Raw genomic sequence first — 72089 nt, 5'->3', positions numbered from 1 at the left:
TTAAATAAGAGCTTCAAATTGAATGGGCAAATCTACATTAGAGATACCTGTCTAGTATAATAGGTAGCTTCCCCATGGCCACATTTTTCACATTTCTTGCTGACCTGTCAAAAAACAATAACATTTAAACATACAAAAATCTGCTAAAAAAACTACTAAGTATTGCAGGATGCATCACCTTAGAATATTCCATCACCGTATGTTCCTCAATTATTTCCATTCCAAGCTCTCTTCTGATATCCTGCCAAGCACATGATAACATAAGGAACAATTGCCAATACTCAACATAAAATGAAATATGTTCATGGTTACGATGAAAAAGTCATAATACTTAAATCCAATTTGGTACTGTGTGGATCCAAAATCACTGCCATAAGAAAGCTTTTCTATAATATCAAAGTAATGGTATGATGAACTCAAGAGTCTCTTTCCTCCACTGAGTCCAATAACTGCAGTAGTAGCCATTATATCCTTTCCTAGCCACTATGTACGATCACCATCAATTTTGCCTATTATAACAATGATCCTAAACCGTATCCACTACTCCTTCTGATAAACCAAAGGATATAAAAAATATTAATTATTGTAATAATATAAATAATGAATTATTCAAGATTTCCTTTATAAAGAAGATTAATAATATACCTAATTTCCTTATTTACATTCAATCATTTTTTTTGTTGTTTTGGGGATTTGGCAAAATATATCATAATATAGAAGGAAGCAAAGATGCAAGAGGGACACATTATTTTTAATTCAGGTGCGGAGAGAAGAGTAAATGAAAGAAATTAGATATCATTCAAACTACCAGTGAGAGTTAGAAAGAGCATACTCTGGACTCTAAATTCATTAGAACTGCAGACTTCGTGGATACCTTGGCACGGTCAAGCTGTACCTGTGTAACTACCATTGCAGGAAGCCTATATTTAATTTGGCACATAGCAGGATTCACAGCAAGAGACAAAGCCTAAATTCATTAGAACTACCTTGGCACGGTCAAACCTTGTCCTAGTGATGCACTTGTTATTAATTCTCTGGCTGCTAAATCCACAACTTTTGCCACAAAATCAGAGCCCTATATTGATGCATAAGAAAAAGCACTAAATTTTGATATATAAAGCAGTAACTACTATTGTAAAAAATTCCAAAGAGCCTAAAAGGAGGAAAAAGAAAGAGAAAGTTGTCATGGTTACACGTATCCATATAGCAAGAGTTGAACAATTATTATATAGTTGTAATTCTTCCCTAATTCAGGGAAACCATTTGAGTCATCAGCATTAAACCACATCTAAGAAGAGCCTACAGATGCAATTTTTACCTCCCCTTTACTAATCACGACTGATTCCTTTGCTCTTTTTTCCCAAGAATTCTTGACAACCTCAGCCGACATATCATTGGAATCCCCACCCGGCTTTGCATGTTAACACTGGCTGCTCAAGGCAACCAATTCGACATATTAAAGCTTGCAACAGTACATTAATATTATCAGCCAATATGTGTGCATGATTTAGGGAAAAAATGGGAAAATAGAGCAAGGCAAAGAATGTGTTTAAAAGAATTGAGAAATATCAGTAAAGTACTAAGCAATTTCTTTAACTATATATCAACGTTCCAACAAAATACTTGTATGCATCAAAAACCCCAGGTTTGCCGAGGCAAATGTATAAAAAAGGGACAAATTTTAGCGGATGGTGATGAGTTATTTTTCAAAAGAATGAAACAGGTACATACATTATAATTTTTTATATCAAGGGATGCAATTTAAACATTTTTTTAATTAAATACAAAATATTGACTAAAAGAATGAAACAGGGAAGCAAAAGTTTGCAGCCTCATCAAATAAAAGTGAACAATCAGTACAATGGATATATTATGAAATGATAGAAGTTCTTGTTTAATGTGTGTAACCCTCAGTTGCACCCACCATATCAAAATCAAAATCGAAAATTCAAACAAAACTTTAAATGAATAAGAACAAATTAACAATACCACACATTATCTTCTTAGTATATGTCACGACAACAAATTAGCAATACACCACATCATTTTTAGCATCAATAATGCAAGAAAGAGATCAATGCTCTTAACCATCAAGTCTCTCGGGAGGCTAACAATGGTTGGCAGAACACACAAAAGTAAAATGTGATTGACTTTCTCATTTGTCTCTTTACTGATGCCATTTTCCCTAAATAATGTTTATCAACACCAGTGCTGTTTATCCACGTCCTAAGCCAAACTTAAAAGGAGGACAATGATTTAGGTGCATTAGTTACTCGAACCCATAAAAAGAAGTGAACCAATTAAAATAAAATAAAGTGTGCTTCTTTTCTACTGCTTGAGAAGCAAAATGTTAAAAATAATGGCCCAAAGAATTTCCTTCATATGTTATAAACTTAAAATAGATATTAGAAACTATTTAATTTCAAAGTTCACTCGGTCATTATAACAAAAAAAAGGACATCCAACTAAATAATAATAATAATAATAATAGCATCTAAAACAGTCTCTATAAAAACTCACATTTTTCATAATCTTAAAATCACTTTTTTTAAAGCTTTTGACTAACAATAGTTATAAAGACTTTAAGCACAGACAATGGAACCAAGTCAAGGGAATACCTTTTTAATATTCTAAGACCTTTTTTGATTTTCTTTGTTATCACCACCTACACACACCAGGAACCTCAGAAAAATTTCAAAGTTCACTCGGCCATTATAACATAAAAAAGGACACCCAACTACATAATAATAATAATAATAATAATAATAATAATAATAATAATAATTAAAGAAAATAAAAAAAACACAAACTAAGAGAGAGCAAGAAAAAAACATGCGCTTCTTCCTGTTGAACAAAAAACCTGGGCTTCTTCCTGTTGAACAATAGATTAAAATAATTAAAGAATATAAATGATATCAATACCAATCAATTGTTACAATGATTATCATCAAAATCTTGCATGTATCATTCATTAGACACCCAGCGTGGAATTTGCAGGATGCGCACTGATGCACATGAATTTTTAAGATTAAAAACTAAAACTTCATTTAGGCATTTCATCAAACACATAACTTACAATCCATATGGGGAAGATGACAAAAAAATTAGCTCGGGAAAATAAAAAAGGAACCAAAAACAGAGTTGAAAAATCAGTAAAAAAAATAACTATTATTAAGAAGCAAACATGCATAACAACAAACAAAATTAGAACCTTGCAAATAAAAACAAAATTAGAACCTTGCAAATAAAAACAAATAGTAATGAAACAAACATGCATAACAGCAAAAGAGGAAAAAACATGCGTCGATAGCCCGACAAAATAAAAAAGAACCAAAAACAAAATTGAAAAATCAGAAAGAAAAAATATAACACTGAGATGTTAATGCTATAAAAGGACACTCGTGAAGAAAACTGCAAAGCAGTGAAACCTGATAATCTTCTGAACTGAGAAGAAGCCATGGCAGTGAGAATAAACTGCTCCATTCAAAACACCCTCTGTCTCCTTAACCCTCCCTTGTTTTCCCTTCGTTACAGAGCTTCTCCCCTGAAGCTGAAACCTCAACTGCATTTTCGTCAAAACCCCTCTCGAGGAGCTTTGTTTTGAGAGAGAGAAAGCTTCCAAGTTGTACAGAGAAAGAAAGTGAGTGAGAGAGAAAGAGAAATGAGCCTTTTGACACGGGAGAAAGAGAAATGGAAAAATAAAAAGAAAACTAAAAAGACTTGGGATGAAGATTGGAAAAGGAGACACCTGCAACAATACGTGGAGCAACCAAGGGAGTGGAAAATGAAAAGGTTAGAAAAGAGGACATATGGAACAATACGTGGAGCAACCAAGGGAGTGAGAAATGAAAAGCCTAAAAGACCAAAAAACCAAGGAAATGGACCAAAAAACACATGGCAGCAAGGTGACAGAAAACCAACCCAACCTAGAAGGGCATAAATGACCAAAAAAACAAAAAACCTGGACAGGTGTCAAGCTCTCAGCTATTGTTATTTTGACCAAAAAACCAAAATTTTGGACAGCTGTCAACCTCTCAGCCATGGGTATTTTAGTATTTTCCACATACTTCAATTTTAGTATATAGATATTGATAGTTTTAAAGTGATTTTTTAGTGCCTATGATATAATTTGTTAGTCCTTATAATTTGTATTTTAATTTTTTTTAGTCCCTATAGTTTTTTTTAGTCCTTATACTTTATATTTTAATTTTCTTTTAATTCTTATCATCAAAATATGTGTAATATTATCAATTACAATTAACTATGAAAATATTAACAAGTAATTCGTAACTAATTTATCTTAAGATAATTTATAATAAAAAATAATTTATAATTAGTTAAAAATATAAATGATAAGAATTAAATATATATGATAAGAATTTATAATTAGTTAAAAATATAAATGATAGAAAATATATATATTAGTAAGGACTAAAATGTACTTAAAATATAAATGATAAGAATTAAAAAAAATTATTTTTAAATTATAGGAATTAAAAAAAATTAAAATAAAAACTATAAAGATAATAATTAAACTATAAGGACTAAAAGAGTAAAATATAAATGATAAGACTAAAAAAATCAATTTCATTCCATAAGATAAGAATAGTGAAACTATAGCTAATTTAATTTAATTTTTTTATTGTTATTATTAGTGTGGACTTAGACATGAAATTATGAAATGAAAACCCACCACCTCAGTTCCTGGTGATGGCGGTGGCACAATCCTCTTTCTCTTCTCTGGTGAAGGATCATGCGCCGTCGTGGACCTCCTTACCCACTTCCTTGCCTTGGTCGCCACCGGCCTCGGCCGCTCCTGGTCAAATTCGATTCCGAATTCTTTAGGATCCACATCCCCTCCATCAAATTGGGCTTTGACATGCTTGATCCTTTCGTTGTTGCCGTTCTCCTCATCGCCAACGACATTGCCGTCAGCGGCATCCGCAAAACCTGCCTCTTAATCTGACTCACTTTCGTCATCAGCTTCGTCCATGGAAAAGCCTCCAACTTGACGTTGTTTATCCCTTATGGCATCGACGATGTTTTCAACTTTGCCGCAATACTGTATTGGTCCTACTCCGGTTTCCACATGGTGTCCACCATGGCAGATGAGACAAAGAACCCCTTGATACTGCTTGATGACATTATCCCTTGTGACTATGGTTAATTGCACCCAGATTGATGTTATGCAAACTTATTCTGTAGCTTTTGTTCAGATTATTTACTATTATTTGGGTTGTCTCGGAACTGGAGATGAGATTGCTGTGTAGAGTGATATTTTGCAGGTTTTTTTACCAAATTCCTCCAAATGCTCAAAATACACCTCTTTCAGATTTTATTCCCAAACTACACTTGTTTAGGATGCTTTCCAGAAGTTGGGTTTTGTTATTTCGACTTTCCTTGTTAATCTTTTTTATTTTATAAATTAGAATATTATTAAAATTAAATATTATATTATATAAAATTATTTTTAATTGATTTTAAAATTATTTATTTATTAAATTAATTTTTGAATGATTGTTTTATAATTTTTCTAAAGAGAAATATACATATAAAGAAAAATATAAAAATTGGATAAAATTATAATATAAATTTTTATTTACATTATATGTAATTTTGTAGTTAAATTTATGTTTTGGTTGATTTTTTTGTTATGTTCTTATAATTAAAAAAATAATAAAATTAGTTAGTAGTATTAAAATAAATTTAAAAAATACCATGAAAAAATAATTGATACATCTGTCTTATAAAGTAGACAAAATTTCAAATTGTACTAATTGAGATGATAGTCGACAATAATGAAACATATTAAAAATTACAATTATAACACAAATATGACAAAACTAATGATGATATGATACATGTCTTCTTCTATTTGGTTTACTGGTTTGCTAAAAATAGCTAAAATTTCTATTGTACAGAATCGTTTCCAACAGTTGGATTGTCCTAACACGTCTTCGTCATTCTTCAATTCAGTTATTTCATATTCAATTAATTTTTTTGAATACTTAGCATAACCTGGTTGTCGAAAGAACAATCGTCTAACAAATAGTGATTCGTGAATTCCATTAGGGGAACCCTATAAGTGCAAGTTGCTTGATTAAATCATTGAGTTTGTCCATGCTACAACCCGAAGGAATGTCAAATCTTATTGGATTAGTTCCAGTAAAGGAGTAACCCAAAAATCCACCTTGACCTGGTATGTTCCACTTTTCGTTCTAATACATAATTACATCATGAGTAGGAGTGATAGTTGATTGGAGCAGGTAGTGTTCTAATGATGGTACATAATAATTCTATAGGGCCAACACATGAGTATTGTTATTTACTCTGCATCTTGTCCATATTGAAATCATACAAAATGTATGTATCTTCATCTTATCCATATCTTGCACGGTTCAGGATCAAACTTGAAAATGAAGATCAAACTTAACATTTCATGTAATTATTCTAATTCATAGGCAATTCTAGTGGATTAGTTCTCTTGAATAATTTATTGTTGTGTGTTAATACAACAGGACATGGAAGGAAATTATAAAAAAAATGTTGTTAACAAAGTCCTGCTCATTCAAAATCAAAGATATAGATGCCATGTCGTAGTGGAGTCCCAATCTTCATTCAATGCTTGTCTATCTCTTTTCTCTTTTGCATTTTTTTTTCTTTTTTTATGTAATAATAAAAAACAATAAAACAAAGATAGACACTAACAATATTATGGGACGCTAATGACATGCTAGATGTCGAGGAAAGTTGTGTTAAGAAAATTTGAACCTACCCTACAAAGAAAGTAAAAATTTAGGATCTTAATAAGGGATAAAATTTAGGATCTTGATAAGGGGTAGCCTACGGATGTTGATTAAGAAATTAAAAAAAATATGTAGTGTGAAAATCGTAAAAAGTTCAAAAAAGATCATCAATAATGTTCTATCTCTAAATAAAAATATTTTTACTTTAATTTTTTTAACTAGTATCCTTAGAACAATAATTAGTATTTATAAAAAAATTATTTTGAATCTTTAATCACTTATGTAAAAAAATTAGTTTGCTCGAATGACTTAGTTGGCGTTTTCATGGACCACAGGGAAAAAAATGAAATACAGAAACTACTATTTATATTTTCTGCTTCACGCATATTCAATATTGTCAAAAATATTCATGTACATAGAAATTTGAATAATAACGATAATGATACACGAAGACCATGAGCTAATTATCAAGACTTTGGATTATCTGGACACACTTCATGAAATGGTTCATGCATAGAATTTTGTTTTTTTTATAATATAGATTTTTTTATTTTAGTATTTTTTATTCTAATAAATAAATTCTTTCATTTTAATGTCTGATATCATCATTTCAATCTTTATAAAATTGTAAACTTTATGGTATAGATTTTTTTTGTGTTAAAAGATTTTCATTTTAATTATTACTTTATCGAAAACAATAAATATATTTATCAATCTTTATTAGACACGTAATCACTTAATATAAACAATAATCTAAATAAAACAAAAAAATATAAAAATCAAAGTATAAAAAAAAAAAGCAATCTTATATTATATTATGAAAATTTCATTCCAAAATACAAATTACATTTTGAAATGAATTTTTCATAAAGCAATAGAAAGTTAGGAAACAATAGCAGCAATGTACCAAATTTTACCATTGTAGATGATTTTAAGTACGTCCCATGCTACATTTGCTGTTTCACCCAAGGCCCATACATGAGTCATGTTACATGGTTGATTTATTTAGCAAATAATTCTTTTATAATTTTTTGACAGGATTTTAAAAATAATTATTTTTTTACAATTATAGATATTGGGTGAGAAATCACTTGTGATCAGTAGCATAAAATTGTTTTATAAAACAGTCTTTAAAACACCGGAAAGTGAATCAAATAGGCTTTAATATTTTATCATCTCATAATTTCACTTTTTTTTTTATTATAACCATTATTGTGTATGAAAAAAGGAGCTAAAAGAAGTATTCTAGTATTTAGGCAAACTTGCATGTCAATCTAGATCACTATGGGTTCAACTTAGTGGACCAGATCATAGGTGATCAGAGTCAATTTTCTTGTGATTTCTATAAAAAAAATGTTATTTTTTCAATCCCCTCAGATCCCAAACCATGGTGGTCGGGTTCAATAACATGTGGTAGGCTTGGTCCAGTCAGCTATGTTGACATGTTCAATTATGTGCAATTCTGTTCAATTTTGTGCAATTTTATTCATTTTGTTACTAACTAACTAACTATTTACTAATTCTCGGAAATGTTAGTTGAGTCTAGTTATCTGTAAATAGACTTTATTTTGTACACATTAAAGCATATTGTAATGTGGATTTTATATTCATCAATAAAGAAATAGTGTGGGTTCATAACTAGATCTGTGTGCGTTAGCCATCATTGCTCTAATCTTCATATTCTTCTCTCTCAGAATTCACAACACATGTTTTGATCTATTTTGATGGCTCTAAAAAATACTAGTAGTCCTGAAGCAATATAAATGAATTCATGAAAACAAATTATCATGATTTTAAACTACATGATATTATTTTAAAAGTACACATGTACAACTATGAATAGAAAGTGGTAAACTGTATTAATATCTATTGATTCAAGAGCTACTCATCCGGAGCTATATATGCCTAATATGTTATATAGTTGCATTGAAAATAATCAAAATGAATAGCAAAGGGTAAAACAAAAAGACAATAGAAAGGACTTCATAAAAATCATAGAGAAACTAATTTTAAATTCAGATGAAAGAAATAATTTAATGTGAGATTTGAATCGTTTGAGAAGATTGACATAACAAGTGTTCACGCCTTCAAGGTTCTGTGCACTTCAGGGGCTATAGAACAATTCAAGAAGAGAACTACCCCTAACACGTCAAAGATGTAAACACCACCATAAACATGCCCAACGACAAACCTCCAAACACGTCAAAATGATAACCTTTACCATATTAAAAAGTTGTTAGAAGAGAACTGTAGTATAAATAGGTATCAAACCCCTTTATGACACCAAGGTATATGCATCTTGTTAAAATTTCTTTAATTAGTCCTTTTCTGGCTTCAAAACTCCTCAATGAGTACATTTCTCTAGCATGAATAAAATTGGAGGAAATAATTTTAGTTCAACAAATGAAAAGAGAAAGAAAGTAACAAGTAATTATGTAAAAAATCAAACATGTACTTTAATATATATGTACATATAAATGAGAAAATAGGTTATACATTTACATTATAAATCTAATTTTATATTGTCATCTAATTAATAATTAATATATATGATAATTTTATTAATTTTACTATTTTAAAAATATATTTATTATTTCTTTAAATAATTTCCTTTAATTGGTTAATGTATTGAGAGTGAGGCTTCACAAGTGAGCTTGACTATCGTAGTAAGGAGTTTAAGCTAGTCCGTTAAATAGAGATTAATCCAAGAGTAAAGCAATAAAAGCTCAAATTTTAGACCTACTAATAAAAAAATATTTATTTTTATTTTTATAAAATAAAAAGGTCTCGTATATTAGTATGTATAGACTCTTCAATTAAATAAGATATGTGAATTATTATAAATTTTTTAAAATTTTATCTTTATTTTTATGGATAAAAAGAAATCCAACCGCATATGCTAATTGTCTTTTTCACTTTTTTTTTCACGGACAGATCTAGAGAGTGGTGAGCATGAACTCGAGTCCCCCTGGAACTTTTTATCTATCTTTGTATATGTGTGTCTATATATATATAAAATTAATTTTGTATGGTGTTATTGTAATAATAGTTAATATTAATTAATATAAAACTGTATAAAATTAGTTGTGTTTATTATTTTATTGTAATGATTAAAGTGGTAATTAATGTAAAATTGTGTAAAACTAATTGTGTGGTTGTTGTTATTATAATATTAATTAAGCTTATCATCATTTAATATAAAAATTAGTTTTAATTTTATGTGTATAAATAATATTTTTTTAAAATTATTATTTATTAAAAATTAGACATTTAAACAATTATAAAAAAATAACCTCTTTATAAGGTTTGTGGATCCATCACTCCTCTTTTTCTACTGCTTTTTGTATATTTATCTATTTGTATATTATTATTATATTGCAGTTATAATATTATATCTATCATAATATATACATAAAATTAACAAGTATATTATATTATGTTACTATGTTATAAAATATTTTGGCAACTGGCCGTGATTAATTTCTCATGTGCGTTGTTGCATCCTGATATCTACTACTATTAAATGGATCAGAGAAATTGCGGGAAACAACCACAACCTATCACATATTAAAGAATCCAATCCCACAGCATCATTAAAAAGTAATGAACTGGTTTCACATTACTTGAAAAAGTTAAACAAATACCTCACATGATTAGTGGATAAATTTCTCATAAGCATATTAGACATTCAATTTTTATATTTATATGTATGGAAAATTAATTATTTAGAAAAATCTTCTTTTCTAAAATAAATTTTAGTATCTGCAATATTTATTCTTGACTCTTGATTTAAGAATGTCTGAATTAAAAAAAAAGGTTCTTTTTGACAAATTAAAAGAATCCAAATGACACTATTTTAAGAGTTTTCATAAAGGCTTAAATAAGGTTGTAATAAATGTTACTATGGAATATTCCTTATTATCTTTTACAAAACTAGTAACATTTATTAATGTAAGAAATATTCTAAATTATGAATCCAAATATCATGTTGGTTTGGATGGAATCAAGCTTAAATTCATTATATAAAGTCTCGATTTTAAGTTTTTAAGATAAAAATAAGTGATTGAAAAAAACTCTACTATAAATAGTCCATCAATTATAAAAATCATTTAATGAAGGAAAATAAATGATGTATTAATATTTTTATTTATTTTATTATATTTTTTACTAAAGGGGATTTTATTATAATTTTAAATTAAGTTATTTGTATATTTTACAAATTAATACTAAACAAAAGAAAACGGTAATGTGCGGTCATAATGTAAATAAAATCAACTACATGATAAGATATATATAAGTGTGGTGTAACTCAATCAAGTTAAATGAGTATTATTAGATGTACCATGTTACCCCAAATAAATCGATATGATGAGAGGGAAATTAATAAAAAAAACTTTAAAAAAGAACTCATGATTATAACAAAAAGAAAAAAAAGAGTGAAGTCAGTAAAATTAAGACAAGATTTGCAATAAGGATGTGTAGGTAACCATTGCATCATGAGAATAATCAATTCATAGTTTATCATTAGTTAATGGTAACTAAAATAGTTAACTAATAATGTTTCATTAATATTATTGGCCAAATACCACTAATTTGGGTTCACCAGAGTCATACAAAAAAAATCCTATATATATTTTTTATCTTATCTAAAATGTTGTATCATTTAAAGTTTTGTATCAAGTTTTGTATCAAGTTTTGATTATTTGGAAAGCATGTCGGGACTGTCTTCCAAAACTTGTATCAGACTGCAGGCTAAGGGTATTTCATGTCCAACAAATGGTGTTTTTTGTACTGATGCTCTTGACAATAGTTGGCACGTTTTTCTAACGTACTGTCCTATGAGTCTTAATATATAGAGGCAATGTGGTTTGTGGAGTAATATTGAGACATATTGCAGGATGTTGACATTTTTAAGGATCTAATAATGCGGTATGGAGCTTGTATTAGAGATAGCACGGGTCATTTTATAGTTGCAGCAACTGGTAATTTTATTACAGCATCCATGTCTGTGTTGGAGGAAGAAGCGGCTCGTGCCATTCTTAATGCTTTATTATGGCTCACTCAAAACAATTTGAGTTTCGGTAATCAGTGAGACAAATTGCAAATCAGTGGCAGATCGGATTAACAATGGGAAAGAGTACATTTCAGAATATAGGATATATGGTTCTTAGTCAAATAAAAAACCTGTTTATTTAATGTGTAGGTCAGTTGGTAATACATGGGTTGGGTTTGTGGGGGGTGAATATGAGTTCCATTCCCACAATATATTTTTGAGGAGGGATGATAAATTTTAAGTGTTACTAAATTTCAGATAAAAAGTTAATCTCGTAGTCAATCCTAAGAATTGAAGTTTGTGCAGATATCTTGGGTCCCATCAGCCAAAGACCCTAATTATTATTTATTATAATTATATTTATAATATCAACTTATCATATAGGAATCAAGACTTAAGAGTTGGTAAGACAAATGTTAGATTCTTAAATAAAAAATCAATTTGTCAAATCTTAAATGGAACATTTACAAGTAAAAGAAAACAAACATGAAAGGTCTAGCAACTACAACTACAATTACTTTCTTCTACTTGTGAATGATTCATTTAAGATTTGACAAGTTGATTTTTTATTTGAGAACCTACTCATGCATTATCTCCTCTTAAGCTTTGATTCTACGATAATAAATTGACATTATAAATATAATTACAATTATAATACATTATAATAAATATTTATAAAAATAAAATCAAAAAGTTCCAAGTTTAATGTGTTGTTAGTGCATGGATCTTGTTACCAATGTTAGTAAGTTATATTTTTCTTAAAGATGAAAATGTCAATAAGTTATTAAATTTAGGGACATATTTGTTAATAACTTTAGTTTCTATATCTATGTGAATATCATTTTATGACATTTTTGTCTTTGCGTGTCACATAAGCAAGTTCTCTAATGTTAAGAGACAAAATTTAACGATAGGATGAATTTGTCTCACTTTTTATACTTTTGGAGATTAAATTTTATTTTTTAATCTTTCAAGGACGAATTTATGAACGTCATATACTTTCATGGGTCAAAATGATTATTTATCTACTTTAAAATGAATCTTGGGGAGATTATAATAAATAGTGATTTCAGATTTTGGAGAGATAAAAATTCTAAAACCAAAATTCACTTACTTTACAAAGAAAAAACAGTGAATTCAAATTTTAGAAAAAAAAATTAGGACTAAAATCAAAACTCGCTCTTATAAAATAATATGTAAATCTATATTAAAAATATGAAAAACGTGTTGCTATCAAATGGAGAAGTATGCGCATAACAAGCCAAATTTCAATATATCTATCCCCTACCAAATAGCCATGTTCTGAATTCTGTGTGCAGTTTTGACTAAACGAGTTTCTCTGGGTCAGGCCAAGGTGTGCATTAATTACTGCGAAGCAAACATCATTTTTTATGGGCTCACTTGCACAGGTTGTTTGACCCACTTGACCTTCATGAAGAAATTTTAATTAATTAAATTTTCATTCTTACTCATTTTTATTTAAGATTTTATTTTTACAAGACAAAGCATATTGCTTTTATTATTCCATGATTCAATTAAATGTTAATTAAATCACTTTCAACGTTTGTATTACATTTTATTAATGGCTGAAATATGTTTTTTTTCTCATAAAATTAAAAAGTTTGAAATTCGTCATTACAAAATTTTTGGAATTTTTTGGTTCTCATAAAATTGAAACTTGTTGTTTTTTTCCTCGGAGTCAAGCTTGGACGAATCCAAACTTACATGACATTTTTTAAAACTTAATTATAAGCTAAAGTATGTTTTATATCCTTTTAAATATCAAAATGTTCAAAATCCATATCTACAAAATTGAGTTTTTTTTTCGTCCTCGAAAAATTCAAATCTGTTACTTTTTAGCCCGAACGTAGATTCGGGTATCTGAACCTACGTGTTATTCTTTCATTAGTTTCATTGATGGTTATGAGAGTAGGTGATTTATGAAGGTTAAAAATCACCACAAAATGCAAAAAAAAACCCACAAATTTGTAAATTCCTCTTTCCTAACTTACTTCATCTTTCTCGTCCACCAGGCTAATCCGAGAGAGAGGTGAATCCGAAAGCCATATTGTTGAGTTTGATTCCGATAAAAGATTGGAATTAGTATTTGTAACGTTGAGTTTGAGAGTGAAAGTGTTAGGTTTCCGAAAGGAAGGGCAATTCAAAGAAGAAGAAGAAGAAGATGGAAGGTTAAATAAGGTGACCATTGGAGTTGAACAAAACTTTTAAAAACAAAAAGGAAAATATTTTTATATAAATTCGAAGAAGATGAAGAAAGTTAGGAAAGAAGGAGGTCAGGAAAGAGGAATTTACAAATATGTGGAGTTTTTTTTTCTACATTTTGTGGTGATTTTTAACCCACAGAAATTATCTACTCTCATAACCATCAATGGAACCAATGAAAGAGTAACACGTAGGTTCGATACTTGAACATATGTTTGGGCCAAAAAGTAACAAATTTCAATTTTTTGAGAACGAAAAAAGACTCAAAATTTTACAGGGACGGATTCCGAACATTTTGATATTTACAGGGACGAAAAATATATTTTAGCCTATAATTTAAGTTTTAAAAAATGTCACTTAGGCTCGGATTCATCCAAGCCTGACTCCGGACCAAAAAATAACACATTTAAATTTTGCGATGACGAAAAACATACCAAAAATTTTGTAGGAACAAATTCTAAACTTTTGGATATTTATAAGGATAAAAAACATATTTTGACATTTCATTCATATTTGTCATCCATCAATCTCTTTGCTTAAAACATAATGACAAGGTTATATGATTAAAAAAATCAAAAACACTTGATAATGTTTAGAAACACTATGACTAAGAGCATCATAAAGAATAAATATGTCAAAAATATAAACGATCCAAGTATTCATGGTACATTTTTGTATCAGTCAATGTTAATTTTTATTAAAACATTAGAAAAGAGATTCAAATCAACAACTAAATCCATGAAGTCATAGTACATGACTGAAGGAATTTGTTTTGTGATGTATTCCATTCAAATCGGGAATAATATACAGGAGTGCTTGCTTAATTCAAGGTTGCAAATAGGCTAATTTCCTAAGATATACAAAGATATTGAAAATGTTTACAAGAATATTTACAGATTCTATCACACCCTCGCAGTCGAAGTGAGAGGTTCTGGTACGCTGAGACTGACTCGAAAATCATCAAAAAGTATGCGCGGAAGCCCTTTAGTGAAAATGTCAGCAATTTGATAGCAAGAGGGAACATGAAGGACACAAACTTGTCCACAAGCAACTTTGTCACGTACAAAATATATATCCATCTCGATGTGTTTAGTGCACTGATGTTGAACGAGGTTACCGAAGAGATATATCGCGCTCACATTGTCATAGTACACCAATGTAGCCTTGTGGATCAGACAATGAAGTTCCAGAAGCAGATTACGAATCCAACAAGACTCAAAAATAACATTTGCTGCCTCTATACTCCGCTTCGGCACTTGACCGAGACAAAGTAGGTTGTCGTTTAGAGGACCAGGAGATCAAATTATCTCCAAAAATATGCAATAACCAGAAGTAGACTGTCTAGTGTCAGGACATCCACCCTAATCAGCATCGGTGTATGAAATGAGACCGTAAATTGATGATTTGTACAAATGTAAGCCAAAGTCTAGGGTGCCTTGTACATAACAGAATTTGTTTAAAGGCATTCATATGTTCAGTCTTTAGATCATGCATGTGTAAACATACCTATTGTACAACATATGATATATCGGGTCTCATAAAAATAAGGTACTACAATGCTCCTGCTAATCTGCGATAATGAGTTGGATCCTCATATGGAGAACCCGAGGAGACACTAAGCTTGACTTTGGTGTCCGTTGGTGTTGGAGCAGGTTTACTAAAGGTCATGCCAACTCTATCTGTGATCTCCTCAGCATATTTTCGTTGGAAAAGAAATAAACCACCTATATGTCTAGTTACTAAAATGCCCAAAAAATAGCTGAAAGGGTCCAAATCTTTCATAGCAAATTTTGAAGCAAGAAGTGACATAATAGATTTACGAAGATCATAAGAAGAAGCAGTAAGGATGATATCATCAATATATAAGAAAATGTATGCCATGTCATTACCCTTGCAATAGATAAATAATGAATGATCAGGTTTGCTATGATAGAAACCAATGGTGGATATAAAATCAACAAACCGTTGAGATATCAGGCACGAAGAGCCTATTTCAGACCATAAAGAGATTTTTTTTAAGAGACATACATAATCTGGATGAACTGAATCCATGAATCCCATAGGCTAATGCATATAAACAATCTCATATAGTTGACCATGCAGAAATGCATTTTGGACATTCAACTAATAAATGGACCATGATTTAGATACGGTAATGCTAAGAATAGACTAGATTGTTGTTGGTTTCATCACATGACTAAAAGTTTTATCATAGTCTACTTCAGCCTTTTGAGACTTGCCATCACCAACAAGACGGGTCTTATGCTGCTCAAAAGAAACATTAAATTTATTTTTATGCCAAAAAATTCACATAAAATAAATAATATTAACATTAGAAGTTCGTGGTACTAAATCTCACATCTTATTTTTAATAAGAATATCATATTCTTCTTGCATAACAGATTTTCAATTTGGGTCGGACAAGATCAGTTTTGGATTTTTAGGAATAGTAACGAATAATATTTGCAGAATCTATCAATAACTTAGAGAAAATTAAACTCAAATTAAAATAATTATCGGAACTAATTTGGTTTAAATTGTTGAATATAATTATAGGACTGAACGGACCCACTCTACTTGTTTCCTGCAACCGAGCCACACTTTTTTTGGACTATTTGATCATGACAGAAAACAACACATCTATTGTCTTAGGACAATCAATTGCTGTTAAAAGAGATATACATCATGAAGTATGACTGACCAATTCATGAGCAATGCTAAGTTAAGTCCTTAATTAATAAGTGCTGTCTTTTGTCTTTTTTTCTTTGGTTTTAGCAGCTACCCCTATGTTAACACTAGTTACTTTCCTACTCTACTATGTCAAAAGAAGCAATAGAGTGTGGTTGCTTCTCTTCCTAGCTGCATTGCTCTTAAATACAATCGAACATAAAGTGATGCTCATAAATTTGTCACAGATTTGGTCTAAGCCAAAAGATTTCTTAAACAGTGAAAATCAACTGACGTATGATGTAAGCAGTTAGCACCAGCCACCGGCCCACGAAATTTTCACACACACATACTACAAATATATAATATATACATAACCATACATACGTATTTATTATTAATATATATATATATATATATATATATATATATATATATTATTTACAGTATGAATTCAGGTTGAAAGATTTAAACCCAGGTTAAAAGACCCGAATTCTTGATTTTGAAATTTTTTTTTGAAAAATCCTAAATATACATTATGAATAGTAAATATGTATATTTTTATTAATAATAAATGCACATATATGTTTATGTGTATATTATATATTTGGTGTATGTTTGTGTAAAAATTTCACGAGCACACTCAACTAATTCCATCAAAAATAAAAGTAGAAGAACTCTAAACAACTTAATAATCAACCAAACTAACTATATCAAATAATGAAATAAGTGTACATTATACAAGCTATCTCTATGATTTAAGGAGAAAAAATAAGATAAAATTATTTTTACATAAATTATGAAAATTTTATTGAAATAAACTATATATATATTATAAAATAAATATAAATAAACTATAAATAAATTGTTTCAACGACTTTCAAAGTCTTTAATAGTAAAAAATTGCTCATTACTGAAAAACTGTTGAAATAAGCCGTAACCCAAATAAAAAACTGTAAAATGGAGTGAATGTGTATAAAGTAAAGGAGATGTATTATCTAAAAGATTCCAAGACAACAAAATGAAAAGGAAGCTTATAACAGTTCAAAGGCCAAGAATAATTTGAGGGAAGGATCAAACAGAGAAAACCTGTACACAGAACTATAGTTGATGTTGCACATTTCATGGTTATAATTGTATAGAGAAAATAGATACTTCGATGATCATATACATCTCTCAAGCATGTGATTTCATTAATTAATTTACATTACTTGATATTGGGAAAACCTTGCCAAGCATTCTCTCCAAAGAGCATCCAAAGAACTCAGAAGAAGAATTTTCTGACACAACAGAAACAGTTGTTCTTGCTCCTCTATTCCCATGTTCACCCTCTCTAGTCTCAGAACTTGGAGCAGCAGAACCACCTTCAGTCACAATCTCAACCAAATCATGATGATCTCCACCATGATGATCATCACTAGAATTATTTTCCACAATACTTGCTACAATTGAGGTTCTACAAATAGGACAATTGGAGTGTGAACTCAACCACATGTCAATGCACTCCACATGGAAGCCATGGCCACACTTTGGCAAACACCTTCCCACTTCACCATTCTTAAATGCACTCAAACAAATCACACATTCAAGTTCTTCTTCTTCTTCTTCCTGGACCTTTTTGTTGTTGTTGTTGTTGTGTTCATAGATGAACAGTGGAATTGTTCTAATGGTTGAAGAATCTAACCCTTTTGTTGAGAGGGGTGAACTGTCTTCTATGGTGAAGCTGTGGAAGTGGTGGAACCTTGCCGGGCCTAGGACGTCGGAGACGGTCACCGTCGTGCGACGGCGCCGCCTCCGGCGGCGGGCGTTGGCCTGAGCCTGTGCTTGAGCGAGGAACCACTTGGCGTAGAGGTGGAGAAGAAGGACAAAGAGGATTACTAAGAGGAGGGAAATGATGGCTGCAAGCATGATGTTCCTGTTGTCTGAGAAGATGTTCTGAAACATTTGGGTCAACGTGTTGTTGTTGGGTGGTGAGTCTGGTTGGGTTGGCATAATTGTGTTGTGGAGAGTGTGGTCAAATGGATGTTTTGGTTTTGGCTCAAAGGTTTGGACTTGATGGGTTTTATTAGGAGGGTGGTGGTTTACAATCTTGGTGGAGTGTTTTTTTTCAGAAGATATCTCTTTTTATTTATTTATTAATAAGCTTGTTTGAGAAACTCGTGGAAAAACTTATTTGAAACACTCTCTCGACTGCTAAATAGTTTGAAAACAATTTTGTTTAAAAAACAATCAGATACTAGCTATATATTTTGGAAACAATTCTATTTGAGACATTTTTTAAATACTAAAGATTTTGAAGATAATTATATTTACAACACTATCAGTTTTAAATATAAATACTTTTTGTAAAAAGGTGTTTTTAGTCTTTTTTTATTTTTGATCAATGTGATCAAAGTTCTTATATTTCTATATTGATGAATTTGAACTTCAAATTTTAAAATAATTTAATTTAATTTCTTCTAATTTTAGAGAACTTGAAGAATTATTAAAGAATGTAGACATAATTTACATGCTATTTTAAAAGTTTTTGAGCACCAAATTGAGGGATATGAAAGTATATATAATTAAGGATCTTGATTACCTGTTAAAAAAATTAAGGATGTTGATTACATTTGACTGAAAACATAAGGATTAATAACATAACTTTTTTCCATATTTTTTTTAACAAAAAAATTTATTTGATGAAGGGACTAGAATGGACCGTTGGTGTGTGGTTGCTCTTTTTGTGTTATGTGAAAGGGATTACGTGAGAGTGAAGTTAGTTTTATATGAGGGAAAAAACAATTTAGGGGGGTGTTGCCTCATGCATATGATACATTTGCGTGTGGTGGTTAGCAACAAATTTGTGTTTCTAATGCATTATTATTTTGTATTCTATTAGTTCAAGGCCAAGGGGGAGTGAGTGAAACGGTGTGGTTGAAGTCAAAGGAGAATCCCTGTATCCAAGGAGGCAAATGGGGACTTATGCATGGGAAAAGTGATGTTATGAGAAAAAAAGGTGCAGAAATGAAGGACTCGTGAAGGCGACGGCAGCAGAAATAGGGTAGTTGAGTTTTATTATATTCATGTGGAGCAGTGTAGTCTTTTTATTTTATATTATTATATATAGATTATTAGAATTTTGTAGACTATGGTTTCGGTGGAGTAATTTTTAATGTATCATTATTATAGTCCCTTAATTATTAATTATCCTTATAAAATGTTATCGAGTCATGATAAAAAATTGTCTGTGTTTAATGAATTTTTGCATTTATTAAATAATAATTAAGAGGTGGCGTAAAACAATGGACCGCACACAAGTAAGTCCTCAATAACTTTCTCTAATGTGGTGAATTTAGGGGATCCCTAGGCATGGCCTATCATTCCGAGTCAAGATTCTTGAGATTTTGTCGCAAAAAATTGCACCAAAGCCAAAGTAAGCAAAGAAAGAGAAGCTTGCTTGAACCATTTTTTGCTTGGTTATTATTATAAATAAATAGTATATGTAATGAGAGTGTAATAATGATAAATTTATTTATTTTTATAATAATTTTTAATCGATTAATAGTATAAAATTTTGGAAAAATGCTTGTATTGATTATATGAATCAGTTTTATATTTATTAACGGTCATACTTCATATCAAATGCCATTTTAGTGATGGAGTTATAATATTAGTTTGATGATAGATGATTTAAAGGAAAATAAGAGATTATGGATTTAAATTTGTCTTACTAATCAATTAACAACTAACAATGATCATGATCAATAAAAAAAATATTGTATAGTCATTAAATTCTAAAACACTTGTAATATACCCAATAATGTATAAAAAAATAAACTTGATTATTATTTAGTTAAACTTTGTCAACATAGGGAGGATATTTTGTTTGGGGGTAGAAGTAGGATTGGGGATGGGGTCCCCATGCGAATGGAACCAGACAGGATCAGAGCTTTTTTTCTTATCACTTTATTTTGGCATACCTTGACCACCCTACAACCAAAGCTAAATGCCAATAGCAACAGTAATAGATAACTCTTTGCATAGATTCCACCATTTTTTGCTGCATGCTTCCAGCGATCAGGGTGTGTGTATGGTATTGGTATATATAGGCTCGTGAACTCTCTGACGTACCCCAAACTGCCACCATGTAATAATTGTATCATCTCAAAAGGGAACCTATGCAGTTGAAAATTATTGCATCTTTTTCTTTTTAGTTAACTTGTTTTTTTTTTAGTTATTGATTTTGATCACTCTAGATATGATTTGATTACTTAATTAAAGAACAAAAAATTAACAACTTAAAATTTTATGAAAAATATAACAAGTGTTAATTTAAAAAGTTTAATCGTCGTAGACTATTTCAATTGTAATTTATTATTAATAAATTTTTTTAAATAATTATAATTTTTATTCATAATATAATAATATATTATGATTGAATGATAATATAAATTTTTTTACACTATAATATATAATTTTTTCTCTAATTTAAATGAGTTGTATATATATGTTGGGGTGAGTAATGGGGAATTTACATTGAAGTGTTGATGGTATTCGTTGTGATTTTTGTCGTTAAATAAGCCCGGCAAAAAGTGCGATTAGCTCTCACGGCATATCTGAGCTGCTGCATATATCCACATTATAAGGCTGTAGATGGTGGTTCTGTGGACTGTGGCATGCATGACTCCTCCACTAAAATGATCATTTCAATTTAAATGGTAAAGGAAATAATTTTGGTCTTTTCGGATTTTTTTTACAAAAATAAAATTAAGGATTAAATGTGCACAAACATATCAAATCATTAGAATATGAACCGTTAATTATCCCCCACAATTATAAATGAACAGCATGGGTTGCAATTTTAAATTAGAGTGATTAATTTTTAAAGAATTTTTTTATGATATTTTAAGAGTTTAATAGAGATATACATTTAATATGAAAGTTTTACATATTAATCAATCAAAAATCATTTTTAGTATACAAGTTTTAAATTCTACTTAGAGTTACAATTTCGTGACATTCTTTAGTATTGTAGAATATTGCGAATAATTATGTGATCATAACTGTGTTTGCATTGTGGTCAAGGACACCTAAAACCTCGATGTTGTGATCAAAATTATAACAGTAAATCATATTTTAAAATCTTATAATTTTTAAAATAATTATTATAAAAATTAATAAATTTAACATAATTTTTTGTCACTATATTATAAGTGAGAATTATTCACTAATTTTACCTATCATGATTAATCTCTATTAAAAAAATATTTATTTTTATAAATTTTCTCTTAATTATATTTTTTTTACTCAAATACATTGCTTAAAGGATTTGAATTCATTTCCTCACAGAATAATGACACATTGATGACATATACAATGACTTATGATTAGATTGTCCGTTTAATGCAAAAACAAATATTTTGAGAGGTTAAGGTTTATGTAGTTAAAAACATAACCATGGGAATGGTAAGGTAGGAGTTCTTCTATGTGGGTCACAAGGGTGGGTTGGGATTGAGGTTGTCTTCTAATGGTGGGAATGGGAATGAGAATGAGTTTAACAATTCATTGTTTCCTTCAAACAAGTCAAGATGTAGGTGGCTGTAGACTCTACCCTTGCAATGATGTCTCTGTCCAGTGGAGTCTTTTACAGACATGCATGGAGAGGGTTGACCAACAGGATGTGAGACCTAAAGTGAAAATCAAGAGAAACTTTTATACTTAAAAAAAAGAAATATATGTAAAGTTTTTTAGTAACATGTGTGATCTTTTTTATTTTTAAAAAACTATAAAAAAATATTCATAGACTTAAAATTTAACTTTTAATAATATTGACCGTAACAGACAGTAGGTATGTAATGTGTATACCATGAGTGGTGGAGGATATTCTCCTACGGAGTTTATGCAGGGTTGTGTATAGACATTTTGAGACTTAAGGTAAAAATATTAAAGTGATTTTTTTTACAAGAATTTTAAAGAGACTTAATATATTATATAATAATTATCTTAAATATTACATAAGTCATGCTTTTTAATTAATTGATGATGTAAATATTTGTACAACAATAATACACAAAAATTAAACTCAAATTATTATTATAAAGAATAATGAGAATCCTTTAATTACGGCATCCAATGAATGCATTGCCTTAATTCTATGGAATCAAACTAATTATCATAAATTATGTTAATGTTGTTTCCATATATGTATTATGACCGTTATTCTTAAATATATATATATAGAGAGATATATACATTCAATACCTCTTTTGTTTTGAAGTTTGTTAACTTACACTTGAATTGTCTTTTAGAATTAATAAAGAAAATTTATAGTTATAACTTGTTAACTTATTTTTGGTAATAAATTAATAAATTCCTTTATTTTAGAGGTGTGAAAATAAAATCACTTTTAGAAAATAACCTCCGCCCCTTTTCTTTATGTCCTCTAATGGCTTGGTTGATTTTGTTTGATTGGAGGTTGTAATCAAGGAATTCTCATTATTCTTTACAAATATTAGTAAAAATATGAAATAAAAAACAATATTTTCTCAAAATAGTTCAGAAGGGTCATTAGCCTATATATGTTCTGGTGAGAGTCATATATAGAGATTATAAGACCTAAAATAAAATTTACTTCAAATTTTAATTTAATACACTTTGTTAATTTTTTAAAAAAAATTGTGAGTTGGTATTTTAAATATTATTCAAATTTCAAATTGACTCAATTAAAGATTTAAATTAATTTATGTATACAAAATATCAACATGAAATAAAATTTTAACTAAATGTGTGATCTTATAATCAATATTTTTCATCAAAATATTTTTCTTTAACATTTTGAAATAAAATTAAAATTTTAGATAAATGATTTACGATGACCATTATATTCATAACTTAAGATTATGTAGTCTTATTAATGAAAAAATGATTACAAATAATAAATCATATCTTAACAAAATTTACCACTAAATAATTTAAATTGACAAAAAAATATTAAAAATGTAAAAAAAATAAAATGAAACTCTTGGGGGCCTAAGGCAAAAGTCTCATTGGCCTTATGGTTTCCACGGTCCTGAGTCTATGTCTATGTGTTGGTGAGTGCCAACTATGTGTGACCCAAGATGTGAAAACATTCTCCAATACATGATATTAAAAAAATTGTAGAAAATGAGGTTATATTTTCAAATGAAAAAAATGCGATTTTAATTTTTAGTGATACATGTTTAAGTGAAAGAGAGTTTGAAACAATTTAATTAATTAATACTTTGAATGCAAAAATAAATAAGTGTCAAAAAGATTTAATCTCAATAAAAACTAAAATATTAAATTCTAGCAAAAATTTGAAAACAAATATCACGTCTTTATAATAAAGATTTAAACCGGGCACTTGATAGTGCTAAACAAAAAGAAAAAAAAGTTGTCCATACAAATTTTATATTAATATAAACAAAAATACAACATATGCCAATCTCTTAAAAATATAATGAAAAATATGATTTGATCGTTTATGAAAAAATAAAGTAATCCATATTATATTTAATCCCTGTAAAGCGACTAAATTTGTAAAAGATTTATTCACCACTGATTTAAATTATTGAAAGATTACAAAGTATTTTGAAGTACTTGTGATTAACAATAAAATCACCTTACTTTTTCACTTTTGCATATTTACTTAGTTTAGAGGAGACAAATTCATATCAAATAAGGAGTGAATGCTGAGATATTATGAATTACTTTATCAAAGGAGTAAAATATTAAAAATAGAATATAAGTTCTTATCGCGGGAAAGAGGTTGCATCTTCTGATAGCAATCTCAACCCAGGAAGGAGTAGGCCTAAGAGGGTGCACAAAACGCCAACATATCTCCACGATTATGCTTGATTCCACTCACCTAGGATTTCACCTTGCCGACAAGCACTACCATGATTATAACAAACTAGCACAATTCCACTACTATGTTATTTTTGCATTTCTATTATACTTTTCTGTTATGGGCCATGAGTGCCAAAATCCTATCACTGTATGATCATTATAAGTGCACCACAATAATGAAATAAGGCAATGAAGCATTTACCTATATTTTCTCTAGTTATTTTTTTGTAGAATAGTAGCTTGCTTTACCAAATTGGTCTGACCTACCCTCAACGTTGTCGGTATGCCTAAGCACAACACCCGGCAAGCATCCACAAAACACCTTGAGGAAGTTATCCTTTGACTTACCCAGGGACAACACTCCCTCGCACAAAACCACACGTCCTTAGCCCAAGCCCAGTCGACCATGGATAGCAAGATTGACTCTATCCTGGTATGACTTGCTACCCTTACCATTACTCCACCTACCCTTAAATGTTCCTCACCACCATTACTAACCCCTTCTCTACCCCCTCGTCCACTTATGAAATTGGGCGTTCCGCGATTTGATGGTAAGGATCCACTAGGGTGGATTTTTAAAATTACGCAATTCTTTGACTCCCAAGGTGTGCTAGACAAAGAACGCTTGATAGTGACATCGCTTTACATGGAAGGCCTAGCCCTCTACTAGTACTAGTGGATGTCACGAAACGGGCTCTTAACCTCATGGCCAACCATGTTACAGGCCCTTGAGTCTTGATTTGTGCCTTGCTTTTACAATGATTACCTATCGAAGTTCAAGCTCACAGTGCTTTGTTCAAGCTCCGACAAAAGGGAATTGTGAATGATTACCTATCAGAGTTTGAGCATCTATCTAATCGGCCTGTGGGCCTCGCTCAACCTTTTGTCCTGAGTTGCTTCATATAAGAACTCATTCTCGAACTCCATCGCAAAGTTCAGGCATTGCAATCGTTGTCATTGCTACAAGCCATCGCCCTCGCCAAGTTACAGGAAGACAAGCTTCACGACCAATCGGTTTTCGATTCCTTCACCATCTGCTCCCCTGGCGTTGTTAACTACAACGAGTTCCCCACCATTACCAGCATTTCCCAAGTTTTCGGTCAAATGCCTAGCTGTTGAAGAATTGACAAACCGTAGGGACAGAGGCATGTGTTACCACTGCAACGAGAAATGGGTCACTGGCCACCAATGTAAGCCCCGATTACACTTGTTTATCGCATATGACAAGTCAGAGCTATCATTGTCTCCCTCAGCAACAGACTCCTCGATCAACTTGCCGGAACCTTTGGTCGTTGACTCCCCTCACCCGAGCCTCAACGTAATGTCGGGCATGCCTCCCCAACTACTTTTTGCATTTATGGGATTCTAAGTCATCACCAAGCTACAATACTGGTGGATGGTGGGAGTACCCACAATTTCATACAGGCTTGGGTTACGCATTTCCCACTTTTCCCACCACAGCCATTAAGCCCTTTCAGGTCATGGTTGGCGACGATGACACTCTTCTCTACCATCGTGTTTGCCCCCATACTTCACTCACTATCCAGGACTACCTATTTATGCCATACCTGTTTATATTGGGCCTCAGTGGAGCAGACATCATCCTGGGCGTCTAATGGCTCCAAGACTTGGGCCCCACACTTACTGACTACACCACCCTTACAATGTGATTCACCCTTTTGGGCCGCTAGGTTAACTTGCGCACTGATGTACCACTCCAGCCCGTTTCATCCTCAACCCACCAAGTGCGTTGTCTGGTGCAAACCTAAGGAGTTTCGACTCTGTTCCAACTCACCTAGACACCCGACCCATCCCAAACCAACCCACCTTCGTCTTCTCCCTCTCACCTACCTTCTATCCTGTTATGACCAACTATTCCAGGAACCAGCCGAGCTCCCTCCCCCACACCTCATCTCCCACCACATCCACCTCCAACCCAATTCCAACCCCGTTAATATTCGCCCATATCGTTACCCCCACAGCCAGAAAGCAGAGTTAGAAAGACATATGGCTAACATGTTGCAGACGGGATTGATTCAGTTGAGCCAGAGTCTGTTCTCTTCACCTGTCCTTTTGGTGAAGAAGAAAGATGGAAGCTGGAGATGCTGCGTAGACTATCACGCGTTGAATGTAATCACCATCAAGGATCGCATCCTCATGCCTACCATCAATGAACTGTTGGGCGAATTAGGTATTGCTACTTGCTTCTCGAAACTAGACCATCGACAAGGGTTCCATCAAATTCACATGGCAGTCGAGGATGTACCCAAAACTACTTTCAAAACCCACTAGGGAATTATGAGTATAAGGTGATGTCTTTTGGACTTTGTAACACTCCGTCCACCTTCCAAGCCACAATGAACAAATTTTTTAAGCCGTACCTTTATAGATTCGTGGCGGTCTTCTTCGATGACATCCTTATATATAGTCCCTCACTTGATTTGCGTCTCATTCACTTGGAAGAGATCTTCAAGCTATTAGCTTAGAGCAAGTTCCATTTTTAAGTGTCTATTTGCAAAAAACAAACTCTAGTACTTGGGACATGTGATCTCTGCCACCGGCATCGTCCTCGATCCCACTAAGATTAGTGCCATGCTTGACTAACCTCCCCCTACGTCCACCACCGAATTACGGGGTTTCTTGGGCCTCACCAGTTTCTACCGGCGCTTCATCTATAACTATGCTGCCATCGCTAGCCCTTTGACTAGTCTTTTGCGTAAGGACCAATTCAACTGGTCCATGGACACCCAACTAGCCTTCCTTCATCTCAAAGAGGCTATGACGGAAGCCCCCATCTTGGTTTCTCCCAATTTTGCACTTCCATTCACCTTGGAGATTGACATGTCAGGCACTGCCATGGGAGTTGTTATCCAACAACAGTCGCACCCCATAGCCTTCTTTAGCAAAGTGTTTTGCCCCCGATTGAAGAGTGTATCGACATACATCACAAAATTACTTGCTATTACTTTAGTAGTGCAAAAATGGAGACATTATCTCCTTTACCAACCCTTTATAATCATTACTAATCACAAGATCCTTAAAGACCTCATGTCTTAGGTCAGCCAAACATCGGAACAACAACACTACCTTGCTAAGCTTCTGGGCTATGACTATTCAATTCAATACAGGCTAGGATTAGACAATGTTGTAGCAGACGCCTTATCGCATATCAATGTCAATACCGGTCACTATTATTCTCTTTCTATGCCTAACTTTGAATTTGTAGAACAACTCTGTCAGTCCCTTCATGATAACTAGGAGTTCAGCGTTTTCTCACGACAAACCCAAGATACTCCGGCAAGCCACCCTGATTTCGGAGTTTGACGTGGTCTCATTTTCCACAAGCAGAAGATTTGGCTTCCCCACAATCACAACTTCATTTCCCTTCTACTCGAAGAATTTCACTCCACACCATTGGGCAACCACCTAGGCACGACCAAAACTCTTTGCAGTCTACATGACAACTTTTTTTGGACCACCATGAAGTAAGATGTTCGCAAGTTCATCCCCCAATGTCTCATATACCAACAAACCAAATATGAGACCAACAAGCCAACAGGCTTCTCTAGCCCCTTCCTATTCTTGTCGCAATTTGGGAAGATCTTTCCCTGGATTTCATTATCGGATTGCCCTCGTCATAAGGCTTCGCCAATCTCGTGGTGGTTGACTACTTCACTATAGGCTCTCATTTCGGTGCTCTATCGTCAACATATACAACTCACAAGGTAGCTTTGCTCTTCATGGACATCGTTTCCAAGCTCTATGGGTTCCCAATAAGCCTAGTCTCTAACTGCAACCTGATATTCATTAGCAGCTTTTGGCGAGAACTATTTCGCATATGTGGGACCAAGTTGAGGATGAGTACCTTGTACACCCAAAAACCGACGGCCAGACCGAGGTACTCAACAAAATCCTCGAACAATATCTCTGAGCATTCATTCACAATAAGCAATCAAGTAGTGCTCCTTTCTTTCCCTCACGGAATGGTCCTACAACATTGTTGTCCACATCACCACCGGTGCGTCATCATTTCAAGCCACCTATGGCAAGGCCCCTACTTCCATACCTCAGTATTTGGAGTGTTCTTCCCAGGTTGAGGTCATGGACGAATTAATGACGACAAGAGCCCAACTTCATTCTGACCTTCTGTATCATCTCTCTAAGGCCCAGGTTGCCATGAAATGGATCGCCGATTCACATCGTCATGATGTTGTTTACAATGTTGGTGACTGGTTTTCATGTGCCTTCGCCCATATCATCAAATTTCTCTCAGACCATCTTACACGAAATTCTCTAAGCGTTTCTACGGTCCTTTTCGCATCCAGGAGCATATCGGCCCAGTGGCTTATCGCCTTCAATTGCCAACATCCTCTAAATTTCATCCTATGTTTCATGTATCTCTTTTAAAGCCAAACATGGGACCAACCCCCCTGAACTGCATCCTCTACCACCACTACATTCAGAGAACCATCATGTGGTCGAACCACTGTCGATCTTGGACTGGAAATGGGACAATGACAACACTCCACCAGTTCAAAAAGTCTTGGTTCAGTGGGCCGACCTAGCACCAAAAGATACCTCTTGGGAGGAATGGAATACTCTTCACACCTCTTACAAACTTGGGGACAAGGTTGTTCTGCAACCCAACCCAGGAAGGAGCAGGCCCAAGAGGGTGCATAAAACACCAACATATCTCCACAATTATGCTTGATTCCACTCACCTAAGATGTCACCTTGCCGACAAGCACTACCACAGTTATAAAAAACTAGCATGATTCCACTACTCTATTATTTTGTATTTCTGTTATGGGTCATGAGTGCCAAAATCCTATCCCTATATGATCATTATAAATACACCACAATAATGAAATAAGGCAAGAAAGCATTTATTTATATTTTCTCTAGTTATTTTCTGTAGAATAATAGTTTGCTCTACCATCTTCCTGGTATTCCATAAACCTACCAGCAATTTTCAAAAAGATTACATATCACTTCCATATATTCGTAATGTTCAGCATTCTTTTTCAATTCTATTAGATTGTTAATTTTTATTAGTAAAAGAGATGGAATATGCAACCTTTCTCACTTTCTCTTATATCTCCACAATCTAATTATTGTACTTCCAGTCTAGCCACTAACAAAATCTTACATATTAACGGCACTTACTACCACTTATATCTAGAGAGAACAAAGAATTAAACTAAAGAATGTCACATCTTCAAAATCAAGAGCTTAAACTTATAATAATATTAAAGAATGAGTATTAGCTATTGATGGAAATATGATATTTATGTAAGATACGTCATTTACACTTGAAATGAAATAATATTGAATTTGAAGAGCATAGCTTCCTTTTATTATGGTAATTTTAAACAATGTAGTCCATTTACGGGAATATTACATTTTTGCCAATAAATTAAAATCAGAAGAATGGATAATTGGTTTGTAGGCCATAGTATGGTATTAGAAAGAGAAACTTTTCTTCAATTCATTTCAGTCCATTAGTTTATATCTTTTCTCTTGGACACCCGTGACTCCCATCTGTATCTCAATAATCGTATGAAGAGGAACCTGGAAATCACAAATCTCACGTTAGATATCTTCAACATATTCATCATCATTCACCAAAAGTGAAGATTTCTCCAACTGACAATGTGAACCCCACAAAAATTTGTTAACAAAACAATATAAGTAGGCAAAGAAAGGCAATCTCCATTCCCTTAATTAATGTAATGTAACTAGAAACAACTGTAGTTTGTGCTTCAGTAAATCCTCAATTTTGTCTTTGAAATTGTATGCACTTGTCATTTTAGTCCCTGACCTCAACTTTACTAAAACTTTGATTTAATTCCTAATAGGAAAATATTATTTACGTTGCCCCTCTTCCAAAAATGACCGACCCATACAATATCACGAAGAGTAATAATACATAAACACTTACACAATGTATACACCTAACTGATGCACTCTATTTTTCTCTCTTCTTGTCACATCATAACAACTATCATATCTTCACTCTTCTTTCTTCTGTCTCTAACTCTCTCTAGGCATGTAGTAGCACACAAGTGTCCATGCATCATTTTCCTATCAGGAATGAAGTTAGGCTTTACTCATTGTTTAAATATTTGCAACCAAGTCAATAAGCACAAAGCATCAACTCCATGTTTAATATGCACCCATCTAGTAAGAACAAGAAGTTCAGCTAAATAATTCACAAATTACCGCTATATGCGGAATTTCGTTCAAAGGTCTGTCAGCAAAATAAGCATATAGTGCCCTCAAAACTGCCTGCAATGTGAAACGTATGGAAAAACCTCACGGATTAGAACAGTCAACCATATAAAGTCTTTACAAGCATGAATGTAGCTTAATGACTTGCATACAACCTGGTGAGATATCACAACAACAGGTGCTCGTTGGCGCTTAAGCTCTATAATTACAGGTTCTAATCTGTATTATTACTAAAACTTGAGTTATTTATATCAAGCAAGTTGAAGCAAGGAACTAAATAATATTTATAAGATAAAATATACCTTTGAATGACATCCAAGTATGACTCACCACGAGGATAACGATACCTAAGCTTGTCCTTCTTGCACGATCTGCAATAAGACAAGAGGGGAGGGAAATAATAACTACTGAGTTTAAACAGCATCTTCTAACCCCAAAACCAAAAGAAGTTTCACATTGTGCTTCTTTTTATCTGCCATATTAGTTGCATTCAACTTGCAAATAAGAGAGAAATTACAAGTCTGCAAACATACTCATACTCCTCTGGCATGTTTTTCTTGATTTCTGCGTTATGTCATACCATCACACACCCCTGCGTTTATCTCATCAAGTGCACGCCATTGTATCTAACTTATAGATAGTAAGTCAAAATGTGTACATTTGTCAACCTATTTCTCGTGAAATAAATAGCATGACTGTACACAACCATAAACTTAAGTATGACACTAACCTTGGGAAATCCAACAATTGGAGTGGCTGTCAGAATTGTTCGTTGCAGTGTACTAGTCCATATCTAGACAAGAAGTTACAAATATCACAAATCATCATTCCCTTTAATACTTGCTTATACATGCTGTTTAGCAGATTCACTATAAATGATATATAATCATTGACACTGGATCACAGTTCAACATAAATGTTATATGCAGATTTAGCAGACAATGCCTAAGCCATAAGTGTAAAAGGATAATAGTTTTCAAGCGTCAACTTTGTTTGAGCATTGAATTTCAATGGAAAAGGTAGAGTTTGAATCTATACAATAGATAATGCTTACAGAAGCAGCCCGTTCTGATTTGATACGCTTTCCAACAAACTTGGCAAGCTTCTTTGAATAAAGTTCTCCAGCCTCACTGTTATAACAAATTGCATAGTGTTCAAGGTATTCAGCCAAATATTGAAAATGATTTTAATGCCAGATATCACATTAGAAAAGAGAGTAATGAAGCAACAATTCAAGGATAGAGGAGTTAGAACTATTACACCATTTCAACCTTGCAACAAAGTCCTTGAATTTATTATCTAACTACCTTTGTCTTCCCTCAGAAACCAATTGTGCCATAATACTATAAATAGAAGACAACAAGACTTATTTCTACAATTGAAAGGGGGAGGGGTAGATTGAAGAAAAAGAAGACAGGGAAGCTTGAAGGTTCCAACAATAAAACCCCACTTTCCTGAGTAATTATTTGTTAATAAATCAAAATATTGAGCAGATTGTTCATTTGTTATCTGACCTTATTGCAGTATCCCCTCCAATTCTTCTGCCTCTAACATTATCCTGACTTTCCCCATGTCGGGTAAGTAAAATTGGGCGTGGTGTAAGATGTGTATTTACCTGCATCACATAAATTTAGGTTCATAGAAATGTATGAAAACGAAATAGAATAAAGTTTCTGTTTATTCATAAGTTACAAGTGATACGAAGCCTATGCATAACTTTGTAGATATTAGTTTTATACACTACATAATAATTTCAACTACCATTAATTAAAAAAACATTTTCCTTTTATAACCATGACTCACTCCAAGAAAAGCAAGTCTATTCAAATCAAATTTAGACTGAGCAGTGCAATGTCCCTAGTAACATTTTCCAGGGATGTAGTCTGATAGAATATCATAAAAGAGAAAGAGAGAGAGTAAAGTCTATTTCTCATGTATTGATCACTACTGAAATAATGAATACAATGCTCTTATATAGAGCAGCAACAAACTATTGCATAACAGCATAACAAACTAATATTGCATAACAAACTATTTTCCCTATTCACTCTATTATAGTCATATGAATTTATGAGTGAATATAAAAAAACTAGTTAATTAGCTTAGTTCCAGCATCCATGGGTTTTGTGTATTTCCTGTTCCACAGAATTAGCCTTAACATAAGATGACTTGGACACTAGCAGAAACAGAATTAGCTACCTATTAATTCTTTTAAATCTCCCTAACATGAACATACAATACTATGGTTCAGCTCAGTAATATTTTAACCTTAATCTGGTCAAGAAATCCTAACCCCACCCTATTAAAAAAAAAAACTTCGTACCCCATTGCCCAGAGGCTCTTCGCTATGCGAAGGTATGGGGGAGGGATGTTGTACGCAGCCTTACCCTTGCATATGCAAAGAGGCTGTTTCCGGATTCGAACCCATGACCAACAAGTCACCAAGGCACAACTTTACCGCTGCACCAGGGCTCGCCCTCAAACCCCACCCTATTAAATATAAATATTTCACTATCCTGCACCATGACATCACCATTATTCCTAAAACACGAACTTAAGAAACATGATCCCTTTATAATTAATAGCTGTCTAGCCCACAGTCTACAAGAGCCACTTTGTTCTTTCAGATAGACTAGAAAAGTATATCAGGATTTGAGTTCAGATAATAGAACTTTCCATTGAGGGGTTATAACTTATAAGGGTAAGTATCATAAAAATGTTTTCTTCATGTTTAGAAGATTAAGTCTGTTCCTTCATCTGTCCTATAAACTATGAAGTCAAACCCTGGGCAATAAGATTTGTAAAATTTGCTGCTTCCTTAAAGTTCTAGGCTAAGTGGCTTTCCACAAGGCCAATTACAAAAGCTCAATTATGCATTTCATCACGTAACACCAACCCAATTATGTGTATTATGTAATATGTGAGTTAGTTGTAAGGAACTTTGTACCTTCACAGGATAAAAGTTCAGAGTGATGGGTCATTTACATTAATTTTCTCAATATTGGGTCAGATAGTATACTAATCTTAATTATTTTGTTTGTTTGTTTGTGCTGTGTGCGTGTGCGCATGTGTCAATCTTCGACTGTAATTTTGGTATTTAACTACATCCTTCAAAAATACTTACCAAGAAAAAGACAATTCGTCCAGGAAGGTAGCCACTGATATTGTTCACCTAGACCAAAAGACAGAAGCTATTAACAGTTAGCAATCAAAGTCACTTGAAACTAAATGGGTAGAGCAAAATTCAAGGACACACACACAGGTACTCTACATTCAATCACGGCTAGTGTTCACAAAAATAAGAAGAGCCAATGAATTCTAAGGCAAGAAAAAAGTTCTGAAGTCAATGCTTAACCACTCCGTCAATGATCATAAGTTTATAACACTGACTATGACTCTTCCTAGCTTGTCTGTCTCCACTGTGCTAGTTCTGATGCTGCTGTACACCATAACACTTTCATATGATAGCAATGTTCCTTTCCAATACTATTTCTTCTCAGCACAAACACATCTTGAATTTTGTGCTTTCAGTCAACCATGGAATAAATAAGACAAAGGGAAAGCAAGATAAAGGGAAAGCAATGTTCGCGAAACTAAACCATTTCAATTCCAAGATACCATCATTAAGTCGTTGCTGCAACTACAATTTACATCTAGTTTCTATTAGAGTCTGGTAAAAATTACTAACCTGACCTAAGTCACTAACTTAACAGAGCTGGTTCCCGAACCAATTATGTCCAACACATCTTATGCTAATCTCATCAAAGATTTCTTGTTTGATATTACTTCATTCCATCACCTTTCAACTATCAAATTACAGCTAGTATATAGACAATAAACTATCAAATGTAATCTCTTACACTAGTCAACTAGATAATGAACTATCCGAAATAATTATGTTCAATGAAATAAAACATTGAGCTTACTTGTATTTGTCCACCATGCCCACTGACCATATCAATCATTTTTATGTAAGATCCTTCATTAACTGTCTCATAAACCTGGTGCATGGAATCAACATTATTTAAGGAAAAAGCTCAGCTTGAAAAATCATAAAAAGTACACGTTGTAGACTTGCCTTCTCATAATTTTCTAGACGATTTTTAAAGTCTTGCAATCCAGTCTCAAAATCTGGCCTGCAAAAGAAAGTTAATTGCATATGTATCCACATGGCCAACAAGATAGCATAGGTTTTTAATGAAACATTACTCTTCTGCATAATCAGGACTTTGCTGAATTTTAAGGCGAATATTCCTTTCAATTATATTTCTATCATTGCATATTGTTTCCAGGAAGATTATCTACAACATAAACACAAAAAGATGGATCAGAAGAGTTCAAAACTAAATTTATCATTCTCATATCATATACTTATTTCAGTGCCATCTTTGACTACCTTGCATCTTCCTTCAGCCAATTTCATCAGCATGTTTCTTCGTTCTTTGCTACTGTTTGTGGCATCAAATATCCCAACCTAAATAGAAATTAAAACATGCAAAATAACATGAAAGAACACATCAAAGTAACAAAAATATCCAACAAGAATGATCTTACCTGGCCACCTTCTTGCATCCAAGAGATCATATCTTCAAATGCCAGTGCTGCTACCTAATGGCACGTGATACATTAAAACTACGTACACAGAGAAAGGGTCAATGTGGTGTCAACTTTATGAGAACCATCTATTATAAATCAAATATTAGAAGTAGCATTACATTAAAGTCTAACACAGTCTAAACATGTTGATGCCTGCCAATATGAATTTTTCTTTTGTTTCATTTAGTCTAGATTAGCTGGGTGGTGTTACTTCATATTAATTCATGTAGTAATAAAAACCTTATGGCCTAGCGTGCAAGCTATAGATTTTACTCGGTCAATTGTCACAGACTCACAATTAAACTGTTCAAATTAAATAATTAAGAAAAAGGATCAAAATTACCTCATTGCGTGCCTCCACGCCTTCAGGATTGTCAGCTCGAAAGAAGTCAGCAGACTGCAAAGAAGAATATTACGTGATTAAGATTACCCAAGGAAACATGACAGGCTAGTGCAACATCTTTATTTCAAGAATAAAACAGTTAGAAAGGGAATCAGCTGTCACCGCCTCATGATGTTGCAATATTGAAACTTTACGACCCTTACTGACAAGAGATTATATTTGATCATTGATATTGATAGTTATAAAATTCCTTCTAAGGGTTTGGCCCAAATATCACAGCTTCTTTAACTGGTTAGACTTTAGAGTTCAATACTTTTCACCTTCCATCATAAATTTCATTATGTAAATATTTAAGTTCAGCACAAGGAACCTGTAACACTGTAATACTATACTAGGTCCACATTTCAAGCCCACTGGGGTTTCATTTGAAGGGGTGTGTTGGAGTTATAAAAACTGTTGTTTGTCTCTCGTAGCTTAATAACTAAGCTTTCAGGTCAAGTGACTCAGACTAGGTGAGAAGTAAGTCCTTGTGAATACCTGCTTACTTGCTATTTTGTGCCAATGCCTATTTTCTACCAATGAAAAGTTAATCAGTCATTTTAAAAAAAAATCAGATTGGAAAAAAAAGTGAACACATTACACCTGACCAGAAAGTCAGAAACTAAGCTAGTGTTTGACAAACGTGTTAGATGAGGTGGGACATAACACATGGATTTTATTCTCTGTTTTGTGAATTTAAAATAATAGAACATGGAAGGGGGTTAAAACGTGCTACATTTTGGTTCCATTAAAAGGGACACAACTGAGGAGAACTTAAGAACAGATCGTCACTTCAATTTTGTTCTGTCTACAAGTCAAATAATCACAAGTCTTTGGCATCGTGATCATACTTTCAACCATTTCCCTGGGGTATGAAAAACCACAAAACAAGTACCCCATCTAAAATCAGTATGAAGCCCACAGAGCATCAACAACTGTGGGCCTTCTCTACAATATGAATCTCTTAGAATTTCAAACTAATATTCCTTTCAGACCAACTTTGTTAAAAGAGTAATGCTGCAAACACACCCATTTAGGGACAAAATGTCACAGTCCTACACAATATTCCTTTGGTGGTGGGGCTGGGTCAACTATTCAATTGAATGATATTGAGCACATTTCCCATTTCTTCTATAGAAACAGGTGGGGTATTTCTTTACAAATTGTGCTCATTTTCATATGTAGCAATTCTGCCTAGATCTCAGGCTCACAAATACCATCAATATCTACCAGAGAAGCAGCAATTAAAGCGATAATAAATATAGAAGTAGGGGGTGTGTCAAAGCAAAGCCCTGTGCACGGTTATCTAACAATTGAGAATGGGTGTGTATGTGTATGAGGCCTTACATTTGTTAAAAAGACACAATCACTGGCCATCAAACTTTTAGCAAATTATCTACTTACTACCTTCTTTTCAGTTTCTAAACTCCAAGTCTATTGTGTCATATTCCGATGAGTTCATTCCTATATGTTACTCATTTGAACTTTAGAATTTAGAAAAGTAAATAGTTGAGTAAAATGTGTTAGGATCCAATTGCAAGGAATGTGACCTGAGTCTCACATTGGAACTGCCAGCATTGTAGTGTTCACCTAGGATTAGTGCATAGACGTTAGAATCCAATTGTAATGTATGGGACTTGAGTCCCTACATTGGAAGTAGGGGATTCTAGTGTGAAGTTTATAGGGTCATGAGCTCTCCAACTACAATGGCTAACTTTTGTAGTGCAGTTATCCCAAGGTTCTTATCAAAACGTTAGATAAACATTGCCTTGGCATTATTTTCACCTGCCGTAACTTTCGCACTATCATGAACCACATTTATTCTCATGACAATCAGTATCATACATCAAAATATAGTACTACATGCAATGAGGGATGTAAATAAAAGCAAAAATAAAGCACTAAATATATAAGAGAGACAAAAAATTTCATCAATCATGAGAACTTGTGCACTTAAATATATACTGTAGTGAGAGAGATGGTGAGAGTGAGAGAGTGTGCGAGAGTGAGCGCGAGAGAGAGAGTCAACGACAGAGCGAGAGAGAGAGTCAATGACAGTGCGAGAGAGAGAATCAACGACATAGTGAGAGAGAGCCAATGATAGAGCGATACACACTGACAGTGATCGATTCTCCAAGGAAGCACAACCGAAAGATGGCGAGTACGAGTGGACGACGGTGAGGTATAGGAAGAGGCGGCACCTGCGCACACAATCACAGGACGTGGAAGGGCGTTTACCGGAGAACAAGTACCACCGAAGGAACTGGAGGGATGCCTTGGATATTACCTCGTTTTATTTCACCAGGTTCCCGGAGGAGGTAACTCAGGCGGAGCTATGGAACCATTTCCGACAGTGGGGGGAGGTAAAAGAAATTTTCCTCCCCAAACGGAGAAACAAGGAAGGAAGGCGTTACGGCTTCGTTCGCCTCAAAGGTGTTGAAGATAAAAGAAGAGTTGAAAGGGATTTGGACAACAGCTTCATAAGGGGACTCAAACTACATGTCAACATCCCCAAATATGGGCGGGGAAAGACAGCGAAGGAACCAACCATTATCAAGCGCGTGCACAAGGAGGTGGCCATGGCTGACAATATTCGTATGGAAGAAGCGTCTCGCAGAGCAGCAGGGAACAAGCCAACTCACAGGACCTATGCAGAGGTGTTGTCCTCGCCGATAAACAGGGGAAATCACTCGAACAGGGCAGCCAATCACTGTCCTAGCAATCGGAGATCATGTTCTTCGCTTACTTTGGACATTTCCGATGATGACAAGTTGCGTTACGAAAATGTATGGGTGGGTAGATTGAAGAAGTTGGAGATTTTTGAAAGACTAGAAGAGGAAATGGCATGGCACCTAGGCCCAGGTGTCTCGGCCAAGTACTTGGGAGACGATATGACCCTTCTTCTCGGACTCTCTGACACGAGAGCGGCAGCGATTATACGAGATGAGACAGAACAAGGATCATCCTTGTTTTATTCCATGGTGAAATGGAATCCTCAGTTACGGACCGATAACAGGCTGGTATGGCTTCGGTGCTGGGGTATTCCGATAGTCGCGTGGAAGATGGAGAACTTTCGCAAGCTAGTGGCGCCGGTGGGGGATCTTGTCGACGTTGACGACGACATCGAGCACATGCAGAGACTTGATAGGGCTAGGATCCTTATCAGGACACCTTGGCCACCATTAATACAACATGAAGTTGCTGTCCATATTGAAGGCGAGAACCATCGCGTATTCATGGTTGAAGAAAACGGTGGTGCGGAATCAATTGGAGACCGGTACGTGAGGAGCGATTGGGGATCCTCTGATGAGATTCTTTCTGATGAAGCTGACACGGCAACCTTCCAGTCGTGGTCGAACGTTGCGCTTCCGATGCCCGGCGCCGGCGCTCCTGCTGTTGAAGGAGAACATGTCGCCGACTGCCACGATACCCCCCTAGCTCTATTACCCACTGGTCACGCGAACCTAGACGGCCCAGTGGGTAATGACCGTACTGACAACGAGCCTGCTTCAACTTTTTCTTCGAACAGCAAAACCAGCCCAAAGAGGAAAGATTTTGAATCTGCCAAAGGTCAAATTTCAGCCTACCCTGTCGGTTTTGATGAAAACGCAGTAGATAGAGGAGAAAAGTGTGATAAGGTTTCTGAAACCAGTAATCAACTGACCACACCTTTAATCCAAGCCTCTGCAATCCTCCCTGTTGAGTCTGTGGCTGACCCTATGGTCAGTCATATTATGGACAGCAACTATGACCAAACTGGCCCTCACACCCCCCATTATATCTATTCTCAACCCCACACCATGCAGCATCTTGGGCCTTGCCCACTTACCACCCCCGAGGCCCAAGTCAAGGTATATGATAAGCATAAAGAGCAGCAGCAGGAATTGCAGGTGTATTCAAGGAGAAGGGGCTGTAAAAAGAAAATAGCCCAACAAGATGGCCCGACTGATGAAAGTAATGCTGTTCCACAAAGAGAGAACGAAGATAGTACTGACAAGCAATGTGAGCTAATTTACCAAATGGGCCTTACCCTTCAGGGGGATATCAAGCAGATTAAGGGATTAATGGAAGACATGGAAAAGAGAGATAATATGCTGGCAACTGAGATGGGAGAAAACATTTTTAACCATGATAATACTATCATATAACTGCAGAGGCCTGGGCAGGGGAGTGAAATGGGCTGCCATTAGAAAACTTAATTTAAAGTGCAAAGTGGATCTGGTATGCCTGCAGGAAACAAAGAAGGGGAATTTCACTAAGAACATGTGTCAAAACATATGGGGTGATTCCACTATATCCTGGGAAAGTGTCCCTTCAGTCCACACAGCTGGAGGCCTACTCTGCATGTGGAACAACTCACATTTCGAGGTTGATAGGAGGGTTAAAGGCAGGAGTTTCCTAATGATTGCAGGGACATGGATTAAGGATAATTTGAAGCTGTTCATTGTCAATGTTTATGCTCCATGTGATCTTGCTGGGAAGAGAGAACTGTGGGAGGAGTTGAGGCAGCTAAAGGAATCTAATCCGGAGGGCCTATGGTGCTTCCTTGGGGATTTCAATAGCATTAGAAGCCAGGATGAAAGAATAGGTTCATCTCAAAGGAGTCTGGGCACACTTGACATTTCTGGTTTCAATGATTGGATATCAGACATGGAAATTCAGGAGATTAAAAGCTTTGGTAGCAGATTTACTTGGTGTAGGCCAAATGGTTCTGTGAGGAGTAGGCTCGATAGATGCTTGGTTTCAGAGCAGTGGCTAGTGAAATGGCCTGACTCTTCACAGCAAGTTCTCCACAGAGATTATTCTGACCACTGTCCAATTATTTTGCAAACAGATTTGGTGGATTGGGGCCCTAAGCCATTTAGGGTGCTGGACTGTTGGCTTAATAATAAACAGTACCAAAATATGGTTAAAGAAGTGTGGTGTGGAGACCAGCAACCTGGTTGGGGTGGTATTGTGCTCAAAAACAAATTGAGGAACCTGAAATCCAAAATTAAACAGTGGAGTATACAGAATGGGGATGTCAATAATAACAAAATTCTGCAACTGAAATAGAAGCTGCATGAAGTTGATTTAATTGCCCAGGATAGAACCCTGTCGGAGGATGAAGTTAAGTCCATGAGGTCCATTCAGCAGGAGTTGTGGGAGACTTCATTTGCATATGAATCACTCTTGAGGCAGAAATCAAGGATTAAATGGCTTAAAGAAGGTGATAGTAACACAACATTCTTTCACAAATCCATAAACTTCAGAAGACATTATAATGCGATTCAAGGCATCTTCATTGATGATGTTTGGGTTCAGCAACCTAAAGTGGTTAAGGAAGAAGCTGTTAAATTTTTTGCTAGTAGATTCATTGAGGAAAGCTTAAACATACCTACCTTGGATGGGGTTCAATTCAAGAGGATTACTCACACGCAAAGGGGGGAGATGACTGCCCCTTTTAAAGATCATGAACTTATGGAAGCTGTGTGGAGTTGTGGAGGAGAGAAATGTCCTGGGCCGGATGGTTTCAACTTTAATTTCATTAAGGAGTTTTGGGGGGTCTTAAAACCAGAATTCAGGAGATTCGTGGATGAATTTCATGTTAATGGAAGCTTCCCTAAGGGCAGTAATGCATCCTTTCTGGCCTTAATACCTAAATCACACCACCCCCAGTTGTTTAACGACTATAGACCCATTTCCCTCATTGGCTGTATGTACAAAGTCATAGCCAAACTATTGGCAAACAGACTTAGCAAAGTGATGGCTGACCTTATTGATGAAAGGCAATCGGCTTTCATAAAGGATAGACACATCCTTCATGGAGCCTTGATTCTTAACGAGATAGAAGAGGAAGCTAAAAGGTGTAAGAAGCCAGCAATGATTTTGAAAGTGGACTTTGAAAAGGCCTATGACTCGGTTTCATGGTCATTTCTGGACTATATGCTGGATAGGATGGGTTTTTGCCTTAAATGGAGAAATTGGATCAATGCTTGTCTGCAATCAGCCACTGTATCAATCTTAATTAATGGCAGCCCTACAAAGGAATTTGCCCCCACTAGAGGATTGAGACAAGGGGATCCTTTAGCCCCTATGCTTTTCAATATTGTAGCAGAAGGCTTGACTGGTATGATGAGGGTTGCAACAAACAAAAATCTGTTCACAAGTTACTTGGTTGGGAAGCAGAAAGAGGCTGTAAATATTTTGCAATACGCAGACGATACAGTGTTTGTGGGTGAAGTTACATGGGACAACATAATTGTGTTGAAGGCAATGCTTAGGGGTTTTGAAATGGCATCTGGACTGAAGATTAATTTCTCAAAGAGCTATGTGGGGATATTTGGTGATGATACCGGTTGGGTTCATGGTGCAGCTCAGTTTCTGAATTGCAGGCATATGGTGACACCCTTCTACTATTTGGGGATCCCTATTGGGGCTAAACCATCTAGCTGTATGGTGTGGGAACCACTGATAAAAAAATATGAAGCCAAACTATCTAAATGGAACCAGAAAACCCTATCAATGGCAGGGAAGGCTACCTTGATTAATTCAGTTTTACCAGCATTACCCATATATCTTCTGTCTTTCTTTAAAATCCCACGAAGAGTAGCCCTGAAATTGGTATCCTTGCAAAGAAACTTTCTGTGGGGAGGGTGTCAAGAGCTCAACAAAATAGCTTGGGTGAAGTGGGATGACATCTGTCTCCCCAAGGAGGTTGGGGGCTTGGAGATCAAGGATATTGTCAAATTTAATGCAGCCTTGTTGGGAAGATGGGTGTGGGCATTATCATCTAATCAGAATCAGTTATGGGTCAGAATTCTAAATTCCAAATATGGTGGTTGGTCAGATCTCACAACTGGCAGAGATAAAGTTTGGCATTCCCAATGGTGGAGGGACCTTCGAAAACTATCTCAGCAACCTCAATTCAGCTCTATCCATCAACATATGGTTTGGAAGGTAGGGGGTGGTGACAAAGTCAAATTCTGGGTAGATAAATGGCTGGGGGCTGAATATAACCTGCAACAGCAATTTAATCAGCTGTTCTTGATCAGTGGACAGCAGAATAATATTATTTCCAGCATGGGAAGAATCTCTCAGGGTCAATGGAGTTGGGACCTAAAATGGAGAAGGAATCTATTTGACCATGAACAGGATATAGCAGTGGATTTCATGGAAACAATTAATAATATTCAGATTCAGCCACATCTGCAGGACACTATGCTGTGGAAAGCTGATTCTTCGGGTGTATACTCCACTAAATCAGCTTACAAACTACTACTATCTACTAACAGTCAGATTCCAGAGGCCAACATCTACAAGACAATATGGAATCTGAACATCCCCCCAAGGGCTGTGGTGTTCTCTTGGAGACTTATCAAAGACAGATTACCCACTAGATATAACCTACTTAGAAGAAATGTAGTCATTCCGGATCAGGTGTGTTCACTGTGTGGCACTTGTTCTTCAACTGTAAACTGACCAGCGGATTATGGTGGGAATCTATGAGGTGGAGTAGGATAGTTGGTCCACTTGCAGCTACGCCAGCAGCTCACTTTGCCCAATTCTGTGATGGTTTTGGAGGTGGGAGGAATCATAAAAGATGGTGTCGATGGTGGATTGCATTATCAAGCTCAATATGGCAGCATAGGAATCTCTTGGTATTCCAAGGTCACCGGTTTGATCCAGCCAAAGTGATGGAAGACGCTTTACTCCTAACATGGTCTTGGGTAAAGACCAGAGATAAAAAGTTTTGTATTTCGTTCAACCACTGGTCTTCAAATCTTGGGGACTATTTTGGTTAAGTTGGGTTACTCAGATCTACATATGTGGTGGCGTCATAGCTTGGATTTTATTTATGCTGGTAGATGTTATCAGGTGCCTTGCACCTATGTATAAATCATCAGCAGTACCTCTGGTGCTGCTGTTTCTATGATTAATAAAATATATATATTTGTTGCTTTCCAAAAAAAAAATATATTCTGTAGTTATGCAGATAATCTTTGAATGAGAAGGCATAAATTATTTCACAGATTCGTACAATAAACTTTACCTGATTAGCTCCATGCTTAAGGCAACGATACTGTGACATCCAAAAATAAGTGGGTTAATCTTCATAGTTCATACTTGACATATTTCCAGTTTTGCACTAGGTCGAAGTATATTGATTAAACAGATGAATGATGTTAAGAATGTAAACAACCTTCCCAACATTGAAGTGTTTGGTATTATGACCTAACCAATGAAGATATCTTGTAAGTTTAGCTGCAGTGAAAGTTTTACCTCTGGCTGGCAGACCCACCTACATAAAAAAATTAGTAAAAAATTAAAAATAATTTACTTTTAAAAAAACAAATTTACTAACTTTGATGAACTACAAATGGAAATGACATTTTTGCCAGGAATTTCCAAATTCTAGCTTTCATTATATATTCTTAATTCCAAATCTTATCTAATATATGACTAGAATTCCACATTGAAGCAATAAAAAAAAGAGAGGCTGAGAGAATTACTAAAACTATGAAAATTAATGAGTAACTAGTGCAGCGGAGTAAGAAACAATTCAACACATAATTCTAGAAGAATTTTGATATAAATCAAAGAAATATCATTCATATTACAAATTGCAACTAAATAATTTCAAATCCAAAGGCTCTAAATAGAATTCATAATAAAAAGAAAACTCGGGAAAATAACATAGAAAAGGAAACTAAACAAGATAGAAATATGAAACTAAACAAGATAGAAACTAATTATCTCATAACAAAATCGAAACTAATTATCAAGTTTTGCATCAGTATCTAACTACTCATAATGCCAGAAAAATACCAGGATAATTGCCAAATGTCTATCTTCCTTGGGACCCAGCATCTGATCAGCAACAGCTGCAGCAGCGACAGCTCCAGCAGCAGCTGGCATTGAATTCTATCAATAAAAAGGTAAAGGAACAGACAATTATTTGTGGAAACCTCAAAACACAATAAGTTAGTTGACTAACAATAAATTTGAACAATAACCAAGAAATGAAAATCATGTATACAGACCTTGGTTTCGTTATCCAAATTGAGATCAGTAGAGAAAATATATGAACTAGAAGATTTTACAAGTCTAGGAGATCCAACACCTCTATCAACAAAAAGTCCCCTCTGACTCTCTTGCTTTTGCAGAGGTGAAAATGTTCCAACTGACTTGGATTCAACCATTCCAGAACTTTGAAACATCTTAGATGGATCAGGCACAATAACCTGCATTTCCTGATTGGAACATCAGCATAACCTATTAGATGTAATGAATTATGTATTGCAGGATCAAGAGTCAATAGAATCTATAGCCTACTTCCTTGCGTATTTCCTCTTAATTCATTACTTAAAATTTATAAAGACATAGTAACTTATCACAGAGAGAGAGAGTCAAATTAATACTTTGTAGACTCAAGCATCTGCCTGCTAGTCACAGATATCAACAAACAGAAGACAATGCATAGTCAATCTTGAAAGAAATAGTCTTATGTAAATAAAGTTATAGATCCATTACAAATACAGAAAAATAAAGATTCATGATAGAGCACCAAATTTGCACATTATAATATCAAGCATCTATCTGATAATAAAAACTAAGGAGCATAGAAGGCATGTTCAATCGAACGAATTAAATTCTTATGTACATACAGTTACAGATTCATTAGAAAAAGAAAAAAAAAGTAAAGATACATGGTGAAAAAAATGAACAGATTGAAAATAAGAACATAGAATTTATTAAAGGGATTACAATATATCCTAGGACTGATTCAAGTTTTTAATTAGTCAATCATCCTCACAACAATAAGAGCTGTAAATAACTAAAAATGTAATCATAATTTTAAAATGCGATTTTGAAAGTAAAACCTTGATGGGATATGAACTGCTGCCAGACCCACAAATTAGTGACCTTGGATTCTCTGTCATGTTAGCGGCATATACATGAGCTGAATTTGCAGCAGTTGCGGGAGTTGGGACAACATAATGCTCAAGATCAAGTTCCAAACCCACAGAACAACCATTCTGAACCAAAAAGATAAAGTAAGCCTAAATTAGTTGGAATTAAAGAATTACATTACATTAGATATGGAACAATCAAAACATAAAATTAACAGGACTATCAACCTGACCAATATTTTTGCACTTCAAGTTGAAATATATTGTCTAGAAAAAGGTGAGGTTTTAAGTGCAAGACATCTGGCATGTACATACTATCTCAAGTGTTAGAACCAGATTAACACTGTTCTACAGATAACAAGGAAACAGAGGATTACAAAGTAAAATGAAGGTGGCCAAGAGGAGGGGTTTTATTTTGATCTTACCTCCCCACCGGTCTGAGGTGCTGAATTTATGCTCACATCCGGAATCCATCTCACAGATGAAGGACGGAATTTATCCTGATAAGCCCTCCAACTAGCTGCAAGGTCAAAGGGAGAAACCCTGTCTGCTTTAACAAACACTTGATACTGAAGAACCTCGCCACTATCAAGCCTAAACAACGCAAGCCTTGCATCCTCTTGCAATGCTCCCCCCACAAGCAGGCGGCTAGGACCCTCCTCGACAAAACAAGGTGTATTGCTGTGCTGTCCTTAGGCTTCAACAGGAACTTGAAATCCAAGGTTTCTGAAATCCATGCATTATTCAAAAAACTAAACATCCCTTCAATTTCACTAGTGAGACAATCATGCACAACACAATTTCCATAACCTAACTCCATTTATTTCACAAAAGCACCAAGACACCTTAATACTAGACTCCCTGTTCACACTAAAGGCAACAAAAACATTGCTAAGAGTCACATTTTCCTTCCTTTTTCTCCCCCATAACCTCTGAATCTCAAGACATTATCTACTGTTTATTGAGCATACTTTTGTTAAGTCAATGAGATAAGGAAAAAACAAGAGACAAATTGTTAAAAAATACAACTTCCAAAGGAAAAAAATCCTGAAACTCCAATGAAAGTCAAAGTAAACAAAGCAAGGAAGGAAAAAGCATTACCACAATTAGGTGGAACAACAAAGCTAAATTCTGAAGCCCGCCCATAGTTCAAAAAGCTAAACACCCCTTCAATTGCACTTTTATATAAGGATAGTTTTTCTATCTTTTGTTCCAAATATACTTTTGAAATTGAAAGCTCCCCATGCTAACAATCACACACAACACACTTTTCATCACCAAACTCCATTCCTTTCACAAAATTGCCAAGACACCTCAATACCAGACACCCTCCTCATGGTGAAGGCAACAAAGCCATTTCCAAGAGCCACACTTTCCTTCCTTTTTTCCACATAAGCTTAAGACATTATCCATTATTTTATTGAGTAGACTTTTGTTAAGTTAATGAGATATTATAAAAAAAAAAAGAGAAAATGCACTCTTTACTTTGTCATTCAATTAGAAATTGAGGTGTATGGTAAATTTGTTTATTTTTACAATAAATGTCTTGAAAGTTGTCACACCTATCATGATTTCTGATTGATTAACAATCAAAACCTTACAATAACTACCTTTAAAGCCGACACCACTCCTACCATATTTTCTGATTGGTTGCGAGTGTAAAACTTTTTTTGTTAGCGATCGTGCATAGAAATTAAGCTAATTAAAAATTGCAATATTTGAATAGGAAAAAAAAATTGGAAACACAAACCAAAAAAGTAAAAGGCATTACCGTGATTAGGTGGGACAACAAAGCTAAGTTCCCACATTGACACGATTCCCGCTCCATGAAAAGCTAACACCAAAACCCAAAAAAGCAATGAGAAACAACGAAAAAGAAGACACACCCAGTAACACACGAACCAAAGGAAGAAAAGGGTAGGGATCAAAATTACAGCTTTGGAAGGATCCCAAGAACCCACGAGAGGAACGGAGCCATAAACGTGAGGAACAAGGTCCCCTGTGAGCTTGTGATTCTCCATCTTGAGAGACACGTAGAGTTGGCCACCTGCATGGTCGAGCCTCTCACGCTCTTCCTTGCTCCCTTCATCTGCGTCCTTCGATGCACCCGTTCCCATCTCTCTCTATGATGATGATTCTGCAAAGTGTGTGTGTGTGTGGAAATTGTTATTGTTGTTGTTGTTGTTGTGTGCATGTATAGTGTGTGGATGTGGGTGCATAAATGGGTAGGAAGAAGAGGGATGGTTATGTTTATGTGTTTGGTGTGGATAGAGAAAAAAACAAAAAAGAGGATTTATGGAATTGGAAAGCGAGAATGCGAGAGACAAGGAGGGTGAGGTTGTTGAGTGAAGATGTTGCTGTCTTGTTGGACCCTTTATAACTCTATGTCTAAAGCTTTTTATATTTTGTGTTCCATGATTGTGTTCTCTGTTTATCATTCCTTTTTTATAGTATCAAACTAAAACTAGTAAGTAATTAGTAACTGATTCTGATTCGAGGTATGAGGTATGAGGTTGATTATTTGATCATCTAAAACACATAGTATGTAGCATATAATTACAATTTTTGTTTCTCTTACCTTTCTTCGATGTATCTTAAAAAACATTTAAAATTAAGAGAAATACGTTGTTGTTTTATGAATTTTTTGGAAAAAAGATGGCTCCCAATTTAGATTGAAAAAAAAAATACTTAAAAAGTATTTATAGAATTTAATGATTAAAAATATAAAATAATTCTATCTTTTCATATATCTCTTTCTCGTATCTAACTTTCTTTTAATTAATATGTATTTCTTAAGAAAAATAATTAGTTTAGTTAATCACGTTAGATCTATCCATTATTTATATTATTATTTTAAAATTATTCTTTTTTTATTCACTTAATTACTTTTTATTAATATTTAGAAAAAAAATAATTAAATAAAAGTACGTAGAAAAAATATTATATTTAGAAGGTAGAAAAAGATCTTATAAGAATAAATAAATAAATTTCTAAAAAGAATTTTATAATTATAAGTACCGATGAAGTAATAAAACATTATTAATATAATTATTATTAAAATTAATATATTTATTATATATAGTCATTTATAAATGATTCACGTTATAAAACAATTTTATATTTTTTAATGAAAACAATATTATATTTAAATGCATAATTTTTTCATATTTATATTTAGCTCGTTTCAAAGATATGTGTGAGGATAAGGTTAATGACTTTTAATTTTTAAAAATTATTTCTCTTGTTGAATATGCTTTGTTGTGGGTCATTGATTTCTGTATTGTTTTTGCTATAATAAAGAATAATTTCTTGAATTTAATTGTACTCAAAGTATAAAATACTTTTATATTAATTTTTAATGTAATTATCATAAAAATAAATAAAATTATCATATATAATATATTATAATTAAATCATATATAAAGTAAAACTTTTTACTATAAAAGTGTATAACTTTTTTTCTCTAACTTATATAATATTTTCTACTTGATTAATGTTTCTTTCGAGTATTCGTTAAAAAAAAAAAAGAGAACAATTTATTATGAAAAGGAAGGATCTTATAGTAATAAATTACTTTTACTGTAAAGAAAGTAATAAATTACTTTTAATATGCTTCTGTGTTTTAGTTTAACATTTAAACAATTTAATTACTATTACTTTTTCCACAAAAAAATTTATTATTACTTTAGTATCTTTACAAATGATTTTAAAAAAAAGAAGTATATTGACTTTTTGAAGAATATACTAATACTAATAATAAAAATACATCAATATTATTCTTCGGATATATTAATAGTATTACTGAGTGTCATGCAGGCTTTCAGTATGCTTCTTTTTCTAAAATCATCAAAACACATTTCATTAACATGGTACAGTGGTACCCAAATAACAAAACACGGTACAAAGATAGATAATTCAGCTTGGAGCAATGAGGTTAATCTGTATTGATATCACCTAACATAAAAATACTTATTAAACCCTAGCTAGCAAACTGGGCATGTGAAAACAAGCAGTTTAAATTGTATATCAGAAATCTATATCCCCCCTCCTTTAGCGCTAAATCTGCTGGCCTTACACCCCCTCCTAATTATTAAGGCACCGCCTCACCCACCGTAAGTCAATCACCCCACAATATTGCTGATTCTAACTTTATAGCCCCCAATCCAATAGCATCATAACATTCCGTTTAAGCACTATGGAGTAAGATGATGAAATTTGAGAGTTTATATAGATTTGTGAGAGTTTTATCTTGTGAATTTAACTCGTAGATGCATAAAAATCTAAAAATAATAAAATATCTATAAATAATATACTAATTAAACATTTCAATAATATAATAAAGTAAAATAGTAGTAAATCATAAATTTTATGCATCACTACTGAATAATAACTTGTAGATGTTATAATAGTGATAGATCATTGTCCATTGAGAGAAAGTCTAATGTTATTAGAGAATAAGAATTTAATGTTATTAAATGTGAGAATTTTTTTTATCCTGAAAGAACACATTACATGAAGGTATTCTGAACACTAAACAGATAGAAAATAACATAAAATGACTTACATTTTAGTATAATTTTTTAACTTACTGACTCGTTGACTCGGTGATAAACTCAAACTCAAAAGTCTATCAAGTTTACTTCAAATTTATAGAATCTACTTAGATTCTATTAAAAAAAATTACATACAAATTAATTCACAAAGGAGGATAAATGAACTTATACACTACTCATTACAGTTCATAAGTTAACTTGAGAATAATATAATATACTATTAAGACAACGTTTTTGTGTGTGTTGTTACTCCACTCCACAAACGAGCACGTGATAGTCCGGTACCAATGATCGTAACCAAGACCAAACAAAGAATTTAATATTCTGTACCATATCAGAAATTTCAACAGAATCTGTATTAAAAATAATGTTATGCATGATTCTAGTTTTATATTATTTTCAGTCAAGTTTTCAATCATCTAATCATTTTGTTTTTCAAATTATCGATTAGAAATATCCTAATATGTTGTGATTCTACATCATTTATGCCAATCATGATTTTAGTAAGAATTTTTATGATTGGTTTCGCCTTTTTAACTAGCTTCGGTTCGGAGTTCATTTTAGTAATAGTTTAGATTTTAAAAATTAGGTTGTTGGATAAAATTAATTGAAAAAGTAGTTGATAGTTGAAAGTTATGTAATTAAATTATAAGTGTTTGATAAAATTATTTGTTAGAAATAATTGAAAAATATAAAATTACATAAATTAATATAAATTTTACCCTAAATAGAATATATTAAAAAATAAATTTAATAAATGTTCAAAGACAAGAAGGAAATAAATATAAGAAGCAAGAAGGTACTTTTAAAAAATTGTACTTCAAATAGCGTCTTAAAAAATGTTAGAAGCTATTAAGAAAAGTTTTTTTACAAAATAGTTAAATAAATTTTTCAGCTAATATAAAATGCTAAAAGTAAGCTTAAATGTCTTGTCAGCCACACTCTTCAAACTTTTTGTACTTTGAGGCAATGCTAGTTTTTAACTTTTTTTACTTGCTGAAAATTTTGCTTGATTGTTTGGTAAACAAAAGTAACTTCTAGTGTTTTTCTAAAGACAAATATCACGAGAAAAAGATTAGACGATGCAAACAAACTTTGTAAGAACAAAAGAGTTTTTTATACAAAATCAAATTCAAACTCTAGGTCAGTTTAAGACAAAAGAGAGATAAGCATATATAAGACACATAAAATTATATTGATTTGTCTCTATCATTTAGACTACACTCGTCCAATTCTTAGTTCACTATCAAGTTTCACTAACTTATCAAAGTTACAAGTATTATGTCACGACCACTTCTGACTCAATAAATCAAGCTCTACTCCAAGCTTGTTAAACTCATTCTTTGTTCTACCAACTCAATGCTAACTTTATACAAATATCTATTTGCACAATGACTAACTCTTAATCATCTTACAAATGAATATACAATCTCAGCACTAAATCTTTTCTCCCATGATGCTCAAAGTATTTTGAAAACTTTTTCAAACTATACAAAAATTTACATAAGAGCTTTTTACATAAAAAATTTGGATGATAGCACGTAGGTTCATGTTTCATTCTTTCATAGCTTCTGTTATTTATAGGTCTTCATCTCCAAGTGTTTGTTGTCTCTCGATGAGTAGATTTCTTCACTTAAGCTTGTATTTGATGTTTGTGGTTGTTGAAGCATTAAATGCACGTCCTTCTTCTTGCAACAAAATCACTCTGATTGGCTTTCATGTTGAACACTTCAGTAGAAAAACCACTCTCCTTGAGTCAGAGTAGGTTTGTTATAACAAAGTGCGTATTTTGATGCTTTTTGGCACTTCCAAAGCTCAAACTTCCTTATAGGATTCGACAAATCCTAAGAGAATATCTCTACAAAACAAATATCATGACACGTAAATAAATGAAGTCTTAAATATCATCTTTAAATGTATCAAATCATGATTTGATTTTGTTTCTATTTGATACTTCAGACTTAGGATGTATGTAACATTGTCTCATATTGTGTAAGACACAACTTTTAACTTTTGAATTTATTTGTTGTGAATGTATGTATACATGATTTTGATGATGCCAAAGAAGAATCAAACAAGGCTGCTTCAAAGGATAAGCATTTGCTTCAAGATTAATACAAGATTGCTTCAACAAACAAAGTTTTGCTTCAAGATTTCTTTAAGATGAAGTCTTGCCTCAAAATAGAGTGTTTTCAAGACATGCAAGGCTCTGGTAATTGATTACCAGGAAGTGTAATCGATTACCAGAAGACAGGGTTGAGAAATAGCCGTTGAAAAGAGTTTTGAATTTGAATTTTCAACATGTAATCAATTACCATATGTCTGTAATCGATTATCAGCAACGAAACTCTTGAAATTCAAATTCAAAAGTCATGACCCTTCAAATTATAACTATGTAATCAACTACACAAACATTGTAATCGATTACCAGTGAAGAGTTTTCAGAAAATATGCCAACAGTCACATCTTTTCATTGGATTTGTGAATGGCCATCAAAGGCCTATAAATAGGTGACTTGGGCACGAATTTTAAGAGAGAGTTTTGCTTGGCTAAAATGTATTATCCTCTCAAAATAAAATGAGAGAGATTCCAAGAGAACTTCATTGTAAAATGCTCTCTCAAGAACTCTTGGGCAAACACTTGCAAATCCATTAAGAGTTCATCGATGAATCTTCATTGTAATATTCTTCTCTTGAAGAGAGAATTCTTCTTCCATTCTTCTTATTCAATGAGATTGGCTAAGAGACTGTGAGTCTCTTGTTGTAAAGCATCTGAACACAAGGGATGGGTTGTCCCTGTGTGGTTCAGACTTTGTAAAAGATTTTACAAAGATAGTGGAAATTTCAAGTGGGTTGCTTGAGTGCTGGACGTAGGCACGGGAAGTGGCCGAACCAGTATAAAACTGTGTTTGCATTCTCTCTTCCCTTATCTAATTTATATTATTGCAATCAATTTTGTCTTGCATGTTTAAAGAACATTATTAAATTGATTGATGCTGCTTCTTCTGCATTCTAAGCCTATCCCTCTTAAGATTATTGAGGCCACAAGGTCTAACAAGTGGTATCAGAGCAGGATTCTTGTATAAAGTTTAAAAACTTCAAGAATAGATATGGCCTCATCCAAATTTCCATTTCCTGAGAGAAATTATATCAATAGGCTCTTATGTTCAATGGTGAGGATTATCATTATTGAAAAACCGAATGCAGATCTTTATAGAAGCCATAGATATAAAGATATGGGAAGCCATGGAATTTGATTCCTTTATTCCTACAATGGTAGAGAGAAATGCAACTACATAAAAAAAAACTAGAGAAGAAAGAAGATGATGATGAAAGAAGAAAGAAGAAGGTTCCTCTTTAGCCCTAAAATGCTGAGTGCGATCAACTTGGGCACATGAGATTCAATTGTCATGTGTTTAAAAGAAGAATGGAAAAATCCGATAAGATGAATTTCAAATAGAAGAAAGAAAAGAAAGGATACATCATTGGGAAGATAATGTCATAAACTATTCAAGTGGTTCAGAGAAGAAAATCATAAGTCTGGGCATCATGATGAAAGACTATGAAAATGGAGAAGAGCAAAGTCGATACATTGGTAGCAATTTCTCCAAACACATGGCATGCATCAAAGTTTATTCATATTTCTCCCCAAGATAAAGTGGATATGTGATTTATGAAGATAACAAACAAATGCCACATTTCTCCCCAAGAAAAGTGAATCTCAAGAAAAGTAAATATGTGATCTATGGAGACAAGGAACAAAGGCCACTTGATCAACAAGCCCAACAAGTGATATCGAATGATACCAACAGGTCACTTGTCTTTTATTGATTACTTTTGATGCTTATTTTCTACTTGAGTTTAGATTGTCTTTGATGATTGATTGATTGTGTTTTTTGATTGATGTGTTTGTTTTTGCTTGATTGACATTCAATGTTTGTTAGTTTGATTGATTGATTATATTTTATAATTGATTAATTGTGGTTGTTGATTGTTTTTTTATTGAGTTTTGATTGTCTTTGATAATTATTTTTTATTGTGTTTTGTTGATTGCTTTTGATTGTATATTTGATTGATTATGTTTGATTGTGTTTTTGATTGATGTGTTACTATACTTGTTTTTGCTTGATTAATATTGAATGATTGTTTTAATATCTTTTGGTATCACTTGATTCTCATACATTGCAACAAGTGGTAACATTTTTCTCCTCTCTATTCATGATTTGTTTTTCATGTTGACAAAGGGGAAGAGAAAGATAAAAGATAAAATAATAAGAAAAATTATCTATTCTTTATGAGACAACTTTTTATATATGAAAAATATGAAATCTTCAATTGTCTCATATAAGAAAACATTGCAAAATCAAGGGGGAGTAAACTATATGCAAATAGATATTTTCTTTGTTGTTGCTCCTAACCTACAGGTGGTTGTCATCATAAAAAAGGGGAAGAATGTAATTCATGAAGATTTTGATGATGCCAAGAAGAATTTGCTTGAGAAAGGGAGAGAATGTAAATCATGCAAGCTTTGATGGTATCGAGAAGAAATCACATGAATCACATGCTTGTTATCATAAAAAAGGAGGAGAATGTGAATGTATGTATACATGATTTTGATGATGCCAAAGAAGAATCAAATAAGGCTGCTTCAAAGGATAAGCATTTGCTTCAAGATTAATACAAGATTGCTTCAACAAACAAAGCCTTGCTTCAAGATTTCTTTAAGATGAAGTCTTGCCTCAAAACAGAGTGTTTCCAAGACATGCAAGGCTCTGGTAATCGATTACCAGGAAGTGTAATCGATTACCAAAAGACAGGGTTGAGAAATAGCTGTTGAAAAGAGTTTTGAATTTGAATTTTCAACATGTAATCAATTACCATATGTCTGTAATCGATTACCAACAACGAAACTCTTGAAATTCAAATTCAAAAGTCATGACCCTTCAAATTATAACTATGTAATGATTACACAAACATTGTAATCGATTACCGGTGAAGAGTTTTCAGAAAATATGCCAACAGTCACATCTTTTCATTGGATTTGTGAATGGCCATCAAAGGCCTATAAATAGGTGACTTGGGCACGAATTTTAAGAGAGAGTTTTCATTGCCCAAAAAGTTTTATCCTCTCAAAAGATTAAGAGAGTTTTGCTTGGCTAAAATGTCTTATCCTCTCAAAAGAAAATGAAAGATATTTCAAGAGAACTTCATTGTAAAATGCTCTCTCAAGAACTCTTGGGCAAACACTTGCAAATCCATTAAGACCACAAGGTCTAACATTTGTATCTAATTAAAATAATTAGGAGTCTTGATTCATCTTAAGACACAAATGTCTTTTGACTTAATAGTTTTTTAATAGCTTCTAGCATTTTTTTTAAATGCTACTTGAAGACTATGTTCAACAAAATTAGTTGAAAGCTAAAAAGTTAATTGGAAAGCTAGCTGGTAGATGAAAGTTGAAAAGCTAACTAATTAAATTATAAATGTTATGTAAAACTAGCTGTTAAAGTAATTGAAAAGTCTAAAATAATATAAAAATTAATAATAAAAACATTTATTAAAAAGGGTAATCAAGAAATCAGATAAATATACTGATGATAAAAATAAAAGAAAATACAAAAAGTTAGAAGCCAACATTTTAAAAAATTGCTACTTTAAGTAGAGTTTCAAAAAATACTAGAAACTACTAAAAAAATTTGTTTATCGAATAATCAAACAAGCTTTAAAATTAGTAAAACAAGCTAAAAAATAATTGAAATGTCTTGCTGAATATAGTCGAAGTAATGTTTTTAAAAACGTTAGCTTTTAGCTTTTTATATTTTATTCTTCTTTATCCTTAAAAAATTTATTCAATTTCCTTATTATCATTTTTAAATATGTTATTTATGTCAATTTATATTTCTCAACTAATTTGAGAACTAATTTTATTGAATATTTATGATTTAATAAACTAAATTAAAAGCTTTCAACTATCAACTTTCATCTTTCGATTATCAACTAACTATTCAGCTAGTTTTGATGAACAAAGGCTAGGAAGTTGTATATATTTTGCCTTGTTCTAACTCAATATAGTATATTCTTTTAAAATATATGGTGTTTTTACTACCATGTTTTTTTAAAGAATTATAATAAAATTTCTTGATGTAATAAATAATAGATCTTAGATAACATTATATTATACTTATGTTGATATTATTATTTTAAAATATATAACATAAGATATATCTTGATTTATTAAAAAAAAAACGATATATCTTGATTTTAATTTTGTGATTTATAAACGTATGTGTCAATATTTGGATATCGCCTACAGAATACTCGAGTTTAAAAGAAAAAATAAAAAATAAAAACCTCTATCGTGGGTTTGGCTCTTCAGGTATAGTTGCATAATCAGGGAAGCATAAGCCTACATGTCAAACATAGGCAATGCATTGAAAAAGTACATAAATATGGGAGCATATGCATGCTTGTCAATTCCACCTGCGAAGTGTGAAACATCACGCAGTTATGGGAAGAAGACAATATAGGAAACACATTTGTGGTCCATTTTGGTAACAAGTTTGGTTTGGAGTAATGATCTATTTCCTATAGCTTGGTACTAGCACTACCAATCTTCTTCAATTCTTGGAATGCCTGTATGGTCTCTGAATCAAAGCCACCTGCAAACTGAATGTTTTGGTGGTTCATGACATGAACAAATTTAAATTAATGTTCCTTTTGTGAATATCTGAGGTAGTGCAAATGTGTAATCTACCTACCTGGTGTACTCTGAATGCGAACCTAACTCCTTGTACCAAGAGGTTATCTTCTTTTGAGACTTCATTAGATTCCAACTCTTTGGTTACCCTTTTCATGAATTCCCTTGCTAACTTCAATGAACTCAGCTTCATCTGCATGCAGCCAAATATACTAGGGTAATCAATTATTGTCATGTCATTAATGAATAGTTAACTACCTTGGTTCATGAATAACCAAAAATAAATTTCTTCTTACACATTAGTTAACTAACCAATATATCCTATTTCTTTAAGTGCTTAGTTTAGAGCAAAGCTTCTCTTACTTTCCAAGTGTACATGTCAGGTTGTTGTTCTTTTAAGAATAAAGGGTATTGTTCTCTAAGCAGAAGGTATTAATTATCAATGTAAAGATTTTTATATCATCACATAATCAGAAATAATTGTTGGTATGACTTTTAATAAATTTATCATACATAATGATTTGTAATTGGATGATAATATAAAAGACGTTTATAGTGTTACTTTTTTTTTTTATCTAGACCACATGTATCTTCTACTGGGATTTGAGTAGAATCATTAAGGACGACAAAACTCTTCATCTAAGTATTTAACACGATTGTATATTCAGGGCTCAAATCTGAGACCTCTAAGCTGAAACAATCTCATGTCAGTTGATCCTTGGTGGTGTTTATAGTTTACTCGGTTAGTGCATGTATTCAAGTTTTTATTACACAATTGCAAAAATAAGCCAAGTATTGCCTACCTGACCAATGAGGCCTGTGTCCAGCATCCACTCCCAAGGGATATGAAAACTCCTATATCTTTTACTTGCACTCTCCCTTGTCTTCTCTGCACTGTTCACACTTCTCTCCAACCTGCACACTCAAAGTGGATCTTGGAATGACTCTAAAGCACTGAACAAACACACTAAGCTACTGAACATTCTAGTTTTGCACATGCTCGCCTGTCCTGGAGTGCTTGCATCTTTTTCAAAGCCTGAGCCAATGGCTCCTTTGGATTGTTCTCAAATGATGAGACTTCTGATTCAAGGCTCTTCAGATTTCGGTAGTTGCAAGAAGCTTCTCTGAGTGCATCTGTTTTTTGCTCTGGCCAATGTGGAAAATGCTTTAGCACTGAACGTTCATCCACAAGTGATGATAGCTCCCCATCTAGCCATTTCACAAATGCCTCTACTTCTGAAATGTCTGCATATGCGGCTGACTCTACCTCTTTTATCAATAAACTGATGAACTCCCTTTGTCTTTGAACATCTGATTTTATCTGTTCCGTAAGTATAACATGAGACACTGATATGCCACATGACATGGATAAATATAAATAAGAAAAATTTTAAATCATGGTACATGACAACTTGACAAGACTATTTTTTTTATCCGTAAGAATTGAAGACAGGGTTAGGAGATTTACAGCAACTCATACACTTTGTTCAACTAACTTAGTTAGATCCCCTTGACACATGACAAGACTATAATACCATGTATAAAATTAAAACAAATGTAACATAAAACACCAATCCTTTATCAGAAGAGAAAATTGATGTTTTGAAAATAGGCATATATCTTTCTTAACATAAAATAATTTATAACTTATCTAATTATTGTGATATTCCCATCTCCATCTCAATTAATACCAAGGTTTAAAAAATAATGGTAAAATGTAGCTAAGAGTATTCAAATTTCAAAGTGTTTATGCTTATCTAATTATGATGAGATATTATGACACAACTACTATTTAGTGTTTATGCTTCCTTGAGTATCAAGATAGCATTGTGTGATATATGTAAATATTTATCAAAACTTGAAAAACAAGCAGATAGCAACTAAACTTACAGCTGACAGAAAAGTTGATCGATTTTCAATTTCCTCAATCATGTTTCTGGTGAATGCAGCTGCAGGAGTTCCATTGGTACTTATTTTGTTATCATTGTTGGCATCCTTTCTTGTGAGAGAACGATACAGTTCTATTACTTCTGGCACACGACGCACTGATTTCAATCCAACTAGTGATTTTGGTGGTGTTGGAGGAGGTGGTGGTGCTGTTCTTGGCAATGCCAATGGCTGCACTTTCATTCCTTTCTCAGTTTTTTGTGAAGGAAGAAGAGGGTTGGAAGAGGGTGCAGGTGGTGGTACTTTTACTGATCTGTCCTTAACTATAGGTGTTTCTTGCAAATCTGAATTTGTATGCACTCTCTCATTTGGTGGACTCTTTTCAAGCATTATTACCTTAACTGCTGCTTTATGCTGAAGGGTATCTGAATTATTACCATCCATGGATTTCTGTATCTTCTTCCACAGCATGGATTTCCTCTCTATGTTATGTGCTTTGAGTGACATTATCTGTGACTTCAAACGTGCTACTTCTTGTCTGAGATCCTTGTTTTCTTTCTCTAGTGACACATTTCTTTCCATTTGGACTTTAAGATTTTTCTTGAGATGGGTGATCTCAGAATCATTCTCTAATGACATTTTCCCTCCTTCTTCCCTCCTTAGAAGGATGGTTATAGTGTGTGTTGTTATACAGAAAAACAAAGCAAAAGCGAACTGAGAAAATATGAAAAGGCAGAAAAATAGAAGACTGGAATTTATAACAGCAAGTACACTAATTATAAGCATGTTACTGCTCCTTATAGAACTAAATCATAAGTGAAAAATAAAATAAAAATAAAAACACCACAAATCAGTGCTCTTAAAAACAGAAACATATCAGAAAACCTCACAATAACATCTTTTAAAGACTTGGCCTGCTTACCATTTATTCAGCAACTGAAAGCTAAGGCATTTTTCAACATTGTGATTATAGAATTGATATTTGTATGATTGAGTCGTTTTCTTTTCATATTTGGTTTTACTTTTGAAGTAAGGTTGGTATTTTTTATTTTATTTTTTATATTGAAATAAGGTTGGTATGTTTAGGAGTAGGGGTTAATATGAAAGAAGCCAATGACCTTTTGGACATGCTGAGTAAATAAGTCTTAATAAGGATGCTTTGGACATTTCACAACTTCAATGCTCTATGCTATAAAGATTCATTATGATGTCTTTGTAGCAAATATTATCGTAGATGAGAGATTACTTCGGCTTTCTGGAAGTCACTAATATCTGATAACTGCCTTTAAAATGTTAAGTTAGGTACAACCTTAAATTCTTTTAGTCAAACTTACAAATTAATCTCTCTCTCTGTTACAATGTCATATGTTTAAGGGTTAGTGGAACATTCATGTACACTACAGAAATTTCTTTAGAGAGATCATTTGCCCTTAGACACTTTTATAACAAGGGGGCACGCTTGTTATGTTTTTTTATCTGAGTCCTACTCCTATCTCCCCTTTATCAAATGCAATTTGATTTGGAGTTTCATGTATATTATTATACACGTGGTATGAATGTGATTGATGACTACTCAACTGATCACAAAGTCCTAACAACCCCCCCAACATGGCAAATATCTCTTGTCCAATTGTAATATATAGAGGGTAACATTGGAAATTGGAATCATTGGTCAAGCTCTCTTCATTGTGATGGTTTCCTTTCATCTTTTGTGAGTGTTGTAATTTGAATGGAATTTGGTTATTCATTGCTTATCAAGCAATGAGGGAGGAAAGGACAAAGGAGGGTAGGAAAAAAAGGTACCATAGTGAGGTTTCTTGAAGTGAAAAAGTTTTCACAAGGAAAAGAAAGTTGTTGATTACTACAGCATACCAAATAAGATCCCTTTGATATCTACTATTATTTTTTTTTTATCAATTTATTATGTTGTTCAATGTCCCTTGTGAACTCCTTTACCTCCTTTTCTTTCTTCCTACTCCTACCATAGACTTCAAAGTTCAACCTCTATGCTACCAAAAGTGTGTGAAGTGATTGAAATTGGTAATTTTCTGTGACAGTTGAGTGAGGCTTAGCTTCTCTAATCATTATTTGGGAGAAGAACGAGAAAGCAGTCAGACAAAAAAAAAAAAGCTTTCAAGTCCTTCAAATATTTGTTCAAAACTACAAATAAAAAGTTATACCAATACCAACAGATTATGAATCAATACCATTGAATGAAAATCAAACGATGCAAATCTTGGATAGTTATTAAGTCTGACCTACTAAGATAAAATGAACAATCTGCTCTTCATCCAATGGTTACGAGTTACTCTTAACTGAATGCGTAAATCGGTAAATCCATGACTGAAAGACATTTGGGTCCATGCCATTAAATACTTGAAGTCATTAATTAGTTAGCTGAACCTAGGAGGCAGTGATTTATATAAGTTTAACTCATTTCATTGATCTAAGTTTAACTCATTTTAACCTCATTAATTACTCGATAGATCAATATTGGGTGAATTTATTTAAATTTTAGAAAATCAACTTTAAAATAAATGTTTTTTTAATATAAGTATTTTTTTAAGAAGTAGATTAAATTTATTTCTGAAAATAAATAGAAAACTTTTTTTAACAGAAATAATTTAAACAAACACATTTAAAAAAACCTATTTATTTTATTAAAATAAACACTTATTTCAACAAATAAATTTAATCAAACTTACTTAAGTTCTATAAATTGAATTAACTCAATCAATTAGGCCCAAATTTATAACTTATAAATCCATTTTCTATATACATTCTAATGCTATATCCAAAAACAAGTGGTTGCCCCAACTCTTTGTTTTGATAAGTTAACACCCCATCCCAATGAAAAAGTTAGATCCTACGTATTAATAAAAAAAACAATTATTTTATTTTTCTCCTTTTCTCAACCATCAAAGAATATGATTTTTGTCTCATCTATATTGAAAATGTCTTTGCATATAACTTTTTAAAAAAGACAAATAATATTTTTTAAACACATTCTTTATTTATTGAAATTTATTGAAAATCATAAAATATTATAAATTTCATGTCATATTTAACAAATCTATCCATAGTTTTTTTTAATGATTTTCAATCAATAAATACACGTGTGTTAAAAAAGATATGTTAAAGAATGTGTTCTTAAATCTTCTTTAACTTGCTAAAAAGACACTTCTAACTTTTTTTATATTAAAGTTTGGGAGTAACGCTCAAATTCAATTGGTAGACTAGAAAGTAGAAACTAGAAACAATGGTGAGTTTGGTTGTTCCCCTTATGGAATACTAGTAAGTAACTTAGCTTGCCTTTTCTTTTGACTTTTCCTTGTACCGAGAAAGAAAAAAGTGTAAAGCCAAGCCAATACACAGGAAAAGAAATAATAAGTTATGTCCTTTATTATGTGTGAGGGAAGTAGTGCCACTACTCACTAATGTGCTACACATCAGGGGAAGTTAGGAGATTTTATTTTAATCAAGTTTCTTCAACAGACAGCTATAAGCATTTATTGAGCAGGTGAAACAGTAAAGTTGGTAGCATATATACATCCGTTGCTTGTTCAATTACTCAAATGGGTTTTTTTTTTCTTTCTTGCACCCAACATAAATTTTAAAATTCCAACCTTACCTCTTATTATTTCTTCTTCTTCTTTGATTCGTTCTTTTTTTTTCTTCATACACCATTCTCTGTTTTGGGTGAACTCCTCCATCATTGTTGTGATTGGTTTGGTGGAGGTGCATTGTCGTGGTGATCCGTTCACAGTTTGTGATTGTCGTCATAGGAGTGTTGCAGTGCAATGGTGGAGGACGTAAGTTTTTTTCGTCTGCAAGTTGAAGGATTTGTGCCGTATGAATCATATGGATTGCTAATTCATATAAAACTTACGGATTGACAAGCCGTAAGTTTCATACGAATTAAAATTTAGATATAAATTTTCATATATGCTTATCAATTTCAATGTAATATATTAGTATATGAACTAAAAAAATAATAAATTTCTGTGATAGTATATATTAAAAAACATTTATTGATATATCGACATGGAAGTTTTTTAAAATAAATAAATTTATTTATAAATAATTAGAATTATGTATGGTGTTGTTAGTTTGTCATTGAATTTTTTTTAATGTTTTGTTAAGATTGATGAAGATCAATAGATATATGACAACATAATATTTGAAGAAATTAATATGAATGAAGGCAGTGTAGAAGAACTTGATGTATTTGAAAATATTGATTGTTCTGATGCCTTCAATACTTGTCAGGTATTGATTTGCTTTTGTATTTTGTTAAAGTAAGTAAATGAGTGTTCGTTGAAGACTAAACGTGAATTGTCCCTTTTGTAGGTGTTTGCTACTTGTGATGACGTTTTGCATTGGGCTCGCTTTGTTACGTATGATATTGGTTTTATGGCGGTGATAATGAGATCAGATATTGGAAAGAGAGGAAGGACCTCATATGTTTTAATTGGTTGTGAGAGGAGTGGAAAATATAGGGCATACAAGAAAGATTTAGCACGAACAGTGACTAACAGTAAAAAATGTGGGTATCCCTTTAAGTTGCGAGCAAAACCAGTGTTGGGAGGTGAATGGTGGATAGTGAAGTTAATATGTGGGAGTCATAATCATGCATTAGCAAATTCATTTGTTGGATATCCATATGTTGATCGACTGACTGAGGATGAGAAGATTATTATTGGTGATATGACAAAGTCAATGGCCAAACCAAAGAATATTCTTCTCACTTTGAAGGAGCACAATACCAACAATTGTACAACAATGAAGCAAGTATACAATGCAAGATATGCATACCGTTCTTCTATAAGAGGTAGTAATAGTGAAATGCAACGACTAATGAAGTTTCTTGAACACGATCAATATATTCATTGACATAGATTGAAAGATGAAAATGTTGTACGTGATGCATTTTGGAGTCATCCATATGCAGTGAAATTAACCAATGCCAATAATTTGGTATTTCTCATAGATAGTACATACAAAACAAACGGAAACATGCTATCTTTACTTGACATTGTTGGTGTGATACCTATTGGAATGACATTTTTAGCTACATTTGCCTATTTGGAGGGAGAACGTGTAAACAATGTTGTTTGGGCTCTGAAACAGTTTCGAGGTATTTTTCTGAGACGTGATGCAATTCCTCAAGTTATTGTTACCAATAAAGATTCAACATTGATGAATGCACTAAAAAATGTTTTCCTTGAGGCAACTAACTTGTTGTGTCAGTTTCACATTGATAAGAATGTGAAGGAAGGCAAAATCTAAAACCCTTGCAGGTCAAAAAAATGTATAGGATTATGTCATGGAAGCATGGAGGAGTCTGGAGGATTGTCCTTCTGAGCAAGAGTTCAATGACAACCTTATGAAGTTTGAAATTGCTTGCTCACCAAGGCTAATGTTTGTTAACTATGTCAAACAAACATGGTTGATTCTCCATAAGCAAATATTTGTTAAAGCCTAGACAAATAAGGTGATCCATCTAGGAAACACAACAACTAACAGGTATAAAAATTGTAAATGTATATTGGTTATAATAACAACACCAATGGATGAAAATAATTGTTTGTGTTTACTTGTTTTTGTTTTTCAAATTCAAGGTTGAGTCTGCACATTAGGCCTTAAAGAGACCACTACATAATAGTCTTAGAGGCCTATGTAGTATTTGGGAAACCATGAACAACATGATCACTCTACAACACACTGAAATTAAGTCATCTTTTGAGACAAGCACACATGTGGTCGGACATGTTTTTAAAGTTATCTTATACAAGAGACTAATTGGTATGGTATTAAGGTATACTTTAAACTAGATTGCTGCTGAGTTTGAGCGTATAAATTATACTGATATTGACAGTTCTCATTATGTTCAAGTTACCTATTTTTGTTTAACTAAATTTTAAAATATATATACATTATAAAAATTTGCAATTTTCGTTAATTAACTATTTTAAAAATAACTATTTTAAATATATAAAAGTATTAAAATATTGTTTATAAAATTATTAAATAAAAAATAATTTATACATTCATTTTTAAAATAAACAAAATTATTAAATAAATTATTTATTTATTAAATTAAAAAAATAAAAATAATTTATTAAATTAAATAATATAAAATCAACAACAATAGTTATTTATAAAATAATTAAATAAAAAAAATTTAAACATTAAATTTTAAATAAATTTTTTATTAAATAAATAATTTATTAAATAAAATAATATATGGATTAATCTGTATGGATTATATAGATTGTCAATTCGTATACGTTCAATACACAAAAAAAAGTCAGATGACAACGAAACTCATGACGACAATAAAAGACAAACTGTATGAATTATATGAATGGTCAATCTGTATAATACAAAAAAAAACGCAAATGATAGCGGAACTCACGGTGGTAATAGCGGGACGATGGTGGAACCAACGACGAGCACACACAGATTGATGAAGATGAACCACAATTTGATCAAGATCAACCACAAATTGAAGAGATAAAGATGAGAGAAGTTGAGAGGAGAAATGAAGTGAGCGTGAATCAATGGTGTAGATGGACAAATTCCTAATCCGAATTTCACATTTTAAGCATCAATGAAGGAGGGGCAAAATTGGTTTTTCACTACGTATGTTGGGTGTAGAAGAAATGGTGCTAGATGCAGCAAGAAAATCCCTTAAATGGGTTGCTTGCTACAATTTGAACATGGAATTTGCTAGGGGCACCAAGCAGCATTGCTGGTGCACCCAGCAAATTTCCAAAATGACAAAAATGCCCTTCAGCGTTTTTGCCAAACTTCTTCCGTTGACACTCGCGGAAGAAATGTTCCGCGGGCATCCACGGAAGAACCTTCTTCCGTCAACTGCAGAAGAAGGTTCTTCCATGGATGCCCGCGGAAGATTTCTTCCGTGAGTGTCAGCAGAAGAAGAACTGCGGAAGAACCTTCTTCCGTGAAACTACGCGGAAGAACCTTCTTCCGCAGTTGACGGAAGAAGGTTCTTCCGTGGATGCCCGCGGAACATTTCTTCCGCAAGTGTCAATGGAAGAAGAACTGCGGAAGAACCTTCTTTCGTGGAACTACGCAGAAGAACTTCTTCCGCGAGAGTCAACGGAAGAAGGTTCTTCCGTGGGTTAATTAGTTAAATTATTTTGTTAATTTTAAGATTATTTTGTATTAGTTAAATGATTTTTTCCTCTCAGAAGTTGACCAATGGCCGATTCTTCTACGCACTGCATGATATGTGTCGGTCACATTTTTCCTCAAATTTTTTACAGTAAAATTCATTTTGGACTCCTCGTTCTTCACAGTTACACACACTCCAGTCACACACTTCTTCCTCTCTCCATTTCTCTAACTCTGACCATGCAATTGGCGTTGGTCTCATTGCATTCTCTGTAGAAATGACGAACAAGGCCAAAGGAAAAGGCAAGGAGGTCGCTGGAAAAGGTTCTGCCGACAAGCGCAAGGGCGCCTTCGACGATGACAAGACTGGTGGCGGCCGATAGAGAAACAAGCGAGGTGTCCTTCAGTTATTTCTGACGACGAATTAAATGTCGCTCCAAGAAGGATGGACATGCCAGATAAGGGCCAGAGTAGCAGGCCACGTGTCGTCCCTAAAGAGGAAATGTTGGCCCGAAACTAACTTTTTTGAGTTTCGGGCCTTCCGTTGCAGGCCATGTTTGAATGAACTGGTGTCTCCTGTTATTTTTTTGGATTCATTGATGTGCAAACATGAGATAGACCACCTTTGGAGAGTCTCACGGCTTTCCCAGATAATTTAAAAAAAACCCCGAATAGGGGTACTTAGCCAAGTTTACATGGCCCAAAACCAACTTTTTTCTCAGACGACAATGACTGACGTGACCCAACAGTGAACGACGTGACAGGAGGTTGCTTTAGTTTTACGCTTCACAATGTAAAATAGTCACAGGTCTGGTAAAAGGGAAGCCATGTGTCTGGTTGGGCCATTTATATAAATGATAGATGGGGATGTCCATGGTACTCAACAACAACTGGTATTCAAAGTTTGTCAAATTAATTTTCGATAAACAATGGCATTCTTAGGAGAGACTTCGTCCCAGACGATCGTGAACTCGAGGTTGGCATTCATTTTTCCAAATGGAACCGTCATTCACAACGAGTGTGGGGTTTATTTTCAAAGTTCTAGTCCAGTGCCCATGCGAGTACCAAACCTATGCGATTTTTCAACTCTCAAAAGCAGAATACACATTAGCCTTCTGCTAAACAACAATCAAGTTGTGGATGAATTTCATTACCGGCGACCAGTGGAAGATACAGGTAACAACATTTACTTTGAAAGTATGCAATTGAAAAATGACATGGTTGTGAACACCATGTTAATGTATAATGATCAATTTTCATTTGTTGGACCGATTGAGTTGTTATGTACCGTTGGTAGAACAGCAGATGCAATTTTAAACTTACTTGAACGCCCCAACATCCCTACACATGATGTGGTTCTGTATTACAATGGAAGGTGGAACATGCCACGCCAAAACAACTTTGTGGGTTACGCGTTCACCGGAACAAATCCCAAAAAATTTGATATTCCAAAAGGATGTAGCATAGATCAACTGAAGGATCTGCCTCTACCTGTGCCTACCGCACGACGTAGACCTCGTGTTCTAACCATGATCTGAAATCATGAAGAACATTTACTTTTATTCGTCAAATTAAACACTCAAATAATTTGTTTAACAAAGCTTTCAAATCTTAACTAATCCACATAATTTATCCAAATCCACAGATTATATATTTAGTTCAACATAATTTATCCAAATAATTGACATACAAATGCATATATAACAAATGCATATATAAATCACACCAAATATAATTCAATTGATTATTAGAACTCAAATCCTGTCATTGTGATTCTCTCAAGACACAATTCTAGTTATTAAACCAGAAGGTTTATTTTTCTTTCCTTTATACATTGCTATTAGAATCAATTACTGTGGTATAAATTCCTTTAATTCATCTCTAAGTTCAAGTTAAATCAAAGAAATTATATGAATTGTCTAACTTAACATCAACAATGAAATTAGAAGCACATGTCAATGATGTCATGTGATGCAAAAGCTTAATATCATCACACGAACTTCATTAACTAAGCAATTTCTCACAGTGCAAATGGTTCTGACAAGCCTTGAACAGTGGTAACCCTGTGTCTCTTGAATAGTAGGGCCATTACTATTCAAGTAGGCATGATGACGGGGTTTTTCCATCCCCACCCTAACTCCCCAGAAAGCCGCCAACCCCAATCACTGCCCCCTCTGATTATATTTATCATCACTTTATTTATTTGTAGATAATTTTGATTATCCCCTCTATTATTGTCTATAATCTGTTTATGCTTGCTTGCTTGTTGGATTAAAAAAAATCAATGAATAAGCCAATGGATATATGTCATGTTTTTGTCTGCACTGCACTAAGATTTATCCCTCATCATGAAACTTGTACCCCATCAATAATTAGACACACAAACAAGTTTAGCATCACAGACACAGAGTCCAGCACATAGAAGCAATAAATCATCTAGACTAAGGTGCGGAGGTATAAATTTCAACACACTTCATTGGAAAGAAGCTTGTGAACTTGGTGATAACAAAACCCCACTTTGTAGTGAGGTTGAGGGGAAAAACAATGGGGTCTCTAATGGCCTCTGCAAATCTTAGCTGATAACTACTTGTACTCATCTCTAATGGGGTATCTCATGTCAACAACTTCACAAATGACATGTCCGGATTCATAACTTAGAAGCTTCCTGTTATTTCTACAATTCCAGTAAGCAAACAACCAAACACTTATTTGATTAATCAACTTTATGATCAATTAGGCATGCTCATCTGTGGAAGGAATTTTCGTAGATGGAAGCATTTGATTTGACACACCACATGTTGGTGTACATGAATGAGACAATCATCTTTTTAAATCAAACACTATAATGAGACAATCATCTTGTTTTCTCAGCCACTATGAATGAGACAATCATCTTTTTAAATTACCATTTCCAACACTATGAATGAAACAATCATCTTGTTTTCTCAGAAGTTTTAAGGGCAGTGTAAGTCACAACTTAGCTTCATTAATCATCCTACTCAAATCACACCAAATTGTAATTCAATTTACACATATAAATGCATATATAAATCACACCAAATATAATATCAATTTAGACATACAAATGCATATATAAATAACACAAACTAAATAATAATATGAACAAAAGATGGTTCTGGAATAATTTAAAAAAATGAAAAATTCTATAAAAACAGGTACTCGCGGAAGAAGGTTCTTCCGCAGGAAGAAAAAGCACTCCCGCAGAAGAACCTTTCTTCCGCTGGCATCTGCGGAAGAAACGATCTTCCACCCGACCTCCAACGGCACCTAGACACGCACGGAAGAAACGAACCTTCCGCGGAAGAAGGCTCGTCTTCTACCTCGTGCAACCAAAACCAGCATAGACCAAACATGTCTTCTACCCTATGGCCATCATAAGCGATTAAAGGAGAAAAATGAGGTTAGAACACTAACCTATAGGGCGGGGAGAAGAAGAAGAACTCGAACCTGGATGCGGGGAGAAGAAGAAGAACTCGTTGCTGGACGCGTGGAGCTCTAGTCGCGGAAGAAGAAGAACTCGAAGGTGGAAGAAGCTTTTGGTCGCGGAAGAAGAAGAAGAAATCGAAGGAGGAAGAAGAAGCGCTTTTGGTCGCGGAAAAAGAGTTTCAAACGTTAGGGGGGAAGGCTTTTTTTTATTAAAAAATTTAATTTATTAATTTTATTATAAGGGGCAATTATGTAAGTTAACATCATTGTTGGGTGCACCAGCAATTTTGCTGGGTGCACCTAGCAACACCCTTTGAACATGCTAGTAAGTCCATTATGCATGCTTATCATTTAACTATCCATCCTTCTCCTAGCTCAACTAGGGTCCATAGCATATTTACACGTCTAAGTCCAACCAATATATGTAACATTTTTGTCCAAAACTAAAACTAACATTGATGACTGATCAATGGATGTGGGATAAAAAAAGGTTCAAACGAGTGTTATCATACTCGAATTGGTTATCGACTCGGTCAAGGTACTGAGTCACTGGATCCTATCGACCCAATGAGTCACCATTTGACCCGTATGACCAATTCTATATTAATAAAAATCTAAATAATTTTATAACATGCAACCTTGTAACTTAAGATTTAAAATTTAATAAAATTTAACATATTTGGAAACATAATCATGAATTTGTTTAAAATTGTAAACATGCAACATATTTTTTTCCCAGAATTTAGTATAAATAACCTTAAGTTAGAATTTAAAATATATATCATTGTTTTACAATGAAGACATAATTTAATAAACACATAAATTAGACTAGGGAAAATAGGAAATGACACTAGCTTTATCAACTCAAATTTTAATGTATTTATGCTTAGAAAAAAATAAACAAATATATAAACAACACAAGTGTAATGCATAAATTGAATTTTCTAATATAAGTAATGTTGTTCAAATGTAAGAAATAAAATAAATAAACACTTAAAAAGTTCAAAACTCGCCGAGTCAACCGAGTTGCACTAAGTTGGACCGAATCACATGCATAATCGACCCAACAAGTGGCTCAGACTGATTGGATATTTGATTCCCTGGCCAATGGGTCAACTCAGCCGGTCTGAGCCGGTCCAATAATTATGGTTCAAACCTTTGTGGCTATTGCTTAAAAGGAAAGAGAAATGTTAATGACAAACTATCTCTCTAGCCCAATTTAATCACTAAACTAGTCCAAGAAAATTTGAACCATGATTGGCCATGATCATTGTCGCAACCTACCTCACGACAGGACAACAAAAGCAAAATGGATAAGCCAAAGCGTTTGTCTCCTAGGAAGAAAAATTCCGTCACCAACGTTTATTCGAGGAAAACATTAGAAAAATCAAAAATTGGTATGCAAATATTGAAAAGATGGGTTCGAGAGTTGTTTACGCATGGGGAAGGTATTAGCACCCCATGCACCTGTCACAAGGGACGACAGCCTTTAATCGAGTATGCATAACGTGACTTCAAAATTATTTTTACCTTTCCCTTTTTATATTTATTATTTTTTTGGGGTCGAAAAGGGTGTTGCCCTTGCTCCTACATATCCTCAAGTGTGATGAGGAATTCAAACCTACGTAGTTCTTTAAGTCTAAAAATTTGTGCGTTAAATTGATTTTATGTTTTTGAAAGATTGATTTCAATTGCGAACAAAAGGTCTTTTAAGGCGTTGGACCTTGAAACGATATTTTAAATTTTGAAAAGTAGAGAGAATCATTAAGGCATTGGACCTTGATGAAAAGAAGTTAGTTATGAGTTAGTTTTATCTTGGTTTTATTTATTAACTTTCGATCCTCTTTTAAGACAACTTTACAACACTAGTGATTGGTTAAGATTGAACTTTACAAAGAAAAAACGAGATCGTCGATGATAGATGGAGAACATGATTGTGCACATAATAACAAGGGAGACTGAAGTTAGTTATGAGTTAGTTCCATCAAGGTTTAATCCTAGACGATCCTAAGTCAGCCCTTGTGCCATGAGGATTCATATCAACAACTTAGTGAGATGCTGGATGAATACAACGTGCATGCAAAATCTTTCAGGATGGCAAGAGATAGATTGGAAGATGGTCAAGTGGATAATATCAAGTTGCAATTGATTGCTAACCGTGAAAAAGATGGTCGTACATATAATGTACCTACTGTTCCAGAAGTTGCAGCGCTAATTGTAAGCGATTTTGATGCAAATTCAAAAGGAGATATTATTATTGAAACTCAGCATGGACAATTACAAAGGATCCATGAATTACATTCTAGCTATCTAGCTCTACAATACCCTCTCCTATTTCCTTACGGGGAAGATGGATATAGACCGGATATCCTACATAGTAGTGCACCAGATAGTAAGAAAAGGAAGAGAAATTGTCTTACAATGAGGGAGTGGTTTACTTATAGGCTACAATGCATATCAAATGAATCAAAAACTTTGTTGAATTCTAAGAGACTATTCCAACAATTTGTTGTTGAGGGGTATACTATGGTTGAATCAGAAAAGCTTTCTTACATCAGAAACAACCAAAAAAAATTTCGAGTTGACAAGTTTTGCAGCTTACAACACTCATTGGATGATGGAAGCACGAAAGGCCTAAATAAAGGTAAAAGAGTCATTTTGCCTTCAACATTTGTTGACAGTCCATGCTATATGGATCAACTTTATTTTTATGGTATGGCCATA

The 72089-nt window shown here is 33.5% G+C and overlaps 3 protein-coding genes and 1 pseudogene across 5 annotated transcripts in view; 1 reads left to right on the top strand and 3 right to left on the bottom strand.

Moving 5' to 3' along the window:
* Positions 1 to 4136, bottom strand: part of LOC100810382 (mitochondrial-processing peptidase subunit alpha) — a 4489-nt gene extending 353 nt beyond the window's left edge. Inside the window, exons 1-8 of the mRNA XM_041006501.1 lie at positions 3429 to 4136; positions 2833 to 2872; positions 2619 to 2665; positions 1319 to 1430; positions 1003 to 1075; positions 833 to 903; positions 179 to 241; positions 48 to 104 (exon numbers count right to left, since the gene is read on the bottom strand). Of these exons, the coding sequence (XP_040862435.1) occupies positions 48 to 104; positions 179 to 241; positions 833 to 903; positions 1003 to 1075; positions 1319 to 1390 (336 nt within the window). The 5' untranslated portion in view covers positions 1391 to 1430; positions 2619 to 2665; positions 2833 to 2872; positions 3429 to 4136. The remainder of the gene's footprint in view (positions 1 to 47; positions 105 to 178; positions 242 to 832; positions 904 to 1002; positions 1076 to 1318; positions 1431 to 2618; positions 2666 to 2832; positions 2873 to 3428) is intronic.
* Positions 4137 to 29868: 25732 nt separating this feature from the next.
* On the bottom strand, positions 29869 to 48026 carry LOC100811453 (6-phosphofructo-2-kinase/fructose-2,6-bisphosphatase-like; annotated as a pseudogene).
* Positions 48027 to 56464: 8438 nt separating this feature from the next.
* LOC100811981 (protein CHUP1, chloroplastic) lies at positions 56465 to 59956 on the bottom strand. 3 transcript variants are annotated; one of them, XM_006591160.3, is made up of 6 exons: positions 59701 to 59956; positions 58782 to 59436; positions 57896 to 58212; positions 57695 to 57806; positions 56953 to 57084; positions 56472 to 56860 (listed from the first exon to the last, which is right to left on the bottom strand). In XM_006591160.3, exons 2-6 carry the CDS (start codon positions 59415 to 59417, stop codon positions 56780 to 56782), a joined length of 1278 nt encoding a protein of 425 aa, XP_006591223.1. In that variant the 5' UTR covers positions 59418 to 59436; positions 59701 to 59956; the 3' UTR covers positions 56472 to 56779. The 3 variants fall into 3 exon arrangements, with proteins under 3 accessions (XP_040862434.1, XP_006591223.1, XP_006591221.1); XM_041006500.1 differs by lacking the exon at positions 59701 to 59956 and having other exon boundaries at positions 56465 to 56853; positions 58782 to 59694; XM_006591158.4 differs by having other exon boundaries at positions 56473 to 56860; positions 58782 to 59719.
* A 3016-nt stretch (positions 59957 to 62972) lies between these two features.
* LOC102662062 (uncharacterized) lies at positions 62973 to 63671 on the top strand. The gene is made up of 2 exons (XM_006591623.1): positions 62973 to 63047; positions 63129 to 63671. The coding sequence occupies exons 1-2, from the start codon at positions 62973 to 62975 to the stop codon at positions 63669 to 63671; spliced, it is 618 nt and encodes a 205-aa protein (XP_006591686.1).
* The last annotated feature ends 8418 nt before the right edge of the window (positions 63672 to 72089 follow it).

This window comes from Glycine max, chromosome 11 (genome assembly GCF_000004515.6).
Source record: "Glycine max cultivar Williams 82 chromosome 11, Glycine_max_v4.0, whole genome shotgun sequence".
In the NCBI taxonomy this organism is placed as follows: Eukaryota; Viridiplantae; Streptophyta; class Magnoliopsida; order Fabales; family Fabaceae; genus Glycine; species Glycine max.
The sequence above is the reverse complement of the archived record's forward strand: the minus strand, read 5'-3'. Positions and strand labels throughout refer to the sequence as shown.

Bases quoted from the DNA above. Each gene is read 5' to 3' on its own strand.
- LOC100811981 (XM_006591158.4), bottom strand. From the start codon at position 59,564: ATGCTTATAATTAGTGTACTTGCTGTTATAAATTCCAGTCTTCTATTT. The intron at 58,213-58,781 runs GTAAGTTTAGTT...CTTACGGAACAG, and splicing joins GATCAACTTTTCTGTCAGCT to ATAAAATCAGATGTTCAAAG. The intron at 57,807-57,895 runs GCGAGCATGTGC...TTGAGTGTGCAG, and splicing joins ATGCAAGCACTCCAGGACAG to GTTGGAGAGAAGTGTGAACA.
- LOC102662062 (XM_006591623.1), top strand. From the start codon at position 62,973: ATGAATGAAGGCAGTGTAGAAGAACTTGATGTATTTGAAAATATTGAT. The intron at 63,048-63,128 runs GTATTGATTTGC...TCCCTTTTGTAG, and splicing joins ATGCCTTCAATACTTGTCAG to GTGTTTGCTACTTGTGATGA.